Below are 72,089 nucleotides of genomic sequence, written 5' to 3'. Positions count from 1 at the left end.
ATAAAAGCTCAGACAATTAAAAAGAACACCAATGTCTGCCTTGTGCTTGGTGAGCTGATGCCAATTTCTTGATGTCTGGAACATTTTTGTTAATCGCATTCTTAAATCACCACACTCAGGGATCTTCAACATGTTCCTTGATTTAGAAAGGATCTGTTGGATGGTGCTGAAACCCCTCTGCACTAAATAAGTGGAAGGAAAGGCTAAAAGAAGCAACTTAACTTCCTCCCACAATATTTGGTAAGTGTTCCTCATTTTCACCCAAAATCGCCGCAAACATTTTCCTTTTGAAAGCCACCTTACTTTGGTGTGAAAAAGGAGACATTCAAACTCCTCGTCATTTTCTTCACAAAGCTTGTGAAAAAGTCAGTTGTTCAAGGCATTCGACTTAATGTTATTCACAGCATTAATGACGTAACATAGAGACTCGTGCAAACGGCCACTCAAATTTTTTGAGATAAGGTGCTGTCTATGAACGACGCAATGGACAGTCATAACTCCAGGTACAACCAATTTTAGATGAGCTTGAAATTTGCGATATCGTCCAACCATGGATGCAGCTCCATCGGTTGCACATGCCACAAGGTTTGTCGAAGGGATGTTTTTTCTCATTAAAAAACTCTTCAACATTTTTAAATATTGAAGAACCTTTTGTGTTGGTGGCTAAATTTCGAACAAATAATAGTTCTTCCCCAATCTCTTCATGTCCGTTGATGAAACGGACATAAGTCAATAACAAGGCTTCATTTTCACGAATCATTGACTCGTCAATCTGCATCACGAATTCTGTATTTTTCAAGGTGTCAATAAGCCTTTCTTCCACATCAGCAGCCATTTCATCAATTCTTTTTGATATGGTGTCATTGCTCAAAGGAATTGATTGCATGATAGTGCTTGCGCTGGGCCCCAACATGGTGGCAACAATTTGTTTCACTGCTATTAAAATCAGCATTTCTCCAATAGTGTGAGGTTTGCCACATTTTGCTATCAACAAAGATACTTCATAGGAACAAATGAGCCCCTTGTCGGCATTGAGTAACGATTTTCCAAATAACTTCCCAACCCTCAAACTTGGCCTTTAAGGATTGGAAAAACGATGCTGGTTTGTCAGCTTTATCCAAGTGAATTCTTACCAAATGGTCTTTCAGTCGGGAAGGCTTCATCACTTCATTTGAAAATGTTTTCTCACAAAGAAGACAAAACGGAAGCTGTACGTTGGAAGGAGATGGAATGAATCCCAATTTTAGGTATTCCGTCGAATATTGGCGACACTTCCTCTTCTCAGCCATGTTGAGAGGTCTTCAAAATGAAAGGCACTACCTGCAAATTAAATTTTCGACTGCACTGGAACACTAGAAAAACACACGTGGACGTTGATAAACCTAGTTTCAACAGTTACGTTGACATTACAGCTGACATCACAGGGGACAGCCACTCAGCATGCAATGTTTTGAAAGAAGCGCTCCCCCCTCCATCACTGCCCATTTTGGCCAATGGTGTGCCACTGTATGGGTAGAGGCTGCTGTGCAACACGCATGAAGATAAGCAATGCGAATTCACATATACGGTGTTCTGTACTGAAGCTAGCTGGAGGAACATTTGAAAACACAATTCAATCCACTAATAGCGAGCAATCTGATGTTTTTGTACGACAGATATACAGCGATTCACTGTACGAAAAAGTTTCAAAAGTGTCCCCAAAACATCTTGCTCCATTGCCCCCATATTGTCCCCTTTTTGTTCCTTCGCCCCCGCGTTGACCTTTTTCGTTCCATCGCCCCTCTGAAAAATGAAATTGCCCCCAGGGGGCGATATTGCCCAGGTTAAGAACCACTGCTCTAGACGTTTTATGATTGTCCCCAAGGTGCCTATTACTATCGATACTTATTATTATCTGTAGGTGATTTTAGTTAGAGCCACAATCTAAGATGGGGTGAAACCGAATTCAGGTCTTAAGCATGTGCACCTAAAAACCTCCTCCTCCACTTCTTTCTTTCTTTCTTTCTTTCTTTCTTTCTTTCTTTCTTTCTTTCTTCCTTCCTTCCTTCCTTCCTTCCTTCCTTCCTTCCTTCCTTCCTTCCTTTCTTTCTTTCTTTCTTTCTTTCTTTCTTCCCTTCTTCTTCTTCTTCTTCTTCTTCTTCTCTTCTTCTTCTTCTTCTTCTTCTTCTTCTTCTTCTTCTTCTTCTTCTTCTTCTTCTTCTCCTCCTCCTCCTCCTCCTCCTCCTCCTCCTCCTCCTCCTCCTCCTCCTCCTCCACTTTTCCTCCTCTCCCTCTCCCTCCTCTTCCTCCCCTCCTTTCTCCTCCTTCCCCTTCCCCCCACCTAGATTTTTCTATTTATTCTAAGAGAAATTTCAACTAATCTAGCACTTGGGCATTGAGATTGAAATAAGTCAATTTGTTCAGGTGTTCAAATTATTTATTCCAGAAATGTAAATAAACATTGGAATAGTATGAATGAATAGGAGCTCTCTCTGTGTATATATTGCAGTCAGAAGTATTAATAATCAAGTTGTGAGGATGTTCTTTTGGAGTTGTGTGTGTGTTTTCCCTATAAAATCTCTATTCAATCCTGGGTACTTTAAATCTCAATTAATTCATGAGGTAGTCTAATTCACAGCTGTGCCACAGACCAATGCTTCCAATAAGATGTGGATTAAATTCCCATTAAACTAAGACTAGTGCATTGCAAGGCAACAGGATTGATGCTGAAATCCTTTTTTATATATGTTATTGTGAATTTGGTTGTTTGGATAGACCGTGGCAAGTCTCGTAATCTGGATTCTTGAATAATCAGGAGTTCCATGAATTTTCCAGTTAGCAGAGATTGGGAGATAACAGTTTCGAGACACAGAAATTATAAAAAATACACAGCTGGAGGAAATGAACAGAGTTTAATTAGGGATAACTCAAACTGGGTGCAGTTTTAACATTGGCTTAACATATTCACATTCTGGGAAATTGTTATAGGATTAGCTGTTATGAATGTGCTGTTAAACATGACTCTATAACTGCTTATCCTTGCAGTGTCTCTAATCAAAAGATAATTAAAATTGACAAAAGATGTTATCAGATTTTATACTGCTTTGTGGTAATAAATAGCACATAAAAATCAGGTCTCTTTTGATTTCACTTTCTATAACTGCACTTCATGGGTCGCAAGATGGGGACTTGAATTGCAATTCTTAAAACAATTTCCTTCAAAAGCCACCTGTGACAAGACCTAGAGATTTAAAGTAAAGATATTGGTGTCAAATGGGCAATTGAATTTTACTGAAATTAATGGCAGGGTCTCCCAGTTGCAACATTGCTCATTCTTGTTTGCAAGGTGGGTAAAGTTTTCATCCTAACTCTCTCACTGTAATGTTGGGAGGGTTTATAGAGATAGGCAGCTCCAGACAAAAGGAGCCCTCAATTTCTCTGTGTTAAATAACACCAGATCTGTGCAATAACAGTATGTTTGCAGATCTAAATTGTGTATGAAGCTTGGAACATTCCCAATTCAGGCAGCATGGATCTTTTTCTCTATACTTTATTTTTTAAAAAAATCTACAGCTGAACCATATGGTATGGAGAGTAAGAACCAGGAATGGACAAACAATAGGGAAATTGAGAAGGAGAGGTCAGTGGTGCTGAGCGGGTGGGGCTTTAGGCCCCCCTTCCAGTCTAATGAAGCCGTTGTCTGGGGGTAATGAGGCACACGCCTCAAACCCTCTGCTTGGTGCAAGAGTCTCTCTCCCCAGGACGTGATTTGTCATACAATCCGAAACTTTGCGAGGAAGGGACCCGCCTTCTCAAGATGGAGATGAGCCATATGTCCACTTACTTTGCATTTGAGAAGGGTGGGGGGAGAGAGAAGAAAGGTGAGAGAGAGAGAGAGAGAGAGAGAGAGAGAGAGAGAGAGAGAGAGAGAGAGAGAGAGAGAGAGAGAGAGAGAGAGGGAGAGAGAGAGAGAGAGATTTTTGAAAAGGTTCAGTTTCTGGCAAAGCTTCAGGCATTATCTCTATTATCTACTCCAATTTCATGTATACCTTATTGGTGTTAAATATCAACTCCTACTGGTATATAAAAAGGAAAGCGTTTTATATCTTTATAGATCTAATGTATATGATCTTTCATATGAGCATGTGCTTTTTTTTAATTTAATAATCACGAATTGTGTTCTTTGGCATTAAGGTTGTTGGAATGCCATTTAGTATCTTGCCACCAGAAATGAGTCTTTTCTGCTCTTATGTGATCTAAAAGTATAGAAGTATATTAAATCTCTGCGTTGGAAGCATTCTATAGTGTAAAGGAAAAATTGTAATTAAATCCCACAGATTTCAGTGTGTCTGCTTTAATTATGACCAAGACTGAGTGCATTTTCATATTTAATGCATGTTCCTGCACATTTTATATTTGAATGACCTACACTGGAACACAAACCAGTAGCATTATTATTATGCTCTAGCAAAAAAAAAAAAAAAGGAATAATCTTCCTAGTACTGAAATACAATTGATACAAAAGATCCGTCTGCTTATCTGAACAGTCATGGCAGAAAAAAAGAGAATACTAAACACGGATTAATCATTTTTCGGTAACCCTACGTTGAAACATCCTTATTGAAGTTATACAGAAAAATGAAGTGCAACTAATGCATCAGTAGAAGTGAAAGCTATCACCTTTTCCTATATTCAGTTGGACAAAATGTGTCATAAATAATTCTTCCATTGCCTCTGGGATATTTAAAGAGAAGGAGGCTCCATTAAATCTAGGTGAATAATAGCAAGCTGTTATTTGCATGTTACCTACTCAAAGGAAGCATTCCACATCCTTTGTTGGCAAGGAAAGAGAGGGGTGATCTTATTTCATCTTTCTGATAAAAAAGCTCTTCTCTAGGGCTTCTGGTGCTGTCCAGGGTCTAATGCTGAAGTTTCACTAACTGAGCTCCTCTGCCGTATGACCAGCCTAAAAGAAAAGAACTGAACATGATAGGGCCTTCAAGCAGGTTTTCCCAAACAGATCAAACTTTTGTGGACCACTTGACCAAGGGCTGAAATGACTAGGAAGCAGCAAGCATTTCTATGATGTAGCATTAGGATTGATAAAGGTGAATGAAAGAGGTAATTGCTTCAATTTGGAGGTATCACCAGGATAATAAAATAGAAACCAACGTACCCACTGTGGCTTGGTTCATGCAAGTGCATATCTGAATTAATTTTTTCCTCTGCTTTTTTTCCATTTATCAGTTCAGTTTGTTTGTAAAAAAAAAATCTGCTTTTGTGGTCCTGGATGAAATGGAAAGAAAGGTTTAAGTGTTCAGTTGTATGTTTTTTTGGAAGATCATTTACAATATTTTTTCCCCAAAAATAGTGATTGTTAAGAGCACAATAAACTTGTCAGATATCTATTTCTTCATTTAAACCTATATGTTATTTCAATCTCAAACAACTCTAAATAGAAAACACTTTGAAAGGAATAAAAAAAAGCTTCACAGAACATCACAATGAAATTCTCCTATGCTACCACACTAAAACACATTCCATAAATCAATAACTTTGTTGAAAGTGGGACTCCAATCCTATTAGCTTACAAAAGCCTTCTGGGATTTAGGTCTTTCCTAAATTACAATGAGATTGGTGTCAGTCTAATCCCAGGGGAATATTGCTCCAATGTAAGGTGGACAATAATGAAAAATGTCCACCCTTGTGGTTTCTAATAGCCATACCACCTTGAAGGAAACCAGTCCTCTTTTTCAGATCTTAGGTTGTTTTTTGGATGTTCATGAAATGGTTAAAGCCTCTTTAGCTGTGTTTGGATGCTCTGCTTCCAGTTGTCTGTGCAAAAACTGGTATACCGAAGCTACTAATTCTGGCAAGTTAATTGTACAGTACTTTCTACATTTTCTATGAAAAGATTATAGGAAGTAGTAAGGTTCCTTCCCACTCTCTCAATCTCTACAGCAAATTCTGAGAAGTCCTCTAATGCAGTGCCAAGCCATTTTTTTAAGTTTCCCTTCTATAATGAAGGTCTTTCCCCATACTCTCTTTTTCTGCTTTCATCCCTGTGAGATGCTTAAAAAGAGAGAACGTTGACGGTGGCTGCAAACAGAAGAAATAAAGCTGGAAGATTTGAGGTGATGAAGGAGGAAGTCTTAGACTGTGAACACGAAATTAACAAGTCAACTATTACTGTATATTCCCAGCTTCTTTGCAGAAGTAGAAAGAAATGGGAAGAAAACTTTACATATTGCAGAAGTGGGAAGAAGACTTTGAACATTTCATCACAATTCTTTAAAACAAGGTGTAAATATTGTTTCCCAATGACTATTATTTTCCCTAGCAGACTTCTTTAATTGTAGCATTTATCCAATTTTGATTAATCTCAAATCAAGATGGTACCAGAGAAGCTTAAGGCTAAAGATTAGAGTGGGAAATTATAAAGAAATCTCTGAACATTTTGGTCTGACAGTACTGGTATGGTCCCCAAAGCATCTAATACTTGAATCTCTTGCAGAGAAGGCCTGAAGAGATGGGATTCACTTTTTCTTTCCAAATGGACATTTCCCATGTAATTCTGTTTATGTGAAGGCAGAGCCAGGGAAAACCAGATTGCATTATTATAATTCCTTCCAAGTCATTCAGATGGAGGATGTAATCCTTAGATAATTTCTGATTAGTTGGCTAGACCCAGTACATAGTAGGTGGGCCATTGTCTTTCATTAGCCAATGTGACTAACATTCTCTCTAAAGAAGCTGGGTCTATCCTATCTTCCTACTTTTGGTTAAGATTGGAAATAGTGTTCAAGAGACAAGAAAAAGGAAAAGGAGGGGGAATAGGGGGAAGAAGAAAAATAGGAAGGGCCTGCCTATTAACAGCCAAAGACAAGGCCCAGATGATCTCTGTCACGCTCTCTGCAGTGAACATGTGCTGAAACAGAAAGTCTTCTTCAAGGAAGCAATAATAAGTTTTGGAGGCTAAATGTATGCTTTTATCTGGAATTCTGTGTATATTATCCTGTATTTCACTGATATTTCTCTTTTTCCCAGTAGCCTTTTTATATCTGTAGATTTGGGCTCACCAGTTTTATAAGGGAAGTACTCCCTAAACTTTCTCTGCATATAAGTCTGGATAAAGAGGTATTACATGTATTACAATAGGCACAAGACTTGTTAAGTTCTGCCTTTCAAGGCATAAGCCACCTAGAACTGGACTCAAGGGCTAAGGGCTTTGGACAGAAGGGCTAAGCACTCCTGTCAACACGTTCTATTGTAATGATCTTTTATTAGGGAAAGCTTGGAAGGAGGGACTTGCCAGGGTATTTCTAACAACATCCCAGAGGAAGCAATGGCAAACACTTTTGTGTTGTTTGTAAGACAACTACAGTATATGGATATTCCCCAGTCACCACCAAGAGTTGAGAAGGGATAGAGGGAGGAAAGAAGGAAGGAAGGAAGGAAGGAAGGAAGGAAGGGGAGAGGGAGGGAGGGAAGGAGGAAGGAAGGAAGGAAGGAAGGAAGGAAGGAAGGAAGGAAGGAAGGAAGGAAGGAAGGAAGGAAGGAAGGCTTTATGTTTTATCCACAGCGATTCCAAGTTCTTAGTCACCATCAGTCCAAGTCAAATCTTTACAAATGAAGCTGGAAATTTTATGCTTGTTAAGTTTATGTTTAAGTTCATAATAAATAACCATTTTGCAATCACAAAACAGCTGCTATAGGAGAGCTCATTATAGCTTGATTAAATTGTGGGGTGTGCCTAGTCACAAAGTACCCCTTTCACAAGAAACCTCACAGATGTGATGAAGGCTAGGTGACTTGTTCAAGAAACAGAATGCAAGGGAGAGGGTAGTCTAGTTCAAAACACAAACCTGCTTCTTTGATTGTTTCTCTCATTCAGAGAGCCCCTCAATTCCCTCTCACATCTCACACTCCCATCTGGGGGAGATTCAGAGGAACAATTGTTCTTCAGGCTTGAGTTCTGGATTCACCTGTGGTCCAGAATTATTCTTTGGGATACTGATGGCAGGCATATAGAATGCAGCACTTTCACTTTGAAAAATTGAAAAAAAAAATCAACCGGCAGGGACAAAAGAAGACCAGGAGGGCTCAGGGAAAAGTGTCTGGTGGTCTTTGGGCCTCGTCAGGATTTTTAAACTATAATATTTTCTGAGTATAACAAATTATAGGTAGTCTTTGACTTACGGGCACAACTGAGCCCAACATTTCTGTTGTTAAGTGAGACTTTTGTTAAGTGAATTTTGCCCCATTTTACAACCTTTCTTGCCACAGTTGTTAAGGGAATCACTGCAGTGGATCAGTTAGTAACCCAGGTGAATCTGGCTTCCCCTTTGATTTTGCTTGTCAGAAGGTCGCAAAAGGGCATCACGTGACACTGGGACACAGCAATGGTCATAAATATGAGTCAGTTGCCAAGCATCTGAATTTTGATCACATGATCATGGGGATACTTCAAAGGTCGTAAGTGTGAAAAATGTCATAAGTCACTTTTTTCCAGTGCCGTTGTAATTTTGGACGGCCACTAAACGACTGTTGTAAGTCAAGGACTATCTGTACATTGATAGTGACTTGGCATGTGGGCTTACATTGCTTTTGACTTGCAAAACTTTCTGTAGCTAGCTATTTTCAGGTTCTTAACTTTGAGAGCCATATGTGATCAAGCCTTGCCCAACTGGGTTCATATCCCTAAAAGAACCTTTCCCATTAGACAGTAATTTGTATTGTCAACAGTGAAACCAATGTATTTAAGGGAGTTGTGGTCCAACACATTTGAAGGCATCAGGCCTTCAAAATTGCTACTGAAGGAGCAGAATTCCAGCACTTTACTCATAACAATAACTCATAATAATAATTCATAATAATTTACCCTCCAGCAAATAGAGATGTTAGATCTATGATACAGCAGAAACAGCACATTCTTTTGCAATCTTAACACGTTTATTATGACATAAGTAAGAGACGACATCAACAGATTCATAGACTTTAATTCTCATTTGATAGATACTTGTCACTACCTAGTAAACACAGAAATACAGGGGACAAACCTTGTATCAAATCAAGATGCCATCTCTGGTTCCACCTCTGCTCAGACAATGGATCTCACTTTGCTCACGTCCCATGGTGATTGTACGGAGACTGGAAAAGTCCTTCTAAATGAGATAGGTGATTACAATGAATTTGGCAGATCCACAGAGATCATTTGATTCCCCAAAGCTAGCATGTTTATATGCTTTATGCTTTGCCAGTTGAAAACAATACGTGGAGCCCCTTCCAACTGGACAATACCTTAATCACTTGATCAAAACAATGGTGCTTGTTTTTAATTTATTGATTCATTCATACTGCTCTTTTGTCAGCATTTCTATATAGTCAAAGATTATGTAGCTACTGTGCCTGAGCTACTGTATGCTCTCACTGCTATAGAATTATTGTTGATGAAAATGTCAGTAAACTTTCATCATCAATAAAACACCTGTTAGATCCAGCATGCTGCTATTTCAGTTTTATGTGTTTTAATTGTAATGATATGAGCACACAGCTTCTCCATTTCTCTACTTGGCAGAGGACAGTGCCATCTGTTGGTCTTCCAATAGCTTGCATTTAAATAATAAAATCCACTAAATTTAAGGTTGGCATTTGACATTTTCAGAAATCTTGTGAGAATTGTCTTTGACATTTTGAAATGATCTTCTGTCATGTTCTTTAACTACTAGACCAATGCAGAATATTTAAAATATTACTTTTTTAAAAAAAAAACTACCATTCTGTAGACTTTTTGAGTGACTGAATTTTGCCCCATTTTCAAAGAAATAAGTACGTAGATTCTGAAGAATCTATGCATAGATTCCACCCATGGGTTTAACCAACAATGAGACAAGAAAACACCATTCCTTGCACCACAGATTTCTTGCATGAGAAACAAACAGCACAAAGCCTCTTAAATGAACAGCTCAAACTGATAAAGGCTGCAAACGAAAAAGAAAGAAATAAAGAAAAAAAATCAACCCAGTAGCATTTTGCTTGTAGTTGCTAGCATCAGTGAGTGTTCATCCTGTTTTCCATTGATCATTGCTTGTGAAAGAGCCCCTCCCACTGCACTCTGCATTCACAGATAACACCTCCCCCTCTGATTCCGGTAGATGGGGAAGAAGAGTCTGAGGTAAAAGCAGTGTCAGACACAGAGTGAAGGAGGTTGAGTACTTAGTACACAGGAAAGGACACCCAGACTCAGAAACATCATGGGTGGCAGCAACAGATATTCATTGCCACCATTGGCATACCATTTTCAGAACCAGTACCCCAACAAGCCCCATCCTAGGAAGCTACCAAACTTGCAAGAATCAAGTGCTGAACAAAACAAGCAACAGAAACTCTTCAGTGGGATGGAGGGAGTTTTGTGGATACCAAGAAATACAAAGCGACAGACCAAGTGGAGAAAAATGATTCAGCTCCTTCCACATCAGGCGTAAAAAAATATGAGAGGGGTTGATCAGCAGGTTTCTGATGGAGTGGCAGCAGTCACCTCAACTGGAGCAGATGAATGACAAGAAGTCTTATGTGCTCCTGGGGAGTTACTGGGAGAACACAGCTACATTTTGTTCTTACATTCCACAACCTATTTCCCCTGAGAACTCAAAAGCAAAGATGAATATGAAGGGGAGGGTGATATAATGGAATGTGTGGATGACCTCAAGGAATGAGATGTGTCTAGGGAACAATCAGACAAGAGAGGCAGCAACTTCCAATGGCTTAACAGTCAGTAAATAATTTAGAAAGGGTCTGCCCTAATCAAGGATCAAGCAAGTGGAGATGGGAAGTTTGTACTTTCAGACTTGCAAGATTCTATTAATGTAGAGTTACAATAATGTTGAATTACTTCATCTTATTGTATTTCCTGGTTTATCTGGGAGGGCTGACATCAGTTGAACACAATAGGAGAAGGGAAGGATCAAAATCTGATGCAATCAACAAGTGAAGGGCTATGTATGTTATCTCTCCTCTCTCATCAACACCAACAAGAACCCAAGGAAGGGAGTAAACTATTGTAACACAGTATATCCTACCGCCAAGCCCTGCAGCCAGTTCAGAAGGCCAATGGTATTGAAAGCCATTGAGAGATCAAGGAACACAAGGATAAATACACCATCTGTCACAAGGATCTGTCAAAGGTTATCCACGAGCATGACCAGTGCTATTTCCCTACTATACCCAGTCTGAAACCTGACTGACCAGGTCTAGATAATCCATTTCCTCCAAGATCCTCTCCAATAGCCATTTGACCACCTTCTCTACAACCCTCCCCCAAAAGGAAAAAAAATAGAAACTGGACAATAGTTGTCTAGAATAAAGGGGTCTGTATAGAACTTACTGAAATAGACAAACAGTGAGGTGAGAAATTGTCACTTCATTGTTTGTCTGGTGATATTTATAAAACAACCGGTATTGTGGAGTGATCTCTTGATAATAAATCTCTCAAATTATAAAAATATAAAAGATTTGAGAGTTATACTCCATAACATTCCTCCTGTTCACATCATTGATGAGGAAAGAAATGATTTTTTCAGATGTTAAAAAAACCAATTGATAGCACCAATTCAGTCTAAGTCAATTCATATGTGAGAATTCTGCTTTGCTTTGTGAAGTCACAGAATACCCAATCCAGAACAGCCTGATAAATTTCCAGATTTGGCTAAATCCATTGCAGGATGGCCTATTCCTTCCCCAACCACTCATGCCCACCAAATATAGTTTGACTGACATTCATTCTGTGTGTATTCTATTTCTGCATTTGTTTAAACAAAGTAAAATAAATTTGTTGATAGAAAAAAGAGAAGCGTACTTTGTTGCCAGCCCAAACCTTATCACATTCTATTTTTATAGCTCTAATGCCAACAATCAGTTATTTGCCACTGTAAAAGGCCAGTGGCAAAATGAATTCCCTGTAAATGCTGCACACACTTTAATGGACTGGATAGAGATCACAGCTGAAATGAAGCAATCACTGACAGATCCCAGTATAATGTCAAGTAGAGAGCAAGCAGACCTACTACTAGGATCAATCTGGAAACAGACTGAGTTATTTTCTGAAATGACATGGAAAGTTGATAAAGCATGAAGGTGTCTCTCTCAGGCTCTGACAACAACAGTTTGGTATACCTGGTGGGTTAGTAATATTTGAAAATATAAATCTTAAAATGGTTTAGAATCTTACTCTTACAGGCGTTGTATGTAATAGTAACCCCTGGTATGCCATGCCCTCATCTCTGCTCTGTAGAGGGAGAGACATTTATGAACATACTTTAGATTCTGTCAGCTAGAGCAGGATCCCCAACCTTTCTGGGTTGGCAGCCTGGTGGGAAAGGGAGGGGCAAGCACCTTTATGCATGCATGCACACACATGCTAATGTGACTGCGTGCATGTGCGTGCAAACGGGACTGCGAACACGCATGCTCCGCAAATGGGGCTGCTAGCACTGGCGCAAGGCTCATGACTCATGGCTTGGCTAGCGCTGGCACAAGGCTTGGTTAGCGCCGGCATGCAGTGTGTGGCTTGGCTAGCACTGGCACACAGTGTGCAACTCAGCTAGCGCTGCATGCCACGTGTGTGGCGCTCGCAGCTCAGCTAATGTTGGTGCAAGGCTCGCGGCTTGGCTAGCGCTGGTGTGAGGCTCATGGCTCATCTAGCACTGGTACGAGGCTCGTGGCTCAGCTAGCGCCAGTGGAGGCTCATGGCTCAGCTAGCGTCGGTTAAAGGGGGTGAGCACGTGTGCACATGCACATGCGCGCACACACTGACCAACCACTCATGCGGCCTGTTGGCCAAGAGGCCGCAGCCTGGTAGTGGGCCACGGCCCATAGGTTGGGGACCTCTGAGCCAGAGTGTTAGCTGCTGAGGACTAGAAGACGGACTTTTTTTGCAGTGGCCTCTGCTCTATGGAACACCCTCTCTTTGGAGATTAGAATGGCCTCAACCCTGTTAGCTTTTTGTATGGCCCTAAAACCCTGGCTATGTTCCCTTGCCTGGGGTGATAAATGTGTCAAGGGCTCTATTTCCTGGCTGTTCTCGACTTACAACAGTTCATTTAATAACCCTTCAAAGTTACAACGGCACTGAAAAAAGTGACTTATGACCGTTTTTCACAGTTACGACCTTTACAGCATCCCCATGACCACATGATCAAAATTCAGATGCTTGGCAAATGGTTCATATTTATGACGGTTGCTGTGTCCCAAGTTCATGTGATCCCCTTTTGCGACCTTCTGACAAGCAAAGTCAATGGGGAAGCCAGATTCACTTAACACTGGGTTACTAACTTATCAACTGCAGTGATTCACTTAACAACTGAGGCAAGAAAGGTTGTTAAACAGGGCAAAACTCACTTAAGACATGTCTTACTTAACAACAGAAATCTTGGGCTCAATTGTGCTCGTAAGTCGAGGACTATTTGTATTGTTAGCTAGTCAATATCTTGGTTGCTGTGTATATTTATTTTGGATTTTTTATTGTTTTAAAATGTTTTTAGTGTTTAATTGTAATATATTTTTTTAATTGTAGGCTGGCTAGAGTCATTGACTGAGATAGGTGATTATAGAAATTGAATAAATAAATATTGTCTATTTCATTAGAAATTGCACACATTAGTCACTAGATGGCAATCTTTACTACTTAAGTGCCAACTATTCTTGCCTTTTTGCTTTCAGAAATGGCAAGCAATCTCTTGCTCCTGCAAAAAGAAAAGGAGCTTATTAAGTTATTATCCATTAGCAGGATGCTTATGCTAATATTCCACATATACTCTGGCAGTGGAAAATCTCTTATAATAATAATTAAAAAAATCTCTTCCTTTTTACCACCCTGTAATCCCCTAATTCAGGGTAGAGTCGGAGCGGCTGGATGGAACTGAACATTTATTGGTAGATACCCTTCCATCAGATGGAGTTCAAAGCAAATATTTTTCCTTTGCACCCTAGGAGAAAAACATCTGCTGCTACCTAGGATCGAAAGCTCAACCTTCCGAATAGTTTTCACCGCCACGCCACTCAAAGTGTCCTATAATGTAGATATTTATTTCTGAGAAAACATTCATGGTTTTATGTTCTAAAACTGATATGTGATTGGGCCTGCATTCTGTTAGGCTTGCATAAAACTTACATGACCATAACACCAAATCACCATTTCAGACATTCCCATTAGCTGTTAGCTACCAATATGTTTTCAAGTAGAATCGAATATTACAACCATCATCTAAGAAGCCCTACATGGCTCAGCCTAGATTATCTTTAACATCATCCATAACATAACATAACAATTCTGCTCATTCAGTCTGAGGGCAGAAAGATGCCTGTTGAAGGTCTCCAGCAATCAAGAATGTGATGGGAAGAGGCCCAGGCATTCCCTGTGGGGACTCCACTTCTCTCGGTTAGTTTGCTCCCCGAAGTAAGGGTTGCTCCCACTCTCCAGGGAGTCCAGAATTTCTTAAAGATTTGGCTGTTCCAGAAAGCAGTTGGTGGCTTGAGTTTTGTAGTGTCTCCAATGCCTAGAATATAATATGTTGATGGATCAAACCTCAGAATATTGGCAGGCTTTCCCTTCTAAAGATGGAAAAGATGGTTAGCCAAGGCCTGGGGGAGATCTGCAGAGAAAAGAGTATTCTGGGTTATAGATGACTTTTTGTGTGATGACCTCTGAATTTTCACAAAAAAATAGCTGTCCTAAAAAGACTTCTATTGCCACCCACTTTGCTGCCTTTTGGATACCAGAGGCAAACTATCTTGTTTTCTCCATCTTTTTTTTCATTCATTCATGTCCGATTCTGGTAGACTGCCTGGATAAGTCTTGGCAGTTTTCTTGGCAAAGTTTTATAAAAGTGGTTTGCTGTTGCTGAGAGAGAGAGGGAGGGAGGGAGGGAGGGAGGGAGACACACACACACACACACACACACACAGAGAGAGAGAGAGAGAGAGAGAGAGAGAGAGAGAGAGAGAGAGAGAGAGATTGGTTAGGGCAATGGTGGCGAATCTATGGCACATGTGCCAGAGGCGGCATGCAGAGCCTTCTCTGTGGGCATGTGTGCTGTCGCACCAGCCCCATCTCATCCCGAAGTCCCTTCCTCACTACCACCAGCCCCCTGGAGGAGAGTTGCCCCCGGGGACGACCTGCATGCACCAGTGCAGCCAAGGACATGGTGGCTGGGCAGCAGGGATAAGACTTTCCCCTCATGCCCCATCACGCGCAGATGCTGCTGCGGGGTGCAGGCGGAGGGCGTGGCCGTGAAGGCACTGCAGGGCCACCTGGGCAATCTGCAGCGGGCTGTGGAGGCAGTAGGTGGCCCTGCAGGTGGCTGGGGCAGGGGGCGGAATGGGCGGAGCGGGGGCAGGCAGGGCGGTTTTTGGGCACTTGGTATCTAAAAGGTTCGCCATCACTGGGTTAGGGTCACAGGGCTGGCTTCAGGTCCAGAGAGGACTAGAACTCATGGTGTCCCAGTTTCTAGCCTGATGCCTTAACCACCACAACAAACTGGCTCCACCACTTTTATTAGAACATAATACAAAATGTGGATGGCCACTAGAGAAGAAAGGTTATCTGTCCTTTTACGATCCAGATATGTGGTCCTGTGTTAATGGTGCTATTTCAAAAGCCAAAAGTTCTTTTTTTTATAAAGATTTTATTGGTTTTTTTTATAAACATATGTTAATTTTTCCAATCAACGAGTTGTCTGGAGTTTGCTATGCTAATACATGTTCAATTCCTAATCCTTCATTCTTTCCTCTAGCCAACAATAAAATAAATCCCAAATTTGATAATAGGCTGTATCTTCTTTATCTTTCAACCTCATAGTTAATCTGTCCATCTCTGCACATTCCAATATTTTCCTGATTATTTCTTCTTCTGATGGCAATCCTTCATTCTTCCAGTGTTGTGCAAAAATTATTCTCATTGCTGTTGTGATGTGTAAGATTAAATATAATTTCTGCTTATTAGTCTTTTCAGGCATTATACCTAGTAAAAAAAGTTCAGGTTTAAAATCAACTTGTTCACCCAATATTTTTTCTAACCACATATGTATCTTTCTCCAATAGGCCTTAGCCTTACCACGTGTCCATTAAATGTGATAGTACGTGCCTATGTTATGTTTACATTTCTAACATCTATCAGACATATTTTTAAACATTTTTGCTAATCTTGCTGGTGGCAGGTGCCATCTATAAAACATTTTATACATATTTTCTTTATATGAAGTTGACATTGTTAGTTTGTAGTTTCTCTCCCATAACATTTGCCATTTTTCTAATTCTATATTATAGCCAAAATTTTTCGCCCATCTTATCATTGTTTCTTTCACTTGTTCACTTTCTACCAAGTTCAGATGTATAAATGCCTCCATCGTTGATAACCACCCTGGAATTTTTAGATATATTTTAGCTTTAATTTTTTTCCATACTGTTGACAAGGCATTTCTTATAAAATGATTTTGAAAGTACTTATGGACTCTGTTTTTCCCATACCATAAGAAAGCGTGCCACCCCAATTGTAAATCATGTCCCTCTAGATACAACCTTTTATTTCTAAGTGTTATCCACTCTTTCACCCATGTTAACACAGATGCTTGGTAGTACAACATTCATTCCGGCAACCCAAAACCTCCATTTTCCTTAGCCTCTTGTAATGTTTTCATCTTAATTCCAGCTTTCTTCCCCTGCCAAATAAAGTTCAAAATTAATGAATTTAAATCTTGAAAGAATTTTCTCTTAAGTTTTATCGGAATCGTTTGAAATAGAAATAAAATCTTCGGCAACATATTCATTTTTACTATAGCAATTCTTCCTAATATTGACAGCTGCAGATTTTTCTATTTTTCCAAGTCTAGCTTTATTTGCTTCAATAATTTTGTATAATTGTCTTCTTTTATTGACGAACACTTAGCCGAAAGATGAATACCTAAATATTTAACATTTTTCACTATTTGTACCTCTGTTTTCTCTAGTATTTGCCTTTTTTGTTTATCTGTGAGGTTCTTAACTATTACTTTAGTTTTTTCTTTATTTATTTTTAGTCCTGCCATTTCTCCATACTCTTCTATCTTTCCCCATAGTTTAGGAATCATCTCTAAAGGTTCTTCCAAGATAATCAAACAACGAATCAACGAACACCTACAGGCAAACAAAGTCATTACTAAAAGCCAACATGGGTTTGTCAAAAATAGATCATGCCAGACAAATCTTATTGCATTCTTTGACCAAGTGACAAAATTAGTGGATCAGAGGAATGCTGTGGACATAATTTACTTGGACTTCAGTAAGGCATTTGATAAAGTAGATCACAACCTACTACTTGACAAGATAGAAAAATGTGGGGTAGACAGAACCACCACCAGATGGATCCGTAGCTGGCTGACCGGCCGTACTCAGCGAGTGGTCCTCAATGGAACTGCATCTATATGGAGGGAAGTGTGTAGTGGGGTGCCCCAGGGCTCTGTTCTGGGCCCAGTACTCTTCAACATCTTCATCAACGATTTGGATGAAGGGATAGATGGGGAACTCATCAAATTTGCAGACGACACCAAGCTGGCAGGAATAGCCAACACTCCAGAAGACAGGCTTCAGATACAGAAGGATCTGGACAGACTTGAACACTGGGCACTAACTAACAAAATGAAATTCAATGGTGAAAAAAGCAAGGTTCTACATTTAGGCAAGAAAAACCAAATGCACAAGTACAGCATAGGTGGCACCATGCTCAATAGTAGTAACTGTGAGAGGGACCTCGGAGTCCTAGTAGACAATCACTTAAATATGAGCCAGCAGTGTGCTGCAGCTGCCAAAAAGGCCAACACAGTGCTAGGCTGCATTAACAGAGGGATAGAATCAAGATCACGTGAAGTATTAATACCACTCTTCAATGCCTTGGTAAGGCCACACTTGGAATACTGCATCCAGTTTTGGTCACCACGATGTAAAAAAGATGTTGAGACTCTAGAAAGAGTACAGAGAAGAGCAACAAAGATGATTAGGGGACTGGAGGCTAAAACATATAAGGAACGGTTGCTAGAATTGGGTATGTCTAGTTTAACGAAGAGAAGGACAAGGGGGGACATGATAGCAGTATTCCAATATCTCAGGGGCTGCCATAAAGAAGAGGGAATTAAGCTATTTTCCAAAGCACCTGAAGGCAGGACAAGAAGCAACGGGTGGAAACTAATCAAGGAGAGAAGCAACCTAGAACTAAGGAGAAACTTCCTGACAGTGAGAACAATTAATCAGTGGAACAGCTTGCCTCCAGAAGCAGTAAATGCTCCAACACTGGAAGTTTTTAAGAAGAGACTGGACAGCCATTTGTCCAAAATGGTGTAGGGTTTCCTGCCCGAGCAGGGGGTTGGACTAGATGACCTCCAAGGTCCCTTCCAACTTTACTACTACTACTATTATTATTATTATAAGCACTAAATCATCAGCAAATGCTTGTAACTTATATGTTTCATCTTTTATTTTCAATCCTTTAATTTATGTGTCCTGTCTTATCCTTCTATTTAATACGTCCAAAGTAAAGATAAATAATAATGGAGATAGTGGATACCCTTGTCTCATACCTTTTCTTATCTCAAAGCTCTCAGTATAATCTCCATTCGCTATCACTTTTGCTGTCTGGTTGCTATATATTGTTTTTATCATATTTAAAACATTATTTCCAAAATCCATTATTTGCAATTGCTGAACCATAAATTGCCAGGAAACATTACCAAATGCCTTTTGGGCATCTAAAAACACCAATGCTAGTTGTTTCCCTGGATGTAATTCATAGTATTCTAATACATCCTTTATCACCCTTAAATTATTTTTAATTTGTCTCTTCAGTAAAAAGCCGTTTTGATCTGGATGTATAAATTCAGCTAAGTATTTTTTCAATTTCTCTGCCATTATTGAAGTAAAAATTTTGTAATCCACATTGAGTAATGAAATCAGTCTATAGTTCTTAATATACGTCAAGTCTGAATCTTCTTTTGGTATCAAAATAATATTTGCTTCTATCCATGTATTTGGAAGTTTGGCCTCTAACAATAGTCCATTTCAAACATCTTTCAGTGGTTCGCTTAATGTATCTTGTAGATTTTTATAAAGTTCCACCGGTAGCCCATCTGGGCCTGGTGTTTTCCCATTTTTTTTGTCATTTTATAGCCTCTAATATCTCCATCATTGTTATTTTTTCTTCTAACATAGTTTTGAATGTCTCTGGAATTTTTGGCAATTTACTTTCTTCTAGGTATTGAGCAATTTTCTCTCTTGCAGCCTCCTCTTTACCATACAATTCCTTATAATATTCCTTAATTATCTTTTTTATTTCTTCCTTTTAAAATTGTAAACAACCTTTCCCATCTACTAAGTTATGTATTATTTTCTTCTCTTTCTGTTTTTTAAGCTTATAAGCTAGCCATCTTCCTGGCTTATTAGCATTTTCGAAGAAATTTTGTTTTGCTCTCTTTATTTGTTCTACCAATTTTTCTGAGTCCAACAAATTCAGCTTATGTTTTATTATTTCCATTTCTCTTTTCAAAGTCTTTTTCTGTGGGTTTTGTTGTAATTCTGTCTCTAATTTTCTAAATTTTTCTTTTAACAATAACTATTGCTATCCTCTCTGTTTATTTTTCTTTGCCATATAAGTTATAACTATACCTCTAAAATATGCTTTAGCTGTGTCGCATAAATTTTGTGGTGATGTATCTTCTTCTTTATTTTCTTTAAAGAAGAATTCCATTTCTCTTTTCGTCAACCCTATGAATTTTTTGTCTTTTAGTATAGATTGATTTAAAATCCATCTTGGTTTTTTTTGTATTCCTTTCCATGTCACTTTTAAAGGGTTATGATCTGCCCTTGTGCCTATTTCTATCTCGATTTCCTGTATATCCATCCTTAATTCAGAAGTCATCCAAATCATGTCAATTCTTGACCAAGATTTAAGGCTATTTGAGTAAAAAATGTATTGTCAGTTTTGAGGATTGATTTCTCTCCAGACATCTTGTATTCCAATTTCTTCTGCCATATCAAAGAATGTCTTGGGTAGTCTTCTTCTTACGGGTTTTCCTGTTTTGCTACTTTTATAATCCATTGTTCCATCTACTATCGCATTAAAGTCTCCTATTAAACAAATATTTTGGTATTCCATTTCTATTAGTTTCCTGTGTAATCTTTGATAAAATTGTTCTTGATTGTCATTTGGGGCATAAGTTGCCACTAACAGTATTTGTTTTTGATGTAAATATCTTTCAACCATTACAATTCTTCATTCTTCATCTGAGTATATTAATTTAGAATCTATTGTCTCTTTAATGTATACAGCCACCCCTCGTTTCTTTTGTTGTGCTGATGTGTAATGAAGCTTCCCCATTTTCAGGTATTCCAACAGTTTATAAGGTTGTCTGTACTTTTACGACCCAGATATGTGGTCTTGTATTAATGGTGCTATTTCAAAAGCCAAAAGTTCTTGATGCTTTATATTATGAATATATGATAATATCCAATATACTTTTCTCTATATCATACTTTGATGAAAAAGAATATCCCAAAGAGAAAATAAATTGATTTTATATTGGTAGAGATCATCACTCTTCTTCCACTGAAGAAATAAATGTGAACTAGTTTTATTTCAAGTCATCACAGTCAGTGTAGAAGTTGAATCCATCTTTCAAACTTGGAATACCTATTACTTCAAACAATACTGCAATTGCCTCTTGTATTCCAAAGGAAGCACTTCAGTGGTATTTGTTGTCAGATCTGTGGTTATAGAATTTCAGCCTGCGGCTTCAGTCTTTTGCACGGATCTGTTATTGACCTGGGAGACATTCTCATTTCTTGGCAATACCTCACAGAAAATGTCTGTGATTCTATTCCTTTACACACATTATTCTTTTTCTAGAGCACTTATTAGATGTGCAACCTTCTTTTAAGGTAAAGTTTTAAAACATTAGATCCTGTCTCATAGAATGTAATGTAAAGATGAGTTTTTTTGGATTAGTTTACAAATTCTTGGTAATTCTTAGTTTTCTGACTAAAAATTCTTATCATTTTGACTTTTTTTTCCAACTTCTTTAATACTAGCTCTTGACATGGCATACTGTATATGATTATCTTTATATCTATTGCAATTTAATGCTACTTCTAAGAGTAATAGCAAAAGGCTTTTCCTTTTTCTTTCAATTCCTATTTTTTATATTTTGTAAATCCTTAACTTCCTTGCTTCCTTCCTTCCTTCTCTATTTTTCTCCTGTTTCATTCAGTAAGCAATTTAAAAAATAAATAAGACTGCAGGCTCAACATACAAATGCTTGTGTTACCAGTAGAGGTCCTTCTAAACTTCTGATTTTCTTGGAAAAGCTTAGAAATGAAATGGGTGCTTATTTGATGCTGCTTTCTGTCTATTACAGAGAGGAAAAGCAGTTTTTATCTCTAATTGGGCTACCAGACCATGACCAGCAAAGAATTTGAATTTTCTCTACCTGTTTGCTTCATCTAGTAGTTATCCAGCTCTGGTAGCCTAATCTTATGCCAAAGAGAAGTGAGTTGAGATGCTTTATTTGTCTACAACAGTGTCATCAAACCTTCTGTCATCTTTCTCTATGTCTCTCTGTGTGTGTGCTTTTGAAACAATGTTGACTCCTGGTGACTGCCTGTACTAGCCCCTGCAGTTTTCTTGGCAAGGGTTTTCAGAAGTGATCTGCCATTATCTCCTTTCTGGGGCTGAGAGAGAGTGATAAGCCCAAGGTCACCCCAGTTGCTTTGTGTGTAAGGTTGGACTAGAACTCACCGGCTCCCAGTTTCTAGCCTGGTGGTTTAACTATGACACCAAACTAGCTCATAGATTGCTAAATAAATGTTCAGATAATTCAGGAATTGGAATCTTCTTTCCAGGAGAAAAGTGCCACAACAATAAAGGAGTACTTCTATGCCCCAGATTAAAATGGCACTGCCTGATTGAAGGTAACTTGAATTTACCAACTCTATCAGATTGAACTGCTCAGACTAATATTACAGAGACAGGTGATCCCTCAAATAATCAGGTTCTATGCCATGTAGGGATTTATAAATCTTAACCAGCATCTTGAATCACACCTGGAAGCAAACTGGCATCCACTGCAAATCATGAAGCAAAGATATTGCATGAGCATAATGAGGCATCCTTATCACTACCTGCATTCTGGATCAGTTGAAGCTTGTAGGTAGTCTTCAAGGGCAGCTCCTCGTAGAACATTGCTTCTATATTGAGATATGAATTAGGTATTGTGTAAGTGACTATCTGAAGGGTCTCCCAATCTAGGAAAGAATGTAACTGCCACCCTAGAATACTACAATGGAACATTTGGCTAATTCCTGGCTAATTGATCAGGACTTGTAAGCCCAGGAAGACCTCTAGATTGTGTACTACTTTTGAATGGGGAATTGTTACCCCATTAGAGACAGAATAGTCCTTGATTTAGGTGGCCTAACATTCATAGTCATTCAGTATTGGTAGGATTGGATCAAAAATAGTTCCTATCCAAATCTGCACAACATCCAGGTACTGGAGCAGAACCCAGGTAGCTACTGACACTAATACTGTATTTCAAATGTGCTATTGGCCTGTGATTCTAAATATAGCTTATATTTTAGTAGCTTGAGTTAATAATAATAATAATGATAAAGTTGGAAGGGACCTTGGAGGTCATCTAATCCAACCCCCTGCTTAGGCAGGAAACCCTATACCATTTTGGACAAATGGCTGTCCAGTTTCTTTTTAAAAACTTCCAGTGTTGGAGCATTCACCACTTCTGGAGGCAGGTTGTGGTTAATTGTTCTAACTGGCAGGAAGTTGCCTTCATGTCTCTCTACAACTGAGCTTTTCATATCTTTTTTGGCTCCCTTGTATGGCTTTGTGGAAGAACACTTAAGAGGCAAGATATGAACTATTTTGCATAATGTAATGTTTTTTAAGAAAAAGAAGATTAATGAAATTAGATAAAGCTTCTATAGTACTTAATTATTTCATCCTAAGCAAAGTTCTTATATTATTATTATTTAAACAGTGAGTAATGAACAAATGATAGTCACAAATTAATTTGGATAAAAATTGAGGAAACAAAATTCTGCTGTATTTTCTTCCATTTTCTGCCACTGTTGTGTATTTTAACTTTTTTGATTTTGTGTGTGTGTGTGTCTTTGTTGATGTAACTACTTGAAAAGGAAAAAAAAAGAACTGGGAGATTGAATATTAATAAAAGCGGCAGAGGCTCATTAGGCAATTAGGAATGTATTGGGGGGGAGATTTCACTAGAAGGGGGTGGTGTGGGTTTTAATTAAACCAGAAATTCAGTAGAACAAAATTGCCAGAGAAGAATAAGCCAGAAATCCAAAGAAGCTTTGAATTGTGATGGTGAAGAAAAGCAATGGCATTTTGGAATGAGATGAATTCATGTTGAAGAGTTAATTATATCATCACTGTACAAACAGTTTTGCTCCCTTATTTTTTCCACACTGTTCATACAGGATGGCAATGAAATTAAACCATGGGGATGATTAAAATGTTTTTAACATGTTCAGTAGAGGACAACAAGATAGATTGCTTTTAAATGCAGGTTGTGGCTAATGGGGTTGTCTGTCTGACTATCCATCCATCTGTCCATCCTCCTTTTACTTCGCTTTTTTTAGACATGTCCCATGTGAGCTACAACACTTTGAACATATCTCACATTCATTTAATCAAAGTTGTTTGGGCTCCCATCCTTCTTATATTTGTAGATCCAGCCTGTTGAGGTTACTATCCCTAGCATTTTATGACAAAAGAAAGACAAACAAACCCCCATGTACTAGATCCTGTATATGATAAATATAAACACTCTTAGATTCCTACGGAGTGGTGAGGACCAGGTATGATACAGGTACGCTTTTGCCCCTGTTTAAACCACAGAGATAGAGCTGAACCTCTTGGTATATTGTAGACAAGTTGACTGATATTGAAATCATCTTTGAAGATCCTTGTGTGAAAAGTAGCTGTACTGAGGTAACAAAATGTTTTGGGAACTGATTTCATACCATTTTTAAAAATATTGCATTTCTGATATATTTGTGTCCATTTATTCTACAGCACACCAGAGCAGGCAGCAATATCCAGTCAATACCAGCTGGTCTTGAAAAAACAAAGCACGGCTAAAGCTGGTTAATAGTGAAAGAGAGATTATCAGAAATCTCAGAATTAGACACTGGATGCAAGATAACAACAACAAGAAATCTTAGAAGAAGGGAATGGCAAACAATGCCCATACTTCTTCTAATCTAAGACCTCAGTCTCTACATGAAGGTACTAGGACTTAAGTTCAACTTGCAAGAGACTTTACTGTTCTTTTGCCCAAATAGTCCTGTTGATCTAATGTTTAATTCAGTTGATATCAAATGATAGCCTGTATCACATTAGAAGATGAAACCATTATGAATATTGCCAAAATAGATATGAAAATAGAATTACCAATTATCCTTGTTGCAATGATTCCTTCCGCTGTCAGTTTCATAGCTTGTTTTAACTGATGAAATTTTTCACTTTTATATTCTGGTAAAGAATGAAGGGACAGGTCTGTTGATTATTCAATTCAATTTATTTTTATTTTTTGCTCAGAAAGCCATTAAGAGATGGAGATGAGAAATAAACACAATTGAACTGCATTTAACAGTTTTCCTTCCGAGGGAACAAAATTTCCAGAATCACTCATTTTACTTCTTGATTAATAGTAGATAAAGTCTAAAGCTATTTTAAGCATGCCCATCTAAATTTAATCACATTTAATCTCTGAATTTAGTCTACGGAATACTGTACCCTTTTTAAAGTATAATTTGACAAAATGACTATGTTTTGTTGGTCTAGTGGAAGCTTTGTCTTTCTTCAAGCTAATGGTAATTAGATTTGCTATTCTGGTCTTTGTTATGTCTTGCTTTTGTTGACTCTATAAATGAGATTTAGATTAGGTTTTTATTTATAGAGATTTGACAAAAAGCAAAGCAGTCTACATTCCTATCCTATGCTGCGGATGGAAATTGTCTGCAATTTCAGATTCAAGAGATACTAATATATACTGTAGCACTGCAGCTTCACCAAAGATGTTTTTGAGGAACTGTTGTGCTTTTAAAGACTGTGTGCAATTTTTCCGTGAGGGACAATTCATTGGACTAAAACTTAGATAAAGTAGGCTAATTGAGAATGCATATATTAAATATTCCTGTGTCCTGCAAGCCCATTAAAATGAGGAGGGTGTCCTTGCTATTGCCCCATGGATGACTTTAACCATCCAGGGTACTTTATCTCTTACAAATGCAATTGTGGCTTGTAAAAGAAGATCAAAAGAATATATCCTGGCTATGCAGGATACTCATACAGTATGTTAGTTTAGATCTGGTTAAGTGTTGCTTATATTTGTTACAGATAGTCCTTGACGTACGTGGTCACTTAATGACTATTCAAAGTTACAATGGATCCCCTGCTTTACAGGTAGTCCTCAACTTACGACCATTCCTTTAGCGACTGTTTGAAGTGACTACAGCACTGAAAAAAGCCCTTTAAAAGCAATGGGTTCTAAAAGCAGAGATGGGTAATGAAACCTCTGTAAAAAAAAAAAAATCCACTTTTTTCCACTTACAACCACTTTTTTCAGTATGGAGTTCTTGGTGCTCTCTGAGCTTGGTTGTTTGGTCCTCACACTTATGACTATCGCAACATCCCCATGGTCCGGTGATCAAAATTTGGGCACTTGGCAACTGCATGCATTTATAGCAATTGCAGAATCCTAAGGTCATGGGATTGTCATTTGTGAACTTACCAACCAGCTTCTGATAAGCAAAGTCAATGGGGGGAACTGGATTCACTTAATGACCACATGATTTGCTTAATAACTGCAGCAAAAAATGATAAAAGTAGACGTGTCTCACTTAATGAGTGCCTTGCTTAGCAACGGAAGCTCTGGTCCCAATTTTGATTATAACCTGAGGAGTACCTGTAATGCATTTGCCACAAGACAAATGTAGTACAAGTACTCCTGTACTAATGTGGGGTTTTAGACATTGGTTTACTAAGGTGACCAACTTTTTTACAATGAAAAGGAGGACACAAATAAATTGAAGAAAAAAAATATCGTAAATAAAAGAAACATTTTATTCATTGCAACAATAATACAGAATACACTATATGATAAATGCATAATAAAAACATTGGTAACAATAACATTTTATATTGTAATTATGCTTACATGCCATGCCCCCACCCGCAACCGCCCTGCCAGCACTGCTGCCCTGCCGTTTAGAGCGGGTGCCACGGCTCCCAAACCACCAGGTGTGCCAGCTCTGGCCCCGGGGGGGCAGCCTGCCGTCAACACACCCTGCCTGCAGCCACCCCACCAGCACCACAGCCCATCCTACGCAGCCCCGTGTAGAGCAGGCCCTGTGGCTCCCGGCCACTGCCACCCCTCACACCCCTGCCTGCAGCAGTCCCGCTGTCCCTGCCTTTTGCGCCCGCAGTCATTATTGCCCCAGCAGGGCCGAAGATCAAGAGAAAGTAACCATGGCATTGTTGCTCCTGTCTCCTCCAGATATCTTTGGGACTAACTAGGAGATTAGTTGGGTAGCAGGGAGGGGTGCAAAGTTCCTGCCAATTCGCCTTCGCTGCAGACAACTTACATGTGCAAAGTTTATGGGCCAGGTGTTTTGGTGCGCCCAGCAGCAATTCCTATTGGCTTTTGAAAGCCAATAGGGGGGTAGCACAGCTCATGCAAAAGTTGAAAAAAAACCATCAAAAAAAGGTGCCGGAACGCCGTTCTGAGCGTTCTATGAGGAAAAAAAAGCCCTGCAGATTAGTCTTCAAATATCGAAAAGGAGGACATGTAGGAGGACACTTTTTGAGGGAGGACAGAACTCACAAAAGGAGGACTGTCCTGCCTAAAGGAGGACGGTTGGTCACCTTAGGTTTACCCTGTCTTTCCTCTTTATGTCTGACATTTCTAGCTTTTTCCTTGGCCAGATGCCAAAGCCAAACAGCCAAGGGCCATCTGGCTGGGCATCCATCACCTGCTGAGGGATGAGAGAGGATTATTTTAGGTTTGATTACTGAATGTGGTTCTTAAGGACTAGTCCTCAATGAGCAGTTTTCATAACATTTTATAATCCAATTTTAATGTTTTTCTCTGCATCCTCAAGCCAGATCTGGCCTATTTTCAAGTTCTTTCTTTTGCCAGCTTCTCCCTCCACATCAAATTTGTCCCACGCTGTTCAGTTTTCAGAGCGTTAGCATGCTGATGGGCAGATGGCCAGAATCTTCTACCCCTGTACATAGCCTCTTTCCAACATTATGTCGGGTCAGGAAGAATAAAAACTCTTGAATCTTCTTACAATCAGCCAACTTTGCTTCTTGTTATTTGCTTCTGTGCAAGCAGTATAATAAAAGCAGTGAGCCAGAGGCAAAAGGATTGGTTGAAGGAACTGAAGAAATACAGTGACGATTATACTCTGAGGAAACACAGTGAGTATTGTACAGAGTGATGATTCATTATTCCTTAACAATATGACAAGATCTGGCCTGCAAAAATCCAGAAACTGACTAGATAGCCGCAGAGTTCCTGTATCTCTCTGCTGCCATCTAGTGGGTGCCTGGTTTTTGGAGCACAATCTGTTAGCCTTCTCTTCTATCAAGCAGACCTGCCATTGGTTATTCATCAGTCAGTTGGCTCCTGTTTATTCTTCCTATAAGTGAAGACAATACATTTTTTTAGAGGCCTGGACAAAAACAGCACTTCATTCTCTTGGCGAGATATCATCTCAATACAGTAGTTACTGATAGTACAGCTAGTCACTCAGTAACCGTTTGAAGTTATGGCAGACTCCCACTCCCCAAAAGCAACCTATGCAAAACTACATTGCCTGCAGCACCTGTTCGCTCTTATGACCAACAGCAAAGACCCTGCAGTGTGCTCCCCCAATTATTTCCCTGCTACTCTGCCCTTCCAAATTCCCATAGGCCTTAGGCCTGCTTTGTCACCCCACTGGGTTTCACAAATTCTTCCTCACCCTGTGTCACAATTGCACACTTTTGAAGATCTTTTGAAGATCTCCAGAGCTCAGGAGGTTGGGCTAGAGAAAGAAGACAGGCTGCTCCGTTGCGGGGCCACGTGGCAAAATCCCAGAAGTGGCTGTATTTTTCTGAATGAAAAACAATGCTGGTGAAGCTAAGGTTAGGAAAACTGAGGAGGGAGTTTTTTTCCTCGCTAATGCTAGCATTCGCTCCACCAGCATTAGCTTCAGTAGAGCTAGCTTCACTAGCATTCATGAGGAAAGAATAACCTCTTGGTTTTCCTTTCTTTGCTAACACTAGAGAAGCTAATGCTGGTGGAGCTAAGGTTAGAGATAGCAAATGAGAAATTTTCTTTCCCTCATTAATGCTAGCCTAAGTTTTGCCAGTATTATTTTTAACTCAGAGAAAGATGGCCATTTATGGGATTGTACTACATGGCTCAGCAATGCAGCAGTCTGTCCTCCTTCCCTACCCCAAACTCCTGAGCTCTGTAGAGCTTTGAAAAGAAAGTATGTGATTGTGGTAATGGTGGAAGGAGGCCTAAGTGGTTGTGTGGATCCCAAGGGGCAGGAAACAGAGCAAAGGGTATCTCAGGGGATGAGGAGAGGCATGAATCAGGTGGGCTAATGCCTGCACTAGCCCCCCCCATGCATCTGCCACCCCTGAGGCACCCTATGTTCCACTTAATGACACACATTTAACAAATGCTTTGTGGAAAGCAAAGATGGGGGGAGTGTTAAATGAGGTGGTTCACTTACTGGCCATTAACTATAATGGGCAGGCAGTCGTAACTAAAAGACTACTTGTAAGGATCCCTAGTGAGGAGAGGCTGTTCAAAGTTGGGATTCAGCAGGTTTGCACCAGTTCGGCACAACTGGTAGCTATTTTTTTGTTGCCCAGGCCCAGAATGGACTTCTGGAAGTGGCATCCACACAGAGAACCGGTTGTTAACATATTTGAATCCTACCACTGAGGCTGTTGGTGAGGAAAGTGGACAGACCAATATTCATTGCCTACCACTTCTCTGATCAGATCAGGAGGCCCCTGCCAGATCTTATCCTGATCCCAAACTTTCTTGGCAGTAAAGAAATCTTTTGTCACAAATGCCTGTAGGCCCTCAGGTATTCCAACTCCATTTTTATCTTCTTAGTTCCTCACTGCTTTTTTCCACCTGTCCTTCCAACCGCTTTTATTCTGTTGGGTTCTCCCTTTTCCCTTAATTTATAAGCATTTGTATATGTGGCAGAGCAAAGCTAATATCACCCAATAAGTTTACTTCTTCCTGTATGCTTCTGAGTAGAGAGGGGAGGGCAAAACAAGTCTTCTGTTGAATAGTGTGACACTGAACACATGGATCCTTTGGGTTACAAGTGTGTGTTCTTTTGCCTCACCATGTGGCCCTGCTACCACTATTGAAGAGGAAACTCCACAGGAACCCTACATTATCCTCTTGATGTTGTGAAATGAAGTATTTGCAATATATGGAATCCAAAGGAGAGGACTGTATTAAGTTCCTTTGTGCGACTAGACAACTTTGCAACAGGAAAAGGCAAATCAGGGGAACAAGGGAATGAAATAGAAATAACAGTTTTAAAAAAGTCTGAATCCTATCTTTGGGATTGATGGCATTCTGTTGAAAAGATGTTGAACATCTTTTTGAAAAATATGGGTAAGTGCACTTAAATGCAAGGTACTTCCTTGTGAATATGAAGAATTCTCTAAATTCTAGCGGCATTAATAGTAGGAGATTGGCCTTTAATGTTCACAACAGCCTATTCCAAAAATTGTTTATTAGAGTTCCAAATGTTGAATCCAGTGAAAATTAGCCACCAGCCTTTAAAATGTATTTTATTCCTTAAGTTCCATTTTTCATAGAAAGAAATATGAAATCTGCATGCAACTCCCTAAATATTTCAAACATTTAAATAGTGTATGATAATTTAGCAGTACAATACATTATACTGAAAGATAATATAGGGAAATCTCCTATAATATATTTACAATTGAAAGGTAATTTTGTTACTTGTATTTTTTTTATGAAGAGGAATGTACTGCTTACCAGTGAAACGATTACATTCGAAATAACAGATTGTTTCTTTTCTGACTAAAACCTCTATGTCCATTCCCCTATCAGTAACTTCATCCCTTCCCAATAATAAGGTACATTTCTTGATAATTCTAAGCTACAAATCTAAGAAATCGTACACAATATACCTGAAGATACCATAACACAAAATTGCAAACCTCAGAAGAACTTCAGGTAAGAAAAAGTGTCTTTTCCATATTAAACTGCTTTAGAAATATTTTTATCCACCAAAAGAGAATGAGTAGTATATTTTATATTATCCCATCTGCAGGGATTAGAAAACAAACAGCTTTTATCAATTTTGTAATGAGAAACCTTATTTCCAAACTTTACAGCAGTAGATAGCAATGTACAGAACAATCCCTAGTTTAGCCCCTCTCATTCCATAGAAAAGGACACACCAGAAATGTTTATTGTCAACTAGAAACCTGCCCTCCTCATGCTAAAAAAGAGTGATTCTTCTAGATTTTGTTTTTAACAAATTAAGATTCATTTTATGAGCTTATAAAGCCCAATAACCAGTCATAGGAACAGAATAGTTATGAAATTAAGATTATACAAATATATTTTAAATGAAGATTATGTTTCATGATATTTTTCACTAGAAAGGAGGCATGTATAGGATCTAATATATAAAGACACTTATGAAATCTGGTGGCTTTTTTTGCAGCTATAAAACGTAAAAAGTGATCCTTGGTAACAAGAAAAGTGCTTTATAATTAACATAGATGTTGAGTTGTGTCTTGTGAGAAGTCATCTTTGTTGTCCATCTTTCTTATGCCCATCAATTAATCAATCCCACTTCTTCTACTAGACATCACTCTCTTACTCTTCATAAACTCTGAAAATATAAAAATAAGTAATTAGCCTGACCAAAACAGTGAAACAACCCTATAGTTATTCAGGAAACTAAAATTCAAAGCACTGATCCATCAGCCTTCTTGGGGTAGATGAGATCTAACTTCTTCTGTTCTTTTTCTAAGCCTTAAGCTACTTAATTAACTTGCTGGAGGTATAAAAGGAGAATTTGAATGGCCATTGGTCAGGGATGCTATAGTAGTAAATTTGTGCATTGGGAAGAAGATTGGACTAGATGGTGAAAAGTGATATATGATTATTCTGTGAACAGCAATATCAGCTGATTCCTCTCTCCCACTGTTACTGTTCAGTAGTTAGTACTATTCAGTGGCATATTGCCTCTTAAAGTGGTGGTTGATAAAATTAGCTTTCTATATATGTTTTGGGCGATGCTAATATTTTCTGTTTTTCAAAGTTAGGTTAATTAGTTTTGTTATGTTGCTGCAGTTTGTTGTTGCATATCTAGACCGTTTTGCAAGATATATAAGCAGTTGGACCACAATACGTTAGAAAATACAGAATGGGAGAGTTAATATGGGAAAAGATTTAGAAGCTGCTTTGTGAATATCTTCAAGAAGCTTTGACATGCATTTCCAAATTTAACTCTTCAGGTACAATAGCAGTTGATTAAGCATAGAAGCCTGCTTGTTTATATACAATTGCTGTAACTGAAAGCTTTTAGTTTAGGACCAGAAATCTATAAATACTGAGAATAGGCAAAAAAAGTTTAATAAAACAAAGATGTAAATATTTTACAAAGTATAGTTGTGAATCCAAGTTCAGTGTTTGGACTGAGAATGCCTTCATATATTATTGTATTAATTTATAGTGAAATGTCTTAGATTTGTTTGCTCTGTTCCCACATCATCCTTAACCCAGTTTGTCACTCACACAGCCAAATCTCTTGGCAGTTCTATGTTGAGAATGTCAAATGCCCACTCACTTTTTCTAAGGAGCCCGTGGAGAGTATGCGCAAGGCTGGATGATATCACCAGTCCTTCCCTGTTTGTTATGTAGGCAGCAATAGGTATAGTTTAGTCCATGGTGCCAAACTCGCCACGTCACGTGACGTGTTGCAACATATCGCAACTCTTTTTGCATTGCCGGCAATAGGGTGGGCGCAGCTTCGGTATGATGAAACTGGCCTACGGGCCGACAGGTTGATACCCCTGGTTTAGTCAGAGGCATCTGCAAGATTAGGTGTTTTTGTTCAAATGACCAAAGCAGTGTTACACAATTATGATGCAAGCTCTACTCTCTTTATATACATGTATGACAACACAACACCATAAAGAAGGGACAGAGCTTATGTTGCAATGGCATAATGATATTTTAATCTCTTCCTGCAGACAGCTCTGGGCATGGCCACTGCAGGTAATCAGTAGTCGATTGAAATGTTCATATGGCTAGGCCTTGGCTGTGAGCGAGTGTTGTAAAGATTATTGCTTTTTCAGCTGTTCCTCCTTTTCACTTCTCTGTTTGGAGGAGAAGATATACAAAACAGGCTAATATACTAATTTTTCCTCACAAGAGAATGGCTGGAATTACTCTACATTTGTGTCTCATGGGGCACATTTAGGATTGACTTTATGCTCCAGAGAGTAAATTGACCAAGTCGACCATTCCTATTTGGTGTTGTGGCAATGGGGCCATTATATTCTATGATCCATTTCAGGTAATCCATCAGGCACAACACACCTTTAACCCTGCTACATTAACAGAATCTTACAAGTTGGAAAATATAATTTTCCCACAAAATACTTAGGATCGCTTCTGAGCCTCTTGTCCCATCCATTAAGCAGCTGCAGGCTGTGCTGCCTCTTATCTGACCATTCCCTAGGCAGCATCTCTTTGCCCTGTTTCCCAAGGTCTTTCTCATTAGATGCAGTGTTTCTCAACCTTGGCAACTTTACGATGTGTGGACTTCAACTCCCAGAATTCTCCAGCTAGCGTTGCTAGCTGGAGAATTTTGGGAGTTGATGTCCACATATCGTAAAGTTGCCAAGGTTGAGAAACACTGCATTAGAGATACCAATAATCTGTTAGGTACCTGATAGGATTACTGACTATGTAACTACTAGTTTTGTTCCAGAAAGACACAGCAAAAAATGCTATGAAGGACCCAGATTTTTGCTATTCCCTAGTCAAAAAGGTGAAGTAACAAACGTGAGCTTATTTACCTTATCAGTGGAACTAAATTGTTAACAAAAAGCAAATTTGATACAACACTGCTCAATTTTTACTTGGTAATTTTTTTGACCTCCCAGTGTTGCGTTTACAACACTGCTCACAGTTACAAAACCAGCAAAATCATGATTAAAACCACCAATTATTTCTAGATATGACACCTGCAGATTCTTAAAACCTTCAAAATTTTCTAATGAACCATTTAAACGTTAATTGTTGGGCTCTGCCCAACTTCTGCTGATAAAAACCCTCCTCTCTTTTGGGGAATAGGAGTACATTCTCTAAATAGTACCTGCAGTGTTTTGCTTGTATTTTGAGCTTTTATCAAAGGGGAACTAGGTAGGCAATCAGACCCTTTTGTTCCTAGAGGTTCATCTGCTTCTGCTGTTTCACCTTAGGGCAGGTGTGCCAAAGCTCATTGAACCAGAATGCTAAAGGAAATAGCTGTTTACCCAAGTCTCTATTCATCTCTTTTATACAGAGAAGCAATCTTCTGGCCTTTTCACCTGGGAAACAGGCATTTAATTTGTTCTCTAAGGTTTTTGTTGTGTGATCCTGGGATATCACCTAGGAAGAGGTTTTGAAAGATACTTATGTTACATTGGATAGATGGACAAAGATTTATTGTACTGGTGCACAATTGCTAAGCAAGAGATGCAGTAAATAGATGATAGTGAAATATTAGAATTCTTTTATATTTTTTAATCCTGCTTTTATTATTTTTTATAAATAGCTCAAGGTGTGAACATACTTAATACTCCTTTTATTTTCCCCATAACAACCCTGTGAGATGATTTGGGCTGAGAGAGGTGGACCGGCCCAAAGTCACCCAGTTGGCTTTCATGCCTAAAATGGGATGAAAGCTCACAGTTCTAATCTAAATTCTAATTCACAATTCTATATTAGGACGTGGTTCTATTTGCAACATGCCGTAGTTCTAAAAAGCAGAACTTTTGGTTTTTCCAAAAATCTGAACTCTAATGTTAAAAGATTATAGTTGCAGTTATAACTGACTGGCCCTGATTAGCTGAATGGAAGGACAGATCCTTACATGGTGTACCATGGATATTAGAGAACAGGTCTTTTTCTCATGTTCAGAGATACAGTTGCAATTATTATTTTTTTATTTGAGACATGTAGACTGAACATTCCAAACATCTTATTCCTTGCCAAAACTGAATCCCTAACAAATCTTGGTCCTTGATGTCAGGTATAAATAAAACTTATTTACATTCTGTAAGATCTGGACAAAGATGTCATCTCTGCAGGAACTAGTCAAACAGCACACCAATTAGATCACATTAAGTAATATAATTCCACCAATATGAATATCCGTATCAGTCAGAACTTCCTTTTCACTTTGGGCAAATGATATTATGCTTTTTTTTTAAAATCAATCTGATTCAATTCTGTGGGTTTTCTAGATATTAATTATGACCAGATTGTTCATTTTAAGAGCACATAATAAAGTTCTGCATCTACACTTTAATTAGAATGGTAACTTTAAATTGATAAATTAAGCAAATTAGAGAATATCCCCTTTTAAATTTGCATTGCTCCATTGCTCCCTACATGACCCTAGCTACTGGTAAGAAAGATAATTTCAGATCTCCTTCTAAATATTCAGGCTGATTATGTTTCACATGGGCAAATAATTCCCCCTTCCCAGATTAAAGAGAAGGAAATTTCTTGCTGAAATGCCTTTCTAGAGGGCATTCAGAGACCATGTATGTCTATTAATATCAACTTTGTGACCCTAACAAAATGGCTTCTCTCAGGATTCCAAATGTGATCCAGGTAGTGTGGCGATTTTAACCATGTTACCTCTAGCAGGATTATGCCAATTATTCAAAAGGGCTCTTGATAAAGTGGGCAGACTTGAAATCTGCTGCTGTGGGCACTGAAGTGATTTGTTTTATTTTTTATAACAGAATTATAAAGTTCAGATTGACCAAAAGACGTTTTAACTTCTTCATTCATAGTATCTTTAGATATTATCACACTGCTGTGCTAAAACCAATGCCCATCAGATGCAGTATGTCTGGCCAACTACAGTACATCTGGGAAGAAATGGCTGGCAACTTTAGAAACAATCATCCAGCACATCTGAAATTACTAGGTTTCAGAAAGGCTTTTAAAATATTTGATGAGGTGAAAACTTTGTTTACAGGTGAAAAATATTCCAAATTTTGGATGGTCTTTCTCCTGAAGCACACTGTTTAACTTGAATTCAGTCTGAGCTTTGTACATAATATAATCTGTAAGCAAAATGCTTAAATCTTAGTATTAGGCTAATTCGGGGTTGTAAATTTGGAACTCAGTTTTATTAAAAAAATTTAGCAAAGCATAAACAGAGGATCTTTTTCAATTCACTACACGAGCATAATAAGAAATTTAAAATACTTTAAAGAATAAGACATCTGTTTTCCAGAAGGCTTTTATTTTTTAAAAAAAATTCTCCCTAGGGCTGTCTTCTCAGGAAAAAATTTGGGACTCTATTGGTATAGCGGCTGGGATAAAAATCAAAACTGAGTGGAGCTCTTTTTTCTGTTATTTTCTTTAATCTCTGGTTTATTCCTCCCCTGCACTCACTGCAATAGTGTAGTAAGACTACAGCCTTGTGAAATAGAATTATGCATCAGAAGTAGAAATGCAGAATGCACTGCATTTGCGACAGCTTCTGAAAAATAATAAACATTGTTTCCTACCCATTCCCTACACTTTGACCATCTCTCTCTCTCTCTCTCTCTCTCTCTCTCTCTCTCTCTCTCTCTCTCTCTCTCTCTCTCTCTCTCTCACTCACACACACACACACACGCAATATTAGCAGAAAAAGACAAGCATAATTTATGGTACATATTGCATGCATAAAATATGACCAAAATATTAGCGATCATCCTTATATTAATACTTTGTCATAAATTGCGTGTTGGATTTGACTGATTGATAGTTAAAATCTGGAGTGGCATGTTAGTTAGAAGGTAGATAAATGGGCAATGTTTAACACGCTGACTCTAGGCTTAAGCAGAACCTTTTTGTTTGTGTGGGTATGCTTTTAAATCAGTTTTGACTCCTGGCGCCTGCAGTAGTCCCTGAGTTTTCTTGGCAAGGTTTTTCAGATGTGGTTTGCCATTGCTTCCTTCCTAGGGCTGAGAGAGAGAGAGAGAGAGAGAGGAAGAGGGAGAGCAGGCAATGGGCCTAAGGTCACAAAACTGGTTTTGGATCTAAGCAGTGCTAGAACTCCCAGTCTCCCACTGTTTCTAACCTAGACATAATTGCCTTTCTAAGCAGAACCTACTTCAGCAAAAATATAGATATATTAATCTGTCATTTAATGTACTGTATTACACTTTTTTAAAGAAATCAAATGATAACATAACTTTTTTTCAAGTTACATTGAGCCTGTATTTACACAGTGACACCTGAGCCTGTATTTACACAGTGACACCTAACATGCTTGTCACTGTGATATTGAATCAAACATGTTCAGAGACATATTTTTGTAAATGAACAAATTTGGTTAACAAGAAAGCCCTCTTGTTATAATAAGGCTAGATGGTTGTCCTCACCTGCAATAATCAATTACCCACCTTTCTTTTTCTTTCCATATTGTATACCACTTAAGTAATCTTTTTGTACTTGGGAGTTTAGGATGCAAGCAGTATTGATGGCCACCTCGGAAACGTGATTTCATTGTGACTCTGAAATAAAAACCGATTTGTCAGTACAGTATGGAGTGGCTCCTACAATTTTAACAAACAAAATTTGTTAACACCATAATTAGTTAACTGTCTCTTTCTACTACAAGCATTGGGCAAACTCTGTCTTTCCAGATGTTGCTAATCTACATTTCTCAAAACATTCTTTCTTACTGACCATGGTGGCTGGGACTGTTGGGATATATGGAGTATTGGGACATCTGGAAAGTCCCAGCAGATCATTACTCTCTCTTTCAGCACCTGAAACCTTGATTGCATTGTTGCATGTGATTTTGGCATTAGGCAGAACCTTCTACTTCAAGTAAGTCACAGTTCATGCACTGGTAAGCAGATTGCAGTGACATCAGCATTTAACGCTGTTAAAATTCTGTTGGAGAATTGGACTTGGGAGAATGGAAAATCTGGATGAGCTTGGTCCATCTTTCTGGCAATCAAGCACTTAACTAGACCAATTGTTAGATAGTAGAGAAATGAGCAAATCTCTGAAACAACATGGATCACTGCTGGCAAGATTCAGATGCTAGATGGATCTATTTTTATACCCCATAAGTTCTGCTATGCATTACGTTCATTTTGGGGGCACATAAATAACACTTTCCATATTTCGAGGCCAGAAATGGAAATTTTTATGTATGTATCTTGCTGTTCCATATAATGAAACTTCACAAGAAACCAGAAGATTTTTCAGTAATCTGCTGCTCTCAGCTCTCAGCTCCCAGCATAATTCTAACGTGATAAAAGCTACTGTAGCATTCCTGATTTTTGCGGTAGCAACCACCTTGACAATATTTTCAGCTCTAGTTCTTGTTTTTTTTTTTCTGTCAGACCAAATGCCTGCTTATTCTCTCATGGATTTTTTTGCACTATGGCCTCATTCCTCTTGGCCCCCTTTCCTCTCTAAGATTGTGTAAAATACAGTGTTAGAACATAACCATACAAAACAATCATTTTATTAAAAATCTTTCATGTACCCCAGAGCTTTGTGTGACTCTTTATGTCTGAATGTGTATATACACACATAGAATCGCATATAATGTTTCAGTTGTGCTTTGTAAAAAAAAAAAAGCTGTCAAGCTTCTTATTCATGAGTGAGAGTAACATAGTTCATACTGCATATCATATAATGTGATCTTGTTTCATTTAGTGTGTAGTATTATTTCATTCTTTGTATGTTATAATCTTTGATTTATAGATTAGCACGTTGCCTGAAATTAGTAATCATGGTTTATTCAATGAACTAGAATTAATCTATAGATTGATTGGATTCACATATTACACTAATGTCTTTAGGAAAAACATCTTAATTTAAAGACTCCCGACAGAATCAATTTTACAGTATTTTTCTCTTTGTGATTACAGTGATTTAAATTACTTATTACAGGAAAGTTATTATTTAATTCCAAATCTGATTTCTTTTTCAAATGGAAATTCAATGTAAAAAGGGGAAAAAAATTGAGAAGCATTGCCAAGCTCTAAGACATCATTAATATGTACTGTAGCCTTTTTATTTAAATGTTTTCCTGAAGTATGATAAAGAAATTTATAAATTAAATTCATAAGTTAAAATGTATAGTCTATACAATGAAATTGAGTCAACACATAAAAGCATTAACAGTGCAATCCTAACATTTTCAATTCTGAAGTCCTGTTGAATTTAGTTTGAGATTGCAACCTTATACATCCTATTCAAAACAATTCTTTTTAGACAAGCATAGGATTACATTGCAAGAGGGAGTGAGAAAAAGAACTAAAAACAGAAAGAAAAGAAAAATGCACAGTGTGGTAGGCAACTTTTAGGATGATCTAATAATTTTTTTTTTTTAAAAAAGAACCAAGTGTTTTTGTCTTCTGAAAAAGAGAAAAAGTAGAAGGGATCTTAGGACCGCATGCTCAGAGGCTTAATCGTGAAAGGGTTTTTTTTTTTTTTTTGCTGTTTTTAGCAATGAATGAAAATGTTCTCTAATGGGCATTTCAGTTATATTTCTACCTCAGAACTTCTGCCTTTTCCCTTTGACTGCCAGATCTGGCCGAGCTTCTAAAAGTCTGGCATTCACAGCTCCCTCATACCCATCCTAAAAAAAGCTTGTGACTGTTTTTCTGCTGGTCTTCCAACATCCCACTTCTGCTGGCATTTTGTTTGCGAGAGCACACTGTTGTTTGGTTTTCCCATCAGGCAGCCCAGACGAGTCCTTGGCAGCCAAAGCTCAGGCAGGAAAGCCTCGCACTGCTTTTGTTATGCTGATGCACGTTTCTGAACCCTTTGTCAGCTTCAGGTCAACTGATGTAATGGAGACATAACTGTCTATACAAGCAGACTGGGAAAGGGCTACCTCCATACCTTCTGGAAGTTTGAACATTTCTCAGGACCTGTCAGAAAAAGGAGGTCACTGGCACACTGGACCACAGAAGCAGTTGGAACAGGCCTTTCCTGATTTTCACATGAAAGCTGATATTTGGGGACTACGGAACAGGAAGCAAGAGAAGAAAACAGCCCCCTTCCTGCCCATGGAGCTATCTTCTGAGTTTATTTTTCATAAAAGGTAGCTTCTCCCTCCCAATCCCGGATGGCCGAGCCATTTCCTTTCTGATCCAAAATTTCACACTAAGCTCTTGAGGATTCCATACTAACAGATGCCAAAGAATCGCTGTTCTAAAGGAGCCAACTTTTTTTCTTTCTGAGAATTTCTAAAGACAACTTTCTGTTGTTGGAAGGGAGATTGCATGACCCTTGTGAAACAGAGTTGGTAGGACACACATTTTTGCACTGGTCCAATTTATCAACATTTTATAGAGCTTCTTCTATAATATAATTCTGTTATTTCTAAATGCCAGTTTTTGTCTGATTACCATTGCTGTGTATCAGCAACTGAATAATTCAACTTAGGCAGATGCTACATTTGAATATTGCTTTAAGACTATAGCCATAAATGCATTGGATGGATGCATTACATTTTTGTGGCTGGTCTTCAATTATAATATTGCATTTATATATTTATTATCATATTGTACTGATGTCTGGATCACTGATTCTCAGTTCTCTTTCCCACAAAGGCTGGGTATACAGCCCCAGGGCGAGGCAGTTCTGAAATTCTGCTCCCCTCCCTTCTTCCCATCCCATATCCATGCCCATTAACTCTCAGTTGATCGTCACCGCTGTACTGCAGGTTTGAATAATAATGCATGGAGATATCCCTGTTTTTGTTTTGCTCTCAGTAAACAAGAGTGTTTAATACAGTTCACAAACACTTTCCCTAAGCTGCTACTCTTCAGATGGCTGTACTCCCCATCCTATTCCTGGTGGCTGGGAATTTGGGAAAGGAAAATTGCAGCGCTTCTGAGGTGGGACAGGTTAAGGGAAGGCTTTTGTATAGGATCAAGTTCAAAGAGAGCATGCCCTGAGTTCTAGAACTTTGCTAAAAGGAATTGCTAGATTCAGTGGCATTAGGGTTAATATTATTCCTAGAAGCCATGCTGTTGGATTAATTTCATCTGTATGCAGACATAATTTTTTTGTTGTTCAGAAAAGATTCTCTGGCCACTTATCTACTTATTGACCTCCGCTGCTACCATAAAACTGATTTTCATTTCGGCTTTTTTTATTCAGGTGAATCTCAGCTTTAGAACTGCCAATTTATGCCCCAGCTACAGTTTGGATTGTGCTTTATGGATGTAATGTATTATTATTACATAGCTTCAATTACAATTTTTGGCAGATGTTGTATATTATTTTAAACAAAAAGTATGTCAGAAAATCTTGAATCTGGTATTTTTGAATCTGTCTTGAAATTCTTACTGAAAAGATATCCATAATGCACTGAAGGGATTTACTTCCAAATGACTGAATATATAATTTGATCATTATGAAGTATCTTGAACATTTGTGATAAACTTATTTAACTGCTACAGTATATACTAGACCGAGTACAGAGCTGCGAAGGAAGTGATTGTGATTCAGAACAGAGTGGAAGAAATTGCTTTGGCAAGGCAAATTCTTCCCAGCTACAAAATTTTTTAAATGGTATATGAAACAATCGGGTATTGCTTGCAAAGAAGAACTAATTTCTTAGCAATCCGCTGCAATTCTATTTTTAATTTCTTGATTTTGCATAAATCTCTGTAGCTATGCATTATCCTAAGATCTCAACATTTTTAGCTTATGCCTCCTCTTCCTCTGGCTAGGGGTGTGCAGAAGTGCTTCACATTCATTAAATGAGCATAGAGATAAGGGTTTTGATGCATAGTGCATGAATAATCCAGATAACACCCACCCTCTGATCTCTGAACTCTGACGAAGTGTGTCTATATATGCCAGTGCCAAAATTAGTTTTAGAAATGAGCCTAATAGATTATAATAAAACAGAGTGCAAAGCCAATTCGTTTAAAAAAATGAACATCTGTTAATCCCTATTTCGGTCCTGGTAAGAGTGGGTGGGCACTTTATAGAAAATGCATGTGAAATGAAGAACAATGCAGACAAGTTAAATAAGATGTCAGAAATATCAAAAGCATCATTTTAAACAACATTTATGGATACAGGAGTTCAGCTTATTTCAGTTTGATCCTGTTAGAGGAGTCAGTTAATAAGAAGACAACAAATTATTGTGTTTCTTTGAATGTTTATATACTAAGTGTCTTATGAAATGTTTAATTATTGTTATAGGTTAGTTGTACTGGTGTTGAATTCATCCATTTTCCCACCTCTTAATAGATTTAGCTTTAGAAAATATCTGTATATCTAACCAGAGGGGGAGGGCGATTCAGAAAGGAAAATTCAGTGAATTTTTTTTAAACAAGATTCTTTTATTTTTGTCTTTCTTCCGACATCATTATTTGCATTTTTTAGGTCTTAAAGATTAATAAATTTGGAACCACATGTAATGAGAAAAATTTGGAATTATCAATCTGAAAAATCTGAAATTATACCAATTAAAACAAAGAAAGAAATCTAACTGGTTCCAAAGACAAACTAAAAGGGAGCATCAGAGGGTGTTGTTTGGAGTTTTCAAACAATGGTGATGAAAAATAAAATTCGTCTTTGCTTACAGAACATTGTTTCCTGGGGCAAACTTGTTCTCTTCCTGCTACAGCAAAAGAATCAATGTGATTTTTAAAAAAATTCTTAAGAAGTAGAATAGTGTTTGCTTTTGCCACCATTCCAACACAACAGTGAGGTAAGCTGTGCCTTTAGGTACATAGATCACTCATCATTTCAATGAGGAGTCACAACAGAGTGATATAACTGAGCAGGTAATGACTCTTTTTAATATCTTTACTGTGGATACTGTTTTTATAGTATCCAGTAGGGGAAAAAATATATCATTTTGGCCACTTCCTTTCCTCAAAGTGTGATGGTGCAGAATCTTAATTCTACAACAGAGCCTTTTTTCTAACTTCTGCTAACTTTTTCTGAACTAATACCTATGGTGTCCTGTGTTATATCATTGTGATGCAGGTTTAAAGTAAAAGAAATCACCAGCTCTTTGGCATTATATACTTTAGCTAGTAAACATTTTTTTTGGGGGGGGGGGTGAGTCTACTACTGAAATACACCACAAGAAAGATGTTATGGGATCTGAAAGTAGCTATTCCTCTTTTGCTTCCATTCTCATATTTGATTTACCACTTGGAAGAAAAGGCAATATTGCTAAATGCCTATGCAGAAGGGTCTTGCATTAGTTGACAGAGAAGTGAGTGAGCTCTGATATATTACAACTATCCTTTTCTTTAAGTAGGACCAATTCATTTACATTTCTTACTTCTGGGTTTCAAAGCCCCTATGAAAAGAAGGTGTTTTTTTTAGGAAGATTTTGTTAGCTTGTTTTTGATATGGCAGTCAAAGGGGTGAGGAGTGAGTATTATATAAAGTAGGCACGAATAACAATGACTTGGCAAGTAATGCTATGTAATGCTATTTAGCACAAATTCCCAAAGAGGTGGAGGTGATTTTGGGTACTGAAATCAGCAGCTCTACTCAGCTAAAAAAGATTTACGTATAATCCAAATATTTAGCAGCAGTACATCTCACTGAGCTTAATAGACTCACAAATAAAAGTACTCAGTATTACATTACATTTAAAGAGTTTTAGTCACTTAAGAGAATGGGATTGAAACAGTTGCACTGTCCTGCAGTATTTTATAATAAATATTTTGGGTTAATTGCATCTGTGAAGATAAGATTCAGAATATAGAAACTCTAATGCACACAGGTATAGAAATAAATAAGTACAGATACATAAACAACTGAAAAGATTTATTGTATTTCTAAGCTCATATTACATTTTTAGTTTACACTTAATAAATTAACGATGTTTGTTAAATGTAAGAGAAAAAACAAGTTTCCACCTATTTTGCTATACTGAATATGATACTGTATGCTTCTGTAATAAACAGTTTATTATTTTTATTATTTTAACATTTGCAGAAAAGCAGACTTAATTAGATTTAGATATAACACTGTTTTTAAAAAAGACTTACATGATCATTCGTTCCTTGCAATATGGATATTTTGGCCGCTCTTCAAGTTTCTGAATGTCAGAGAATCTTATTTTCGGACCCTTTCTTAAGCATTTGCATTTTGATCCTATAAGACAAAAAGTATGTATCCATTTGTGTATGGACTAAGTTCAAATATTATTTTAATATCTACAGAAACATCTGATTGGCTTATAGTTTCACTTTAAAAAACAAGTGCTATATTTGTAAACATTTTTATATCAAGGCTTCTACATATGCCTAAGCTGTTTACATTCAGTTGAAGTAGACAGAAGATGTGTAAATGTCTCTGTTTGTATACAGAAATTAGATCCATTAGATCTAGTAGGGCTAACTCCCAAGTAGACCCACTGGATTGTGAACTTTGTGCATAACAAGCCATGTGACAAACCCATCTTATTAATTCTGCTCCTGCTGTGTTGAAATGTATTGACAAAGAAAAGCTTAAAGAAAATAAACAATATGACTAATGACTTTCATGGGTGTTAATTTATTTCCTTTTTAATATTAAAAAAGTATGCCAAAAGCATTCCAAATTCATTATTTTATATTCTACAACCTGCAAAAAAAAAATAACACTGTACCAAGTTGGGCCAAAGAGAAATTTAACAACAAACAATTCAAGCTTTCCAGCAAAACCAAAATGTTACAAATTCTAGGCACCTGCACCTGTTTGAGTTCTGTTCACTTTTTCCATTGTGCAAAACCATGAATGAGTTCACAAAGCTGGTCATTCCAAGAAGTAAACTTATGCTGAAAAATTAAATGCCAGCTAAATGCTTTTCATGGGAACTTTCCTTATATTTCTCATTTTTGCAAACCTATATTCTGCGGTCTATTGCTATTTTTCTTTTTCTTAGACCTTCCAAGGACTACAATTGTATTTCAGTCTGCTCTTTCGGTGAGGGATGCAAGTGAAAAAATGCCAGAGTGAGAGATGGTTAGTGAGTAACCTGTAACTTACCTTCTACGCCGGTAAAGCAGATTACAAGGACCAATATGAGGAGAACTGCGGTTAAAAGCTTCATAGTTAAAACCTGAAGAGCCTAGAATTGGGCTCACTCAGGTCTGACTGGGCTAACCTTCTTTCTCTTTGCCCCCGGGATTGTTCAGATAGTGGGGGGTCAGGTGGCGTTTGAGGGGTGCCAGGCCAAAGGACGGATCGTGACTGACTCGTCAGGCTTCGCTCTCCTGGTTTCTGTTGTGTCTCTTCCTGCACGTCCCGCCAGTTTCAGCTCCTCTCTGCCTGAGCACGGAGGCTTTCCTCCTCTTTTAAAACAGCTCCTGCTGCCCTTTTTTCTCTGACTCATTAATATGCAGATAGACTCAGTTACTTTCAACAATTTCGCAATTCCCCCCCCCCCAAAGGGAGGGACTTACAGCGAGCAAAAATAGCTGATTCTGCTTAAGGCAGCGAAGTATCTTTGTGGATCTCACAATGTAAGGAAAGAACATGAAGGTGAGAAAAGGGGTGAAAAGGAAGTCTTCCTTTCTTTCCCCCCTCCTCAAAAAGACCTGGGGTGAAACCTGCTGCAGTCAGCTGAAACTTGGGAAACTCACTGTCTCTCAGGTCAATGCACCTCAACAAGGTTCCAGTTGAGGATGAAACTGAAGGAAAGGATAGTATGAAGCCCACACAGAGCTGGAGAGAATGCAGAATACAAGTAATCCTAACAGGATAGGATTTAAATGTGAATTGAAGCTCCCAGAATTTAGCGCAGAATAACATTGATCTTTGGTTGTTAGGAAAGATTTCAAAGTTTTGAAGACATACCTGCTTCCTTTCAGAGAGGATAGTGAATTAGTTGGCATTTCTCCTTTTCAAGAGTGCAGCTCTGGGCCTTGCATTTTCTGCCACACACTGAAATCTAAGCATACTGTATTTCATATTCTGTTATGGATTATTACTGTATAATGACCGTCACTATAACTGCAGACAGCTACAACACTTATCAGACTTGGCTGATGTCAGTCTAGCGGAACTATCTAACCTTGTGTGGGAAATCACCAGAAAATCCAAGAGCTGGACTGGGAAGTTGAAAAAACAACCTAGAAAGAAGGCAAATGGAAAAGTCATTTCCATCTTGTGCCAAGAATCAACTCTTGAGTAATCAAGCTTGATTTGACAGAGTCATGTTGAATTAGATGAATGAACGGATTTGGTGCAGGATATCTTTCTGTGTGCTTTATACTAACATGAGACCAATTTCAGTGATTATTAGAAATGGAATTCACCGGCAAGCCATCCCTATGAAATATCTCCCTAGGCAGTTGTAAATACTTTATCACATCATTGGAAAAACAATTTGAAATCATATGTTTCTCTAGCCTTTGATATCTAGATGATGTCATTTTTCTAGGAAGCACACTCAAGATAATTTGGCTTAGAATTGGGCCAAACCATGGGATTGTATGTAGGGGACAAGAAAGTCTGCCTACTTCCAGCCAGAGGCTGCCCAACTGTGAGTCAGAAGTCTGTTATTGATGATCACTTATATTCTTTGCAAGGATGTTTCAAACTCCTCAAGAGTGTGACGGGGTTCCCTGAGAGACTCAGGGAAAAATTTAAAAAAAAAAAAAGAGCTCATGGAAATAATTTTCTGTCACTAGAGATTTATCTCTTGATCAGGAATTCTATTTTTTTTCCAGTAACAGGTTCACTAGCCTGAAAATGTTGGAAAAATGTGCTCTATAGTGAAAGTACAACTTCCCCAGTTCTAGTTTTAGCTTCTGAAAACTTAAATTCCAGAGGGATATCAGAACCTGTTTGATTCCGGAGGTAGCTGCTATCTGAAATCCTACAAATCTAATGCCTTGTTGTGATGTATGTAAATGTTACCTTTCTGCTATGTATTGTGATGCTCCAGTTGAACAGGAACTCACTTTCAAAGTAAAATGGAGGAGAAAAATACAGGTGCTTCATGGTTCCATCTTTATTCTTCATATTTGGTTGGCTTTTGTATAATTTTTGTTTCATGTTTTTAACTTTTTGTAGCTTGAATAGGTAATGTGCTGTGGACATTTTAATGGCATAACTGTAACCCACTGAGAATCTCTGGATTACTGCAGGTGAAAAAAAAAGAATGAAAAAAAATTTGGGCTTGTTTTCTAAAGGTGAAAGGAACATTTAGGCCACTAAGTCCAACCTCTTCATCATGTAGAACAGGGGTGTCAAACTTGCCGCATCATGTGACATGTCACGACATATCATGACTTTTTGCCCCTTGCCGGAGCTGGGGTGGGTGCAGCTTCCATGTGACGCATCTGGCCCATGGGCCGACAATTTGATACCCCTGATGTAGAAATAAAAATTAAAGAATTGCAAACATCTGGCTATCTAGCCCCCACTTAAACAAATTAAATGAAAGGAAGGCCATCATTTTGTTGGTAATTGGTTCCCCTGTCAAACTATTTTTACTATTTGGAAGTTTTTCTACCTTTCCACTGGAATCTGCCTGAATTAAGCTCATTATATCTTGTATTCTTTAATGACAGAAAAACGGTCTTGAGCTTCTGTGTGATATTTTTTCACAGGCTGTATCTGAAGAATGCTATCATATTCCCTATTAGTCATATTTTCTAAATATACCCAATTCTTTCAATCTGTTGTCATAGACTTGCGTTTTAAGTTGCTGATCATCTTTCTTGTTGCAATATTCCAAACTTCTTTGTATTTCTCTGAATTGTTCAAAAAGAGTGACATCAAAAACTGGGCCCAGGTAGTATCTGGCCAAACTGGAATGATTACTTTCTGTGGTTTGGAAACTGTAGGTCTGTTGATACACCCCACAATTGGATTTGTCTTTTTTGCAGGCAGATCACACTGTTGGCTCAAATTCAGGCTGTAATCAATAAGTATCCCAAGAGGGAGTCAAGCTATTTTCCAAAGCGCCTGAAGGCAGGACAAGGAGCAACGGGTGGAAACTAACCAAAGAGAGAAGCAACCTAGAACTAAGGAGAAACTTCCTGACAGTTAGAACAATTAACCAGTGGAACACCCTGCCTCCAGAAGCGGTTAATGCTCCAACACTGGAAGTTTTTAAGAAGAGACTGGACAGCCATTTGTCCGAAATGATATAGGGTTTCCTGCCTGACCAGGGGGTTGGACTAGATAACCTCCAAGCCCCCTTCCAACTTTATTATTATTATTAATATTAATATTATTAATATTATTGATCATCTCAAGTCAGCCAGATGTTCAGACTGGATTTGGCATTTTGTCTACCTATCGAGTCCTTACCTGGGATAAGGCAGATGTGGATGTTTGATGGTATTACAGATATCGTTGCAGGATGGAAGCAGTTCCTAGTAAGGCTGCCTTTTGCAATTGACTAATAGCGAATTTGTCAATTCCAATGGTGTTCAAGTGGTGCTCCAGTTGTTTTGGGATTGCACCCAAGGAGCCTGTTACTATTGGTACTACCCTTGCTTGCTTTTGCCACAGTCTTTCTATTTCTATTTGTAAGTCTTTGTATTTTGTTATCTTCTCCAGTTCTTTCTCGTCTATTCTGCTGTCTCCAGGCACTGCCACATCCACTATCCAGACTTTTTTGTCTTTCTTATCGACAATTGTTAAGTCTGGGGTGTTATGTTGCAGGTGCTTGTCTGTTTGAATTCTGAAGTCCCAGAGCAGTTTAATTTTATCATTTTCTATGACTTTCTCTATTTTATGATCCCACCAGTTTTTGCTTACAGGCAAATGATATTTTTTGCAGATCTTCCAATGCACCATTGTTGCTACTTTGTCATGCCGCTGCTTGTAATCAGTCTGTGCAATCTTCTTGCAACAGCTTACCAAGTGGTCCACTGTTTCTTCAGCTTCTTTGCATAGGCGGCACTTACTGTCTGTTGCTGTCTTCTCAATTTTGACTTTGTATGCATTTGTCCTTAAGGCTTGGTCTTGTGCAGCCAGAATTAGTCCCTCGGTCTCTTTCTTCAATTTTCCTGCTCTTAGCCATTGCCAGGTTTTATTATTATCTGCTTTCCCAGCTATTTTTTTAATGTATTGGCCATGTAGTGCTTTGTCTTCCCATGCCTCTATTCTGTTCTTCATTTGGTCTTTCTTGTAGGCCAGTTTGGTCTCTCCAGTAGTTAGTAAGCCTTCCTGATATACTAATTTCAGTGCATCTTCATCATTGTTCTTCAGATATTCTTCCAAAGCCATTTTTTCTTCTTCAACCATCTGATGTACTTGTAGCATTCCACGCCCACCTATTTGCCTTGGTAGATAAAGTCTGTCAATGTCACTGCGTGGATGAAGGGCATGATTCATTGTCATTATTTTTCTGGTCTTCCTATCCATTGCTTTTAGTTCTGCTTGAGTCCAGTCCACTATTCCAGCTGTGTACCTAATGACTGGGATTGCCCAGGTGTTGATTGCCTTTATGGTATTTCCTCCATTGAGTTTGGACTTTAAGATCTTCTTCACTCTCTTGATGTATTCACCTCTAATCTTTTTCTTGACTTCAGTGTGCTTGATGTTGTCAGCTTGAAGGATACCCAAGTATTTGTAGTACTCTTCCTCATCCAGACTCTTAATGTTATTTTCGTGGGGCATCTTGATTCCTTCAGTTTTCACTATTTTTCCTTGTTTGATAGTAAGTGTGGCACATTTGTCCAAGCCAAACTCCATTACAATATCTTGGCTATATATACGGACAGTGTTGAGCAGCGATTCTATTTCAGATGATGTTTTTCCATACAGCTTCAGATCATCCATGTAAAGGAGTGGGATAGTCTGGTAGATGTTTTTGATGTTTGATAGCCATGTCCTGAGTTATTCAGTATTGTTGACAGAGGAAACAGTGCAATAACAAATAGTAATGGTGACAATGAATCTCCTTGAAATATTCCTCTCTTGATATTAACCTCTCCCAGTCTCTCACCATTGATCTGCAACTGTGTCCTCCATTGTGCCATTGATCTTTGCACAAATTTTCTGATGTTTCTACTGACTCCTGTTATTTCTAGGCACTTGATTATCCAGTCATGTGGCAGAGAGTCAAATGCCTTTTTGTAGTCAATCCATGCCACATTCAGGTTGGTCTTCCTTTTCTTGCAGTTTTCCAAGATCATTTTGTCTATTAGGAGTTGATCTTTTGTTCCTCTGCTATTGGGGCGGTTTCCTTTCTGCTCAGGTGGAAAGAGATTGTTTTCAACTAGATGCTGTTGTACTGCATCAGCTATCACACCAGTTAGTAATTTGAAAGTTGTTGGTAAGCAGGTAATTGGCCTGTAGTTGCCTGGTGTTGCCCCTTTTGCTGGATTTTTCATTATTAGGTAGGTTTTCCCAGTTGTTAGCCACTTTTCAATTTCTCCTCCTTGTAGTATATTGTTGAACTGCTTGGCAATGAGTGGGTGTATAACAGTTAGATGTTTCAACCAAAACCCATGCAGTTCATCTTCACCTGGTGCTGACCAATTTTTGATTTTCTTTGCTCTTTTTTCTACCATTTTTGTTGTTATTACTAGTTCTTTCATTTCAACTTCTGTTTTATTTGCATCCACCTCTTTTAACCAAGCCGCATCCTTGTTGTATTTCTTTGGGTTATCCCATATCTGCTTCCAGAACTGCACTGTTTCTTCCTTGTCAGGTACTGACTGATTCCTTGCAGTTTCTCCATTGATGGATTGGTAGAAATGTTTCTGATTGGATTGAAATTGGAGGTTCTGCCTATAGTTTGCAATTCGAGCTTCATATCTACTGATTTTCCTGGCTATAGCTGTTATTTGTTGCTTTATTATTTCCAGTGTTTCCTTGATCTTCCTTGTTTCTAAGTGGTATTTATTGATTAGGTATTCTTTGGTGTTCTTGTTCTTCAGCTTCTTTTCTTTCATCTGTTCTAGCTTGCTTGCATGTGATCTTAACTTGCTGATCTTATTTTCTAATCTAACCTTCCATTTTTGTGGTGCACTGTTTGTTTGTTTTTCTTCTTTGTTGATTTTGCATCCCAGGTATTCAGTTATAACTGCAGCTGTGCTGTACATTAGTTGGTTTGATGATGATGATGATTATCTTTTTCACAAATGTCATTACCAAACCAGGTATTCTCCATTCCATACATGTGCGTTTGATTGTTTCCTAAGGGAAGAACTTTACATCTAACGCTATTAAATTTCATTTAATAACTTTCAGCCCCTGTCTCTAATCTAAAATGTACTGTTTTTTTCTCCCAGCCAATTATCAGCCATCTGTTAATCTGACAAACATTTCCTCAATCTTCTTATTCAAGTCATTAATAAAAATATTAAAAAGTAGGAAATTTAAGTCTGAACTTTGACACATACCAGGTGATATTTCTGTCAGTTCCATAAGAAACCTTTGATGAGCATGTTTTGAGTACAATTATCTAGGTATCCATTTCATCATCGTTCCTTCAGTCCACACTCAACTAGCTTATTAATCAGGATGTTGTGATGAAATTGTCATCTATCAAGACACTATCAGGGATAGTGCAATTTAAGAGTTCCTATGGTACAGTATAGAATAGTTAAGGGATGCCTTTTTCTACTTACATAAACCATGTCTGTGTATGAACTCAATTTTCTCTTGTTTGTAGTGAATATGAGCACAGAGCATGAAAAAAGAGTGATTTTGATAAGTCAACATTCATGAATTAATTATTCAGCAAAAGCAAACCAGAAAAATGGACTGTCCTTCTTAATTAATTATATGACTATGAGAGCTTTCCTTTCAGAATCCGATATTGTTTCCAATGTCTGAAGCTGGCAATTTAAGGAGTACATGCATACCACACGCACAAAGAATATACTGAATGATGTATCCATTCACCCCCCCAAATCCCCAGCATGTTTCCCACTCATGTGAGACGTGCTGCTGACATGCTTGGAACATCTTGAATATCCTTGAGGCTTATTAATGCAAATCTCTGTGTTTCCTTCTTTCCCAAGACGTGCTTCTTCTGTACCTTCAAGTGCTTGTGTCTGTATCTGTATGCATGTGTGTCTCTCACGGTGTGTGTGCTTCTCACAGAAAATAAGCACTCACAGGTCAAAAGTCATGGCAGCAAACATGCAAATGAAATGCATCCCATACTGATCTGACAAAGCTCACCTAGGGACAATAAAATTATTATTTTGTTATTTTTTTTAGTATATGGTTTAGAGGAAAAAAAATAAATTAAGGACATGAAAAATTCAGGCTAAGCCCTGCAAGATTCCAAAGCAGTGGCTGGGTTGGAAAGAAATAAGGAAACAATCATGTTTTACTTCTCAAGCTTAGCATATGAATTTAAGAGATTACAAAAGACAAATCTGCTTATGATTTATTTTCTTGATTTTTGTTGGAATTAATGTGCTACAAGTCATTACTATTATTTATTCAATCTGATTAATTTAATGCAGAAACAGAATAGATGAGCCATCCTGGTCCCTTGCTGGCTCCATCCAGAGATGGTGAACATGGAAAGGAAAAGCAGAACAGCCTAAGTAGGAGCTACCTAAGAAGTAAAGAGTCAAGGAGATTTATCTGCAAATTTCTATAGCCTTAAATTCATGAGATGGCAGATCACTATTTCTCTGCTTAGCCTGTCCCAAAAAAGTCACAAAACAGGATCATGCCAACTAGTCCAGATTCTGTGAAGCAATAAGTCTTCTTAGGTACTCTACTTAGAGAGTGAAGACAAACATCTGAGAAAGGAAGTGAGGAGGCTTGGTTGATATCTGGAACCCAAGCAATACTCAGGCCTTTTGAACTCATTTATATCCAGGTTGATTGTAGGGATTCAGATACATGCTGCTTCTATGTTCACATAATGGATATGAGCACTGTGGATAATTGGCATCCATGGGGAGCTATTGTATTTGCATCCTCATATGTGCACCCAGAGCTCTTTTATCAAAAGGTGAAAGTCAGATATCAATGGACATAATGTGGTGTTCACTGTGGCTGTGGATGAAGTAAGTTCATTGCCTTCTTTACATGCCCCAAGCAGGTCTTTCAGCCTTCTCTAGGTCAACCTATTTCTAAGGGACAGGATTTGAAATAATCTTCGGTCATTGTTGTCACTGTCTGGGTTGTATCCTAAATAGCTAGACAACAGGAAACAGGCTCTTTTATGATGGGTAGGTAAGTAAAGGGAGGCACCGATTTGGGGAAGAGATAGAACAATTTCCTGGGAGACATGCTATCCTTTAATTAGTGCCAAAGGTTATAGTTTAATTAGGTTATAGTTTAATTAGCCCTAAAGGTAATGGGGGAGGAGACAGAATGCAGGAAAATAAGCTATTTTAGGAGAGAAGAGAAAAACAGCAAGCTAGCTCAGCACTGCAGATGGCATTCCAACTTGGGGTGAGATAAGGAGGAAGAGGGAGACAAGGCATAAGAGAGGGAAGGAAGAGATATGGAACTAGCAGGAGCCCTCCTAGCACAAATACTACTTGTGGACAAGAACTGAAGAATGGAAGGCAATCTGGCAATCTGGAATGCCAGAGAAACAATTGGCACTGAAAAATGAAGAAGCTAAGAAATAGTCAGGGAATGTGAGCTAAGAAAGATGGTCCAACAAGAGAGAAAGAGAGAGGAAGAAAAACCAGGTTAGACCCATATCAACAAGCAGGTACAGAAGATAATGGGAGAGCCTAAATTGGAAGGAAATTGGAAAAAGAGATTTGTTTATTTGACTATTCATTTAATGGCACAGTATGAAGTTTTTATTGTTACTTCATGGATAAATGATATTAGGAGAAGTTACAAAAAGTTCACAATTTCTTATTATATAATGGAAGGAGGGAAGACATCCCTAGCACTTCCCCTACTGGGAAGTCTTGAGAATAAATGTTATAGTAGCTGGAAGAGATTTTGCTTGCCAAATTTCTTGGGAAATCAGCTCTTGAATCCTGGACCACATTCTGTGTTCAGAGCTGTGGCTGTACATAGTTTAACATTGTATGAATCTAGTCATTGAAAAATTGGGGAACAAAGTGGCAAGCGGCATTCAAAAATATCATGGAGCATGATTTAACTGCTTCCAAGCTGGGAAACTTCATAGTTTCCCAAAAAGCCCTGCTTTGCAGACATTTTAATACAATGGAATAGGGGGAAGGTCTTTAGACTGGAATGAGTAGAGTCCATGGCAGAAAGTCAAAGGCAAAACTAAGTTCCCAGTTTTTCTCATTTTATGCCACAGTGAGATGTTAATGTGTGATTGACTCTTAATAGAAGCAGCTGTAGACATCAAATTTGGGAATGGAAAAGAGAAGAGAAAAATATATAATAACTGGATCATCATCATCAATTCTGCTGTGGTTATCTTGGAGGTTGGCTGTGGCATAAGACTGTGTTTATGTCTGATCCAATAACACATTCCACATTGTTTTTCCATTACCCTTTCATATAAATTTATAGCACAACTGTTTTTCATAGTAAGGTGCTTGGCTATATTTCTTTTAATTAGGGGAAATTAAATTCTTTTAATTTAATTTCTCCTAATTAAAAGAAATGTAGCCAAGCACCTTACTATGAAAAACAGTTGTGCTATAAATTCTTTTAAGTTAATTTCTTTTAATTGATATTTTCATTCATAAGGAATACAACTCAAAAACTGGTAGATTCTTACCATGAAGCAAAGTTTGTGTTCAGTGTAAATTTTGATTTTCCCGCACCCATTGAATTATTATGGAGACCTTAATGCTATGTGACTTCTCCCCACAGATAGAAAACAGTATTGCATTTCTGTTAATATTGTTACTATTCCTTTCAGTTGGTAGATATTGATAGATGTTAGCTTCATTCATTTTTGTTTTCAACTAAAGTATTGCAGTGATACTAGATGACAATTAAGCCAAAGTCTGTATAACTATCCGTAACTGCTACTTAATGCCTTTCTTTTTGAAAGAAGAGTACAATGAAAAATATACCCATTCAATGTTTCCCTGACTGAAATGGATAACAAGCACAACATTTATTCCACTGAACTTTCTTTTCAGCTATTCTGGTCAGGAATTTGTCCTTGGGACATAGTTTCTTAATCACAGTGCCCAATGATGAAAATTAAACCACGAGCATACTAGAAAAGCCAGCAAATGAATGGATGTTTGGCTGTTTGCAAAATAAATCTCTGTGCTAACAATATCTCTGGTTTATCTGCCTGCTCCCTATCTAATATAAGATAAAATCAGTAATTAATCATTATGATTGCTACAAATTCCTTCTGGATTAGAAGCCCTATACCTTGCAGAGTCAGCTCCTGGAAAACATAAGTAGATAGGTGCTATTGAGCTCATGGTTTGGAGTCACTGAAAAGCAGGTGCTGAGCTAGATAGATCTTTGGTCTGATCCAGCACAGTTTTCTTCACGTTTTGTAACACTCTTCTGAGGAAATGTAGCATTCCATTATTTCTGCTGCTAATATTTTTACAATTGAAATTTGGTTTCACTAACTGTTTTGCCACGGGGAAAAATATTTAATAACTACATTTCTGTCATCAAGATCTGCTTTCATTCGTTTTAATATCAGAAGAAAGAGATTACAACTATCCTTGCTTAAGAACTGCTGCCATTCACTGCTGGTAGCAATAGAGTGTCTCAGGATAAAGTAAAGGCTTTGCCTTTACTCAGTTATTAACTTCTACTGTAAATAATTTCAGAAAGCCATACAGGAAATAATTGACTTTCTCCAGATGTGTTTTGTATTGTTTTCCTTTCCACATGTGTGCAATCGGGCCATCATATATTCATGTAGCAAATTATTTTTTTGTGTGCATATCTGTGAGATCCTGGGTGCTCTCTGAGGTTGGTTGTTTACTTTGCAGACGTTTCATTACCCAACTGGATAACATCTTCAGTGCTAGAAGGGAGTGGGATTTGTTCTTTGTTAACATACAAGTGGCTTATCCTGTCAGTGTTAGTGGGAGTGTTGTTCCCTTTCTGGTAAGTCATGCTTGTCTTTATAGTTGGTGCTTGTCCTTATCTAGCTATAGCAATACAGAACAAGAGAATCAAGATTCTTTGGAGAACACAATGCTTTTTTTTTAAATAGAAGAGCAACAATATCTGAAAAATATATATGTTGAGATGAACTCAGAAATCCCCAAAGAAATGAACAGATTCATTTAGCACATTTGGAACAACAAAAACCGGGGCCTGTCTGGGAATTTATTGCAAGGCCCTATAGTATTGGTCTGTCTCCTCTCAAGATTTTTATTATTATTATTATTGAAGGAGAGCAGGAAGTGGAAAACCAAGTCCAGGAGAAATCTGTAGTGAATGTTCATAACTTCCAGATGGAGAGGAAGCTAAACTAAGCAATGCTGTGAGAAGTGCAACAATTGATTCAGGTGAACTAGCTGAGCTTAAGGAGAAAAGATGCTAACTTGAAAAGGGCAGCAATGCCCACTTTGCCCTCTTGGAGATCTTGTAGGATCAGGTGCTTTCTTTTTCAAGATCATATCATACAATATGTGTTCCAGTTTCACCCCTAAAATTATAACTCTGAACTTCTGGAGACAAACCATTGCCTTTACTTTGTTGTCAGGCTCCTGAGAATTTTGGTAAGTTAATTCTTTGGAACTGTTCAAGAGAAGCTCCTAGACTCTTCATGGTTATTAGTTGCAAAATCAGTGGGCTTGAAAACTGGACTTAGGTTCTTTCTAAGTTTTTATCCCTTGATTTTGAACACTGGCATACTAACTGGTTGCCCTTAAGATCCTGAACTATTCGTTGACTATGGCTTGCCTCAAGCCTTTACTGCTGGTTTTGCAGATATATATTATTTATTTATTCATCAAATTTATATGACTGCCCATCTCATAAAAAGTGACACAATACCTTTTCTCATCATAAAACCTGCATTATTGGTCACTGAAGTCTATTCATGCCTTAGAAAACCAAAGCGAAAATCACTAATACTGTAGACCACATTCTGAGATGGATAACTAGATTGTTTAATGTGGATTATCCTTGATGCATGTTCATTTTTTAGCTTAAGTTTAATTGCTACTGAATTGCTGTTACATTTAACATAAGGGGTGATCCCATTTCCCTAGTCCCAGAATTAGTATCTTTCAAATATATATATATATTTTGAAAATATAAACTTGGGGGACAATGAGCGGCACTGACAGTTCTTATTGCATTGGCAAGAGAAGAGAGGACAGTGAATCAAGGATTCATGGTGGATACAAACTGAATCAAGGGCTTAGGGAAATACCAACACCATGAAAAATACTAACGAATTGGAAACCATAATATATTTAGTTATTAATTCTAATATGATTAAAAAAAAGGAATGGTCAAAAAGGTCAGCTTACTGCTATTACTCACTTAAGCAAATAGATCACACACTGGTGATAAGTGTTTACAGCAGTACATTTTGTCCTGTCTACTACAGTGAAGACTGTTTCATTTAGGATTATAATTGGGAATTTACAACTTTGACTGTTCCCACACACTAATATGTAGGGCAATGTCCTTATCCATGTCAATAGAAAATCTGGAGTAGATATAAATGATAAAAGAATAAAAGGAGACAGATTAAAAGAGATTTTAAAAGATTTGAGGAGAGTTTAAATATGGAACAGCTCCCCCTTTACCATGTTGGCTCCTATTGAAAGGCATCTTTGAGTATACTTTGATTTCACTTATTCAACCTAGACTTAGCTTAGCTCACGTTTCTTGGGAAAAGCAAGACCTTTTAGGCACCAGAGTGCTGAGAATCATGTAAAAGAGTGGCAGTATTTTGAACTTCTAGCAATATAATCCATTTTAATCTTTTGCATGTGACACAATAGAACTTAAATTGTCAGTATGGTTGACTGGTTGACTTTTGTGAAGGAATGAACTCTGTATTTAAACTCAGTATGCAAAGGTTGATGGGCTCCTACCTAGCATGGGTGTGTATCTTCATATTCATAGGTGTGGTTTTTAAAGACATTATCTTGCTTGGGAAGAGAATCTAAATATTTATACTTGACTGGTAACCATGGACTTTCACCATATACAATGCAAAACGTGAAGGCAGTTCTGTTACTATAACTTAGTATTAACAAGGATGACTAAAAGTTCTTATGCAAAGGACACAGATTTACGCAGGGCAAAGTAAAGATCACATCACAATATTCATGGCATTAATCAAGATAAACACACATCCATTCACCACTGAAACACCTTTTACATGGAAAATTGTATGGCAAGTTCTTAGAAATTGCTTGCCAGAAGAAAGATGAGATTGCTTATTAAAATCAACATTCTTATTTGGGGCATCAGTTACCATGGCCTGCTTTTTCGATTATTGTATGTTTGTAGCATGCACAATGCATGAAGGTGATATTTGAAGAAAAATTGTTTCTCTTACAGATACTTTTGTAATCACTTAATTCTCACAGTTCTACTTTGACTTCTTTCTTCATGCTTCTTATATAACCAAAAAAGCTAGAAAATAGCTTTCCCCTAAACATTACAAGTTCTGGTCCTATATCTTACATATCAGAAGTCAGCTGAATGTGGCTTTCATGCTTAAAAGTATACTAGCATGATTATTTGGAGGAAAAATACCCTGACTCTAATCAAAACTGATCACCTGATATCAATCTTGTTTTGTAGGGTATCACACCATCAAAAAAGTTCTGAAAAGGTAGAATAAAGAGAAATGGATGAAGGATGGGATGGATAAATGTAATACAAAGAACTAAGACTATCAAGAAGAGCTTTTATATTCTGAAGAGCCTCAATATGGTTTATAATTCTGTCCCTAGTTAAAGAATAATCACCACAAGCTTCAGGAGCTGTGGAAGAGGACTGTAAGACTCTGCCTTCAAAAACAGTAAGTGAGACAGCTAAGTGAAGCAGCAATTTATTAGATAAGATAATCTTTATTATCATTTTTTTTACTGTGAACACACTGGTACATATTAAAAATGAAATTCTGTTGCCTGCTCTCAAAAGAATATTTTGAATACATAACGGAAAGAGGAAATTTGAGGGTTCACAAGATTGATACCACATGGAACAAAACTTAGACTAAATCTGGATGCTCTGCTTTGGATGGACTACTGGATGGACAACCTATGAAGAGATGTGTGCTGCCTTCTGAGACAAATTCAGAATGTGACAAAAAATCATCAAGAATCCTTACATCCACTGGCAAGGTTCCCTTCCTATAGATTCATACAACCACAAATTACTCAGCCAGAGATTGTCTTGAAGACACTACAAGGGATAACAAGGGGTTAAATGTGATGTTTTCCTTACTATTATAGTAGATATTGAAGGATATGTCTGGGAAAGGAGAGATAAATATCTGAAGTATTGGATATGGCAATATTAACTGTGCAGATAGATGTACAATAGCAATGGGAGTCTTTATTCTAGCATTTATTGGAAGACCAACTCGACCAAAACTATCAGATCCCACAATTCTTTAGTGATTCTGCTGTGTGTTGAGTTTTTTAGAAGTTTGAAGAAAAGACAAGACCTCCTAGATCTAATCCGAATCAACAGAGAATTGCTGGTTCAAGATGAAAAAGCCATAGGTACTTTGCAAGGAAATGACTACATCATCTTGGGGTAAAGGACACCTTCCAACCTTAGTTGTTATTGTTGTGATTTTAAACAGGATTCTTTGAAATCGTTCTCATTCTACTACAGTGCATCTTAGCTTCAAAAAATAGTAACGAACCTTATATGAAATTTTTGTTACTTTAATATCTTCTTTGATTCATTGACCTGGCTGAGTAAAATCATTTTTCAAATAGATATCCATGGCAGAATGTAAACAAAAGCTATGTTTGAAGTAATGTCTTCTAGGGCAGTGTTATTGCATAGTTGTAAAGAGTTTTACAGGAATTTCTCCCTGTCACTGTGTGGTTGTAAGCAATGTTACAAACTTTCAGGGATGTACAAATTATTTTCTTCTAATAAACACAAAGCATCTTGAAAAAATTAAATAAGTAGCTTCCTTATTTATTAGTTGCTTATTTGTAACTTACTACTTGTTTTGAAATGTTTATCCTTTTATCCTAAGTGGATAAAGGTTACCAAATGTTTCATAAAGTATCCAGGAAAATTAGCTAAAATCAAAGTCATGCAATAAACATTACACAAGTTTCCACCTTGGAGGAAAGGAATTCGAAGAAAGATTGAAAGAAATAAACTCATTCTCAGATGACAACTTCAGGATCCATCTTAGCTAAAAAGACTACACAATTCTAGTAGTACTTCTGCTTTTTATCTACCCTTATTTTTCCTAGCAAGTGACACCTTGTGACAGAGGAAACTATGTTAACAGGTTAAAAAAGGGAAAGAACCCTAACCATCCAAACATCTTCTAATCCATGTTCCTTAAAATAATTACCAGGTTTTGGGCCACAGCTCCTTGTTTCCCACAAAGAGGTGGTGGTGATGGTCAAGTAGGGGAGGGGTCAGAGGAGGAGGGACACCAACAGTTTAAGCTAAGTTACCATCCTAGTAGCATGAATGTATCCTTATGCCACTTGCATATATATATTTTTAACTAGTTTTCTCCAGTTAACTGGTTTTCTCCCAGTGAAAAATAACAGTGAAGTAAGCTGACTGTGGAGCATTAAATAAACAGAAAGGAACTTCTGCTCTTAGCTGTGATGATAAAGATCTTATCTTGAGGTGTATCTGCTAAATTCTTGGCAGCTGCAATCGTGTTCTAATTCTGCATATATAAACATGATTCAGCACTCCTTCTTCCTAAATGTTGTTTCACTTCATATGGTGATGGATCATGTTGCCCAAAGATTGTAGCAAACATATAATTCATCAGCTGAAATATTCCTTAAAGCTGGCTTAAAAGTGCTAAATTATGTCTTTTAATTATGCCAGAAGGGTGTATCTGGTAACCACAATGCTGTGCAGTTTGATTCTGTCAAATAAGATCTACATTTTTGGGGGGTATTTCTGAACAAAAGAGGAAAGGAGTTCTTCCCTTACCTGCATTGTGATCATTGTGGTACTATTGTGTAATTTCTGGATTGCACTGTGATTGTCCCTCTCCAGGTTGCAGAGCTCTGCTTTCTGAGCTATTATTTTTTATAAATCATTCAAAACTCAACTATTCCAAGAAACCTAACACTCTTCTTTTATTTCTCTGCATAGAACAAGTCCACTTCTCCAGAAGTAATTCAGCTACTGTTGAAAGCCAAATTAAAATCAGCTGTTGGGGACAAACTACAAACACACTTTTGATTAGGTCAAGCTGTAAATATTGTAAGTAAATAAACACAGCATTTCTGATTAATTTCTAGGAACCTTGCTAAAGTTGTTAAATAATGGGAAAAAAAAAAGATTGCTGGAATCCAATTTAGTTGAAAGTTTCTCTTTGTAATATTACAGATTCATAGACTATCTACCCATGTGCAGGGATTTCTATCTCTAATGACCCCTTTTTCTTCTTGGGCACAGAAGAGGCAGTGTGATCTCACACACTATGTGAGGGTGTGATTCATTTTACAACTTAGTTGCTAAGAGGCATGTCCTGCTTGTGTGCAGCAAATGAGAAATTTCCTTCAGTTTTAATGTTCAAGCACCAAACCGTTTTTTTCACTGATTTAATTTTCAACTTTCTTTGTCCAAACCTATTCAGGAATGAAAGCAAGATAAGACAAGCAGGTCTTTAACATTCCTTACTATTGAGTTCTGGGCTTCTAGAAATCTCTTTAAACATTAATGCAGAAAGTTCTTTGTACATATTTCTTTTTTACTTCTAGATCCAAAACTTGTGCTGAAGCAACTCACTGTTTATCCATGTTAAAATGAGAAAACAGGACAAAGGACTTACATGTTCTAAGTCACTGCCTAATTCAATGTCTTTAACTTGAGTACAAAGTTTTTTTAAAAAATTGAAAATGATAGAATGGGAAGAATATAAAGTGTACTAGAAGTCCAGTCCCATAGAGAATTTGTTATATAAATTATATTAAATGGTCAAAATGGTTGTCATTTCCTTCTAAACACTTCAGTACTTGTTTAATGCATGACCTTTGAGCATTCCTAAGAATAACATTTCTCTGAAAAAATATTAATAAAACATATTATAGTTGACCTAGAGTCCTGATTTTTGACATACCCTGAATAGATGGATGGGTGGATGGATAGATGATAGATAATCAATGTATCTATTTTTAACATTGAAAGATGATTATGATTCATCCTAGCATATGTTGAGAAAAATCATGTACATTTCACAAATGTGGCTAGCTTCAGATAATTGTGTGATAATGGAGAAAAAGATGCATGTTAACAGAAAAACCTTATCTTCATTTTTTTATTTTTAGAACAATTGCAAGAGTGGGGGATTACAAATAAAGAAAGCAGATGGGGTGCTTAGTTCATTCTCTTATTGTTATTTTATCACTCTATATTCATATCCTCTGACTAGCATAATGGAATTAAAAGCCCATTAAAGAAAAGCTGCTGGTTTTTGTACGTGTGCTGTTCTAGCTTTGTCACTTGGAGAAAAACCATGTTTCTCTTTCCTTGCTGCTTCTTCACTCTAAATTGTGTCTTCCTGTAACAATTTTTCTAATCATCACCATCAGCTTTGAGCTTGTCTATCTGTAAAGTAATATTTCAAATTGTGTAGCATTTTTCTTTTTGGCTCTGGAAAGTATGAACAGATCTGAACCCAAAAGCATGTAAGAAAAATCACACTTGCACCTCTAGTCCAGTCAGGAAACTGGGTATCTTGTACTGAAGATCTTATTATCAAATCAACTTCAGCCAAAAATGCTATTGGATGTGAAACTGTAACAATGACTCACATCAACAACATTTTCAAATCTCTCCTGCTCTTCCAAAAAACCCTCATAGCATCATAATCCCTCATAAAGAACAGCTTTATCATGCTTTCTCTACTTCAGATAAATTAAGTAAAAACAATCTTTCTGCACATGCATTATATATGTTACTCATAAAATTTATGAAAATGGGTGGATTCCTAGTTCTTCTCCTTAAAACTTTCTGGGGAATTAATAAGCATTCGATTTAATATCCTCAGGGGAAACCTCTTCTGGATGTTTAGCTTCTCACGTTAGGACTTGTGTATTTGGGTGGAGTTGCTCCTTAATTTTTGAAGTGGTCTAAATAAATTATATTGTGCTTGAGCAAACATAATTATATGAAGGTTGGAGTATATAAATTTAAGTAGGAAGGATATAAAACAATGAAACGTTGCTTGTGCACTGTGCTTGCTATGTATTATATATTGGAATGGATTTATTGCTGTTATTTTAACCATTCGGTTGTCTGACCCTTGGTGACTTTATAGGCAAGTGCTCTCCATGCTACCCTGTCAAGCACGGTTTCTTTCAGTTGCTGGATGTTCATCTTTGTATTCGCTTTGATGGTATCAAGCCAGTGTGTTCTTTGTTTAGCCCTTCTTCTTGTTCCACTAACTGTTCCTAACATCGCAGACTTCCCCAATGTATTTATCAGAAGATTTATTAGAGGTAACATGTTATTGTTTTAGTTGTCTCCATTCCTTGCAAAGATATTTTTAGTGTTAGGAAGTGAATGTTTATTTTCTTTTTCCATAGTTTACTCAAATTCTAGCTCTATATTATTTTTGTATAATTAAGACCCATCATCTGGAATAATATACACAATGGCAAATTTGTATTAATATATCTTCAATTTTTCCTGGATATACTGCTGTAGACTAAGTCTAGGGCCAGACTGCAGAGAAATGGGATCCAATAGAAATTAATGGTGAAATATATCAAGAGATACCATGTTCTGTGTTGCCTAACCTGGGAAAGCAGCTGTGGCAGATTCAACATCAGAGCTCTCTGTCCAGAAGAGTGCAGTACTAGGAACAGCTAAGATACTGTGCAGAATCAACACTCCCAGGTCTCTGGTAGAGGACTTGAGATTGAGAAAGACACATACCACTCATAGGGGTGAAAAGAGAAATTGTTGTAATATCAAATTATCATAAAGTAAAAGTCTACTCTAGAGGCAAGAATGTTCTGTACCTGATGGAACATGTGTCAAGCTTGAAGCATGCTTTGCTAGTGTGACAATTACTGCTTCTCAATTATTGCCATTGAACTTGGGGGAAGAAGTGGAATGCAGCTACAAAGATAAAGAAGGCAGACTGTGAGAACCAAGGACGATTCACCAGGTATCTGACCCGACTCAGAGACATTTTCTCATAAAAATATAATTGCACCTAATTGAGCAATGTGTCCTATTCAGGGATGGGAGGGGGAATTCTATACTTTTAGTATAGGGGTTTGGTTTAGCCAGAGCTGGTTTTGCTTTCATACGTGCCAGAATGATGTACTCAATAAAGTTTAACATTAAGAGATCAGAATGTCTTGAAGGTGTTTGCTTGGTTGGGTTCATCAGTTGGAACCTAGACAACATGCTTCTCAGACTTCCAGATCTGCTATTAGTGAATTAGAACTTCCTATTACTCCACTGGGCAGCAAACTTTAGAGATTGCATTCTGAATATAATCTACATGTCTGTTCTATTTCCAGTTTAGATAAAGCCTAATTTCAATCCTGGTGTCAGCAAAAAATCCATACCAGAATACTGCAAAAAAAGGGTCTTATATTAACTTTGATCAAATAAGTTTATATTCTTTTTCTTTACTTCTAACACTATTAACATTTAATTCAATTAAACACTATTGTGGAATTTGATTTCTCTTCAATTCTTTTTTTATCACACTGGACAGATTTCTTTAAGGCTTTAACAAGCCTGTTATAAATCCAATAAGAAAACATTTTCCTGGTCATTCCCTTGGTTTGATATTAGTTTTTCCCCTTTAATTTTAAAAAACTTCAACCAATTTCTTTTATATATCTGGTAAGCCATTCTTTTCCAAAACATTCTTGTGGCCTGCCACGTTCTGCGCTTTCTTTATCTTATCAGATAAAATTTGTTCCATATCTTTCATTTCTTCATTAACATCTTTTAGATATAGTCTGTCCAAAGAAGCAGACATTGTTACTGACAATGTTGATATTGTAGTTACTAATTTCTAACTCCATTCTTCAAAGATTTCCTTTAATGTTTCTAATGTTACAATGCTTGTGTCATTTTGTAAGTCCCAGTATTAACTGACATCAGGAACAGGCTTTTTATTGAATATGTGCAGGGAAGTTGAAAGTGTAGAGTTAATAATGAATATTTATAACAGTTGTTTGTCAGAAAGATGTCAGAATGTATGAAATCTAGGTTATTATGAAGGTAATATGAAAGTACTTGATAGCTGCTTGTTGTACTCCAGTGAATGGTGATAATGGAAGAACCAATAGGTGAGTTTTGGAAAAAAATGTGCAATATTCTGAATGAAAGTAACACGAATAAAGGAAAATGAGATGAGAGAATAAGGGAAATATAATTTTGTGATTTGGAAATTGAACAATGAATAACAATGGTTATAAGGCAGCGGTTCTCAACCTATGGGTCGCGACCCCATTTGGGGTCGATCGACCATTTCTCAGGGGTCGCCAAACAAGGCGATCCGCCATTTTTCCCCCTCAGGGGGCGGTGCCGTGCATGCGTGCCGCGCATGGGGGTGGCGCCGCCCCATGCACGGCGCGCATGCACAGCACGTTTGTGTGATGGGGGTCACCGTCACACAAACGTTGAGAACCACTGTTATAAGGCAATAACCACTAGGAGTAAGGTTTGTCTCAAATGTATAGTAGAAGCATAAGTCTATTCATATCTATACATAGAAAATAAAATGATATAAATCTAAAAGCACAGTTGATTGGATTGTACATGTTGAAAGATTGAAAGACTCGGGGAAAATCACAAGGGTGATGAGAAGTTTGGAATGTTAAACAATACATTGATCAATAAATGAGTTAAATATCATTCCTTGTTCTATTATTCCCTGCTCATGCATGATTCGTTTCCATTGTACACCACTCTTATCACATTTAGAAACCAACTTTCAACTTTACAGTTCTGCAAAACATTCCATCATTCAAGCTTATTCATTTTACCATACACTTCCTTGAAAACAAGAAATACAAAGATTCTTTCTTATGGGAGAGGCAATTTGCTTCTACTGTCAGAGCAAACCATTTCATGACCAGTATAGTTTATTTTATATATACCTGACTAGGAAGGAGGCAATGGCAACTACTTCCAAAAAAACCTTCCTAAGAAAACTGATTCAATGGAACACATAAAAACAAAGTATAGTGTCAAGCAGTAATGGGTAGCTTATAAACAGACTGAACACTAAGGTGAATGATCAGTAGGACAGAAATCCATTGGGGTGGTGGGGGGACTGGTGACAAAAAGAGAATGGACAGGAATAAAATCATAAAAGAAATCAAGAAAGAGGGAATGAGTGAAAAGGTAAGCTTAAGAATGTCATGTTTGGATGGAACTGAAAAGACATTTGAAAGATCTGAGAGCAAGAGTTTTAAGATGTTCATGAGTATAGTAGAAGCAAGGGTGCTTTACAGGAAGAAGGCATGCTCAGGTATAGTGAATGAGATTGAGATAGATTAGTTTCAGCTATGTTTCCTTTCTTTTTAATTTCAAGACTTAATTTCATTGTTTTACTATTTCTTTCTCAGTAGAACAGTATAATGATGGGTATATCCACATTTAGTCAAATAACATGGCCAATCATGGACCTTATTGGATTTTTTATTTGTGTGGTTATAAAATTGGACCATGCAGTATTCAAACTCCTGGAAGGAAGGTGGCATATTACTTTAATAAACAATGTATAAGCAATTAGTACTAAGAAGGTGAGAAAATTGGTCTTAATGTATAACCCTTGGTATGTGAACTCTGTCAAGCAAAATTACTGTTTTCTAAATAAGGACTTTGTCCTCAAACAGACAATTGTACCAGGGTCAGTTTTCATATTAGATTCCACTGTTTTTCTCCAGCAGAAAAGGTGACAAGACCATTGAATGAGTCTCTTTCATATTTTGGAAAGTGTCCTGTGGCAGGTGCTAGGACAACCTGGCTTCAAGAAATCCCAGGAACTGGAAGACATCCAAAATTTTGAAAACTCTTGAAAGCTTCTCAACCTTGTAGCCTCTTTCTCAGAATATGCAGAGATGGAAAAGACGTCCAAGTTGCCTAACTACCTTACTGCCCACTGCTCTCTTTTGGCTACGGTGCATTAATACTGTGCCAAATCTCTCTTTTAGTGTCCCAAACGTTATGTGACAGTGACTTGTTTTTCAGGCCTTTGGAATTTCTTTCAGATTTCATTTGATGCAGGTGTGAAGTGTAGTTTAATTGTTTTGTGGAGCTTTAAAACGAGCCTTACATGTTTTTCCATTCCTCTGCTTCTTTCTGGGTAATTAAACTTCCTAATATGAATAAGCGTCATGGAGGATTTCCTGCATTATGTTTTTCCTTTGCATTTTACTGGCAAGCTGAAAACCAAATGGCTGTAGGTCATAGGAGAAAGAACTGTGCAAAGAAAGATAGGACATGTTTCAATTGTATACCCCTTGGTTATGATAAAGATAAAAAGGTTGCACTTCAGCCATGATACTTGCAGCCCAAAATTTTCCTTCAGGATGGGAAAAACACTTAAAGTATTTCCACGAAAGCATTTGAAAGCAAATAAAGAAAAAGTTACACAGCACTATTGGGTTTTCTGATGAAGCAGACAAGAGCTGGACGCCATATTGTTTGTGCAATTGGTGTCCATTTGTTGGCTATAAATATAATCTAAAATGTGATCTGTTTTCCAAACAAGCCTTAACACTAGGTAAAGAGAACCCATTTAAAAAAATGAGTCAAAACATTATATTTGTTTATTTATTAAAGAGTGAGGAGGATTTGCTAGAAAAAGAGAGCAAATGTAATTCAACATCATAAACATAGTTCTGGGGTTTCACATACACTTTTGAAAGGTAAACAGACCAAGCCTGAATAAATACATCTATTAGTTTTAGAAACTCATATTCTTACCATCTTGAACAGGGGAAGGTTTTCCAATTTCCAATTAAAATAATAATAAAAAAAAACACCAAGCAAAATCCTCATCCATCTCTAATCCTGAGTTATACTTGTTACTATTGGGCATGGAAATTGAAGCTAGAGGTTCGTGATGTTTGTAGTTTTAAGAAGAAAATGTGAATTAGTTATCCCAGATATTTGAGGAATGAAAATACTGGTCCTTTGGCAGAATGAAGAGTTGTCACTTGCTCTCTTTTATGGATTTTAATGTGTGTGTGTGTGTGTGTGTGTGTGTGTGTGTGTGTGAGAGAGAGAGAGAGAGAGAGAGAGAGAGAGAGAGAGAGAGAGAGAGAATAGATTCTAGAAAACTGCCTTGGAATGCAGAAGCATTAAGTCATCTGCTTGCTTTTGTGGGAATTCTTTACCAATGTTAATATACATTCAGAAAAAGCCACTTGGTTCACAAAAGAAGTTGAGACAGGTGAGTTTTTAAAGAAAGTAATTTCATAGGCCATCCAGACCATCTTTGATTTGGTTCTAAGAAAAGTATGTAGACAAAGTTAACAAGATATGTAATAAAGCAAGCACATGCGGGTTTCTTAGACAATTGTTGGACAATGATCATTTAGAGAATCACTGTTTGCACAATTGACATTCCTTAAATCTCAGCTTATTAAATAATCCTCTCTCTCTCTTTTTTTTTTTACAAAGGAAAAGATCACTTCAAAGCATTACTTGTAGCTGTAGCGATGAAGGAGAAAGTTCTTGCTATACTGAAAATAAGACAAAGTCTTGGATTGTTGCCACATAAAATGAGCCCAGCATTTCACTCCTCTCTTTCATGGGTTTATTCATATGTACAGAAGGACTGGAAAGAAAAAGAGGACTGAACAAAACCAAAATAAAGGAAAACCTAAAGCAATTTTTCATGAAGGCAGTGTTCATGAAGATATTGCCCTTATAATTGCCCTACTTGCAGTTAATATAGCCTTCAGCAAAACTGGTCTCCCTATTTTGGATTTCTTTCTTTCTTTCTTTCTTTCTTTCTTTCTTTCTTTCTTTCTTTCTTTCTTTCTTTCTTTCTTTCTTCCTTCCTTCCTTCCTTCCTTTCTTTCTTTCTTTCTTTCTTTCTTCCTTTCTTCCTTCCTTTCTTTCTTTCTTCTCCCCCTCTCCTTTCCTTCACTCTAAACATTCCTTGCATTTTACTAGGAATAAAAAGAAGGAAATAAGGATAGTTCTTCCAAATGCATATGGTGCTGAAGCTTGAATCCATAGTTGGATTAAAGTGAAACATTTATCCATGCAAAAGCCACAGATGATAAAAACAACAACAATAAAGTTGGAAGGGACCTTTGCGGTCATCTAGTCCAACCCCCTACTCAGGCAGGAAACCTATACCATTTCAGACAAGTGGCTGTCCATTCTCTTCTTAAAAACTTCCAGTGTTGGAGCATTCACAGCTTCCGGAGGCAGGTTGTTTCACTGATTAATTGTTATAACTGACAGGAAATTTCTCCTTAGTTTTGGGTTGCTTCTCTCTTTGGTTAGTTTCCATCCATTTTTTCTTGTCTTACCTTCAGGTGCTTTGAAGAGTAGCTTGACTCCCTCTTCTTTGTGGCAGCCCCTGAGATATTGGAACACTGCTATCATGTCTCCTCTAGTCCTTGTCTTCATTAAAGTAGACATACCCAATTCCAGCAACCATTCCTTATATGCTTTAGCCTCCAGTTGCCTAATCATCTTTGTTGCTCTTCTCTGTACTCTTTCCGGACTCTCAACATCTTTTCTACATCATGGTGATCAAAACTGGATGCAATATTCCAAGTGTGACCTTACCAAGGCATTGTAAAGTGGTATTAATACTTCACGTGATCTTGATTCTATCCCTCTGTTAATGCAGCCTAACACTGTGTTGGCTTTTTTGGCAGTTGCAGCACATTGCTGGCTCATATTTAAGTGATTGTCCACTAGGACTCCAAGATTCCTCTCACAGTTACTACTATTGAGCAAGATACCACTTATACTATACCCGTGCATTTGTAAATGTAGAAATTTACCTTTTTCAGCATTCAATTTCATTTTGTTAGATAGCGCCCAATGTTCAAGTCTGTCCAGAGCCTCCTGTATCCTAAGCCTGTCTTCTGGAGTGTTGGCTATTCCTGCCAGCTTGGTGTCGTCTGCAAATTTGATGAGTTCCCCATCTATCCAAATCATTGATGAAGATGTTGAAGAGCACTGGGCCCAGAACAGAGCCTTGGGGCACCCCACTACACACTTCCCTCCATGTAGATGCAGTTCTATTGAGATATAAGGCCTTTTACTATATGCTACCCTGGAATCTTAAGCCCAGTAAATAAAACACTGACCTGATTCTCTGGGAATATTATTGCATATGGTATCTTCCTCTGCATATTCCAATGCTTCAACACAGTCAGATTCATAAAAATTAATACTAACTGCAATTTTTTTCCTACTTGAAACACCATTATTAATATGTAGAGGATGCTGCAATATTGACTAAAGAGAAAACTATAGCAATGTAATAGTTACTTTATTCCTCTGTGTAAAAATTTCTCAAACCATGCAGATGTGTGTGCTTGACTCAGGTGCTTCACTTTTTTACTCCTAATTACATCACCCACCTCTCTCCAAGTCCCTCTTAAAACCCGCTCAAGGAGATCTCAAGCTAGCACAGGTGCACTCAAGAAGTTCTGCCATTGTGTTGACTCTCCTCTTCTGGATTTAGTGCCAGTGTTACACTCTAGGTCAGATGCAAAGAATGCTTGACTTCCAAAATTGTGGGATTTTCTGCAATTAGTGCCAAACTTCCTAAAAATGCAGTTGGTTCCCTTGTGTATGTAGTAGTTGATTTTGACTACATATGCTCCATTTTCTAGAGAGAAATTGCTTTGATCAGGTAAATTGTGTGAATCTCATCAACTGATTAGTGCATTACATATGTGAATGCATATGTTTATTTTGCAAAGCATAGAGATGGGAGAAACTAACTCTGGCTATGATATTGCATAGAATGTAACCATGCAGTAGAAAAATACATTTGCATGTTTGCAGGTACATGTAGTTCTCAATTTACAACCATTTGACCTATCAAAGTTATAATAGCACTGAAAAAAGTGACTTATGTCTGGCCCTCACACTTTGACCAGTGTGATATCCCACGGTCATTTGATCAAAATTTGGGCACTTGGCAACTGGCACATATTTTTAACAGTTGCAGCATTTGGGGGGTCATATGATTGTGCTACTTCTGCTGACTGCCGGCTGCCAGCAATTCGACAGTTCGAGTCTCACCATTGACTCAGCCTTCCATCCATCTGAGATCGGTAAAATGAGGACCAGATTGTTGGGGGCAATATGCTGAGAATGCTGTAAAGCACTGTGAAGCAGTATATAAGTCTAAGTGCTATTGCTATTCTCTTAATAACCATGTGATTCACTTAACAATTGCAGTGATTTGCAGTGATAGTGGCAACACAAATTTTGGTCCCAATTTGTTCATAAGTCAAGGTCAATCAGTATGTCATTTGTCAAAAGATAGATTCCCATGAACAAATCTTGAAATAAACTATCTGGTTTGTTTAGAATTTTAAAAAAAGAAATAATTTGAATACTGTGTGGCAATTTTCAGATAGGTAAGTTTTATATACAAATCAGCGAGCTACCAAGAGATAAATTCTCATGATTTTCAGTGCATGATTCCCTTTTTGAGGAAACCAATTGCGTTAATTGATTCTTGTGCAATGTTTCATTTTAAACATAGTTTTATGGAGCATGTGAATATGTTGTAATGAACTGAATCAACTCTTAACAAATGCATGTGCATTGATCTGATAATCAATAGGTGTGTCCAGAGTAAAAACTATAATTTAAATTCTGGTTCACTGACTCAAAGATTACTACAAAGTTTTGTATGGAAGCAAAACAAATTGCAGAGGTGTCATGGGAACATAGTGTTAATTGATGTGCTACTCCCGAGCTATAGTTCAGCAACCTCAACAACACCTAAGAACAAGTTTATAGTCTTCAACTTCTCTGTACTGAACAAATAGAAAACACTTCTTCAAATTTGCTTGAATACGAATAAAAAACTTCACATAGTGCTGTGAAGAAGCAGGGTACTCAGTCAAATAGGACAAGGGATCATGAGCACAAGGCCTCCTAGATGTGAACCCTCAATAATAGAAGCTCAATGGATGACTTTGGGCCAGTCACAATCTGTTTATCCAGCTTAGCCTTATTCCCAAATTGAAGGAAGAATTGAAGAAAGGAATGCAGAGATCTTCTTTCATTTTCTTGGCCCACAGTGATATTCCTGTGCACTAAATGGCTGATCCAAAGTCCCCCAGTGAATTTCCTTGGCTGAGAATGGACTTTTATATGGATTTACTTGATGCTAGAGTAACAATTTATCTAGCTCACCATATTAGCTCTTAAAACTTTCAGCTTCCAAAGGTAAGGAGATGTAAATCTAGCAACTAGCTCATCCCTCTCCTTCCTGGTATTGTTAGCCCACTCAGATATGATGCCAGAAGTGGCACAAGTCCATGTCTCCACAAAACCAGCTTCCTTATCAAGAATTATAACTGAGAGCCAATTTGGTCTAGTGGTTAAGGCATCAGGCTAGAAACCATGAGAGTATGAGTTCTAATGCTGCCTTGGGCATGAAAGCCAGCTGGGTGACTTTGGGCCAGTCACTCTCTCTCTCAACCCAACTCACCTCACAGGATTGTTACTGTGGGAAAAATAGGAGGAAAGAGTATTATGTATATTTGACACCTT

At 37.7% G+C, this 72,089-nt stretch overlaps 1 protein-coding gene across 1 annotated transcript; it reads right to left on the bottom strand.

Annotated features, from left to right (window-relative positions):
• Nucleotides 1-29,894: 29,894 nt before the first annotated feature.
• Nucleotides 29,895-44,693, bottom strand: CXCL14 (C-X-C motif chemokine ligand 14). Its single transcript, XM_039334865.1, has 4 exons — nucleotides 44,370-44,693; nucleotides 43,388-43,493; nucleotides 36,785-36,895; nucleotides 29,895-30,990 (listed from the first exon to the last, which is right to left on the bottom strand). Exons 1-4 carry the CDS (start codon nucleotides 44,431-44,433, stop codon nucleotides 30,975-30,977), a joined length of 297 nt encoding a protein of 98 aa, XP_039190799.1. The 5' UTR covers nucleotides 44,434-44,693; the 3' UTR covers nucleotides 29,895-30,974.
• Between the last annotated feature and the right edge of the window lie 27,396 nt (nucleotides 44,694-72,089).

The sequence above is a fragment of the Crotalus tigris genome, unplaced genomic scaffold (assembly GCF_016545835.1).
Source record: "Crotalus tigris isolate CLP2741 ecotype Arizona unplaced genomic scaffold, ASM1654583v1 scf7180000017638.2057652, whole genome shotgun sequence".
NCBI classification, from domain to species: domain Eukaryota; kingdom Metazoa; phylum Chordata; class Lepidosauria; order Squamata; family Viperidae; genus Crotalus; species Crotalus tigris.
The sequence above is the reverse complement of the archived record's forward strand: the minus strand, read 5'-3'. Positions and strand labels throughout refer to the sequence as shown.

What these genes read in the sequence shown, in the direction of transcription:
- CXCL14 (XM_039334865.1), bottom strand. Translation starts at nt 44,433, where the DNA reads ATGAAGCTTTTAACCGCAGTTCTCCTCATATTGGTCCTTGTAATCTGC. An exon ending in CTGCTTTACCGGCGTAGAAG is followed by an intron (nt 43,494 to 44,369) that starts GTAAGTTACAGG and finishes TTTGTCTTATAG; the next exon opens with GATCAAAATGCAAATGCTTA. An exon ending in TGCAAGGAACGAATGATCAT is followed by an intron (nt 36,896 to 43,387) that starts GTAAGTCTTTTT and finishes TTTTTATTTCAG; the next exon opens with AGTCACAATGAAATCACGTT.